This window comes from Calypte anna, chromosome 9 (genome assembly GCF_003957555.1).
Source record: "Calypte anna isolate BGI_N300 chromosome 9, bCalAnn1_v1.p, whole genome shotgun sequence".
Taxonomy (NCBI): Eukaryota; Metazoa; Chordata; class Aves; order Apodiformes; family Trochilidae; genus Calypte; species Calypte anna.
Window position 1 is genome coordinate 7,716,930 of NC_044255.1, and position 58,737 is coordinate 7,775,666.

The 58,737-nt window shown below is 39.6% G+C and overlaps 1 protein-coding gene across 5 annotated transcripts; it reads left to right on the top strand.

Annotated features, from left to right (window-relative positions):
- Positions 1 to 3,896: 3,896 nt before the first annotated feature.
- Positions 3,897 to 44,047, top strand: CAB39 (calcium binding protein 39). Of its 5 annotated transcripts, XM_030456060.1 has the most exons (10): positions 3,897 to 3,997; positions 5,333 to 5,389; positions 24,896 to 25,054; positions 32,216 to 32,380; positions 35,785 to 35,903; positions 38,059 to 38,227; positions 38,906 to 38,965; positions 39,603 to 39,668; positions 40,441 to 40,584; positions 41,417 to 44,047. In XM_030456060.1, the coding sequence occupies exons 3-10, from the start codon at positions 24,941 to 24,943 to the stop codon at positions 41,603 to 41,605; spliced, it is 1,026 nt and encodes a 341-aa protein (XP_030311920.1). In that variant the 5' UTR covers positions 3,897 to 3,997; positions 5,333 to 5,389; positions 24,896 to 24,940; the 3' UTR covers positions 41,606 to 44,047. The 5 variants fall into 5 exon arrangements, with proteins under 5 accessions (XP_030311920.1, XP_030311919.1, XP_030311922.1 ...); XM_030456059.1 differs by lacking the exon at positions 5,333 to 5,389; XM_030456062.1 differs by lacking the exons at positions 3,897 to 3,997; positions 5,333 to 5,389 and adding an exon at positions 4,253 to 4,332.
- Positions 44,048 to 58,737: the final 14,690 nt, after the last annotated feature.

Below are 58,737 nucleotides of genomic sequence, written 5' to 3' on the forward strand. Positions count from 1 at the left end.
GCAATTGTTTTTCTTTTCTGACAATCTTTACATGCTACCCTTGGTTCTTGTGACTTGCAATAGTAATTTTAAAATGTATTTTAATTCTGAAATGGCACCTAGAATTGAGGATAAATCATAGCATCCCTGTGAGAAATAAAACAAACTGATACAGATGACAATTTTTTTGTGCTTTCTACTGTAATTAAGGGTTTGGGGTTGTGAGTCTGTTCATTATATATTAATTGAGTGAACTGAAAGAAAACAAAACACTCATCCAGAGACATTTATTTGAGGAAAACTTCCAGAACCTGCAATGCACATACCCAGGCAGTAACAGGTGAAATGCTGTTCCAAGGAACAGTCCCAGGCGCTTGCAAAACCAGGGTGAATAAATTAATACACTTTGGATTGGTCCAATGTCCACAGAAAAATTCAGGATTCTTATTCTTCCAAACTTTAAGTCGAGGATATTCATCATAACTTAGTAGTTATTCAGCATAACTTGCCAGTCTTTATATTTCCTCCCCAGAGCCTTTATTCTGAAACACCTTGTCAGTGACCAGAAACTGGGGCTCAGTGGAAGGAAGCTGAGCAAAGGAAGCAAAGGTGAGGAAAACAGGGGAGGAGGATTAATTTCAGAGAGTGACATTATTTTTCCCCACTTTGCCCATTTGTCAATGCAGGATGGTGATCAAAGGAGTTGAGCTGTGGGGCTCCATTGGCCTCAAACCAGCAGCAAAAAGCCCCACTATATCATTAATATCCATGTCCATCCCTCCTGAGCACAGCACCTCAATACTTGCCTTTCTAACTTTTTTTTTTCCAGTGAAGTAACTTGGATTTTTAAATGTTATTAATTTACCAATTTGCAAGTATTAATTAATTCACAATGGATGTCTCAGTTATGGCTGTCAACTAGTGAAATATTAGTGTACTAGGAGCTCTCATATGTTGCATTTAATTCCTGCTTCTAAGACCTTAGAAAAGTAATGTTTGGGGATTTCTCTGCAGTATACCTCATGGAAATGGTAATCACACTCAACCCATTATTTGTATGAGCTTTTTTCCAATGGTCATTTGTGAAGCAGTAATGTCAGCTTTCCAGGAGCTGGTGTCAACTCCCTGTACCAGGCCTTACTTTTAATCCCTTCTTGTCTCTAGTCAGCACTCTGAATATTATCTGTTTAAACTTGAATGTTTTTAGCATAATTACAGATTAACGATTTGAACTCAGACATACACACCCTTTCCATGTTGGCTTTGAAAACAATTATTCCTGGCTCACAAGCAGAATCTACAAACTGCCAAAGTTTTGATGACCACAATCCATGGGCCCTGGCAAGCTGTGCAAGCCATGCTCTCGTGTCCCATCACCTTGCTCAGGTAGTGTCTCCCCCTGCCTGCTCTAGCTCTAAAGCTGCTTCATCTCTTACATCTTTACATATGAGCAAGATTATATTTTGGGGATAAAGATAATATATATACACACTGGCTTTTATATCTTTTTAGTTATACATTTTCAGGACACCCCAGCCAGGCTCAGAGGGCCTTCAGGGTGGGAGCTGTAGAGAGAACAAGGGAGTTTTGGAGCAGGGAAACCTGTGGGATGCTGCAGGCAAATGATATGCTGAGTCCAGGAATAAAATTCCATCTCACAGGGGACAAGTTGGATTGGGTGGATAGGTGGGATATATATCCAAAACCACAACATATAGCCAAGCATGCTGCATGGACATGGCAGCCAGGCATTGCTGGACTGCTGTGTGGGCTGAGACAGCTAGAGAGGGTGTTTGTTGTCAGGGTACAAAGACTTTTTCTTATGTTTGAGCTTTTTTTGTGTTTATTACATGTGGTGAACTTCCAGCCTGGAGGAAGGGAAGGCCTGCCAGGAGTGAGGAGGCCTCACAGTCCCCAGGGCAGTGTGCAGGTCCAGTACCCTGTGCAGACCCATCACACGGATTCAGCTGTGGCTGCACAAAGTACTCCTGCTTCTCACCTGCCCAATCTCCTCTCCATGAGTGAATTCCCCACTCTGTATAGCAGGATCTCAGGTAGCTGTGAGGACAACCAGGTGAGGAGCTCAGCCCCTCCTTGCCTGACCACCCAGCCAACACTGCTGTGTCTGATGCCAAGTCCTGATGGGAGCCTGGGGGCTGCAGAAGGTCACTGGGCCACCAGCACCACTTTCTTTCTATGCAGCAGACAAGGCCACCCTGACATTTGGGGTTCAGGGCAGCTATGTGCTACTGGAAGAAAAAATGACAGCATGGAGATGTGTAACCCAAACGTTCCCTGGTGATGTGACAGGGAAGCACAAGACAGGGACATGGAGATAAGTAATTGAGGAGAAGCTGAAGGGAGAGGCTGTCAGCTGGGGCTGCATGGCATGGCAGAGCAGGAGGCACGTCAGGAAGTTTTGGGAAGCCAGGCCAGCAAGTCCCATGCTGCTGCACAGCAGCAACATATCAGACCAAGGGGCAGGGTTTCACCTCATGGTTTGTAAGAAGCCCATGGCTTTTTCCATAAAATGTATATTTTTCTGCTTTAAAATCCAGGAATACTGCCTGTCAGGGACAGAGGAAAAGTTTGAAGCCCTTCCATACCAGGATGGGAATGAGCAGAAAACCTTTGGACTGTAATTCATCAACAACCTGAGGTGTGTCTGAAGTCCAGGTCCAAGGCGCAGCGCCACATCACAGCCCTCAGATGTGCTCTGGTTCAGGACATGGAGCAAGAATTTCCTGGGAGTGCAGAGGTGTAAAGGGTCTCCAGGTAGGGCAGTGAGGAGAAAGGGGAATAATGACCCAGCTGGAGTACTGTGTTCAGTCATGTCTGAACACAAGGAGGACAAGGACCTGCTGGAGTGAGTCTAGAGGAAGCTACAAAAACGATCAGAGGGCTGGAGACAGCCTGAGAGTTGGTGGTGTTCAGCCTGGAGAAAAGCTCCAACGAAACATTAGAGCACCTTCCAGTACCTCAAAAGGCTACAGTAAAGCTGGGGAGATCCTTTTTACAAGGGCATGGAGTACAAGACGAGAGGGAACAGTTTGAAACAGATTTAGATTAAACTGTAGAAAGAAATTAATTGTTATGTTGGTGAGACACTGGCACAGGTTGCCCAGAGAAGTTGTGGCTGCCCCATTCCTGGCCAGGCTGGACAGGACCTGGGGAAGCCTGGCCAAGAGGGAGGTGTCTCTGCCCAGGCAGGGGGGCTGGGACTAGGTGGTCTTTCTGGCCTCTTCCAATCCGAACCATTCAATCATTCTACCAAGTGATTAAATGGCAAAAAAATTTATTAATACAACTTATAAGAAAATCTCAATAACTATAAATAAGACCAATTTATAATTAATAAATACAATAGCGAATAAAAATAGGAAAATAAGAATACTGAAGACTAAGAACATAATAATAACTAAAAGTAGTAATCAACAAATTTTTAAATAATAATAAATTACAAAATTATTAATACCAAATTATAAATGTCAGTAACACACGACCCGTGGGGCGGGGTGCAGCAGGTGGGGACATCCCCCCAGGGCCTCCGGACGCCAGCGCGGGGCGGCCCCGCACCCACCTGCGGGGTGACATAATTGACACGGGACAATACGGGTGACACGGGTGACACGGGTGACACGCGCCCCCGCGGAATCCCCCCCTTCCCCTTCTTCCCCCCCCCTCCACTCCGGCCGCTTGCGCGCGTGCCCGAGGGAGCTGCTTTCGGCCCTCCGCTCCGATAGGGGACGCTGGCGTGCGGCAGAGGGCGGAAGCGTTGCCTCGCTCCGCCGCTCTCCGCCGCCGCCGCGCTCCGCCGCCGGGCGAGGGAAGGGCCGCTGCGACGCAGGAGAGCGCGGGGCGGGGGGGGGGAGGGGACCGGGCGAGCCGGGGCTGCGCCTCTGCCTGCAGCTGCCGGAGCCGCGCCGCCAGCAGCCCAAGCCGGGGCCGTGGGGCCGCCAGGGGCAGGCCCCGCCGGACACGCCGCCGAGGAGGTGCCAGGCCGCGCTCCCGCACCCAGGTACGGAGGCGAGACGGCGCGGGGCGGGGGGGTGGGCACGGCGGAGGGTCGGGTCGGGTCCGGGACCGGCGCGGCTGGCGAGGTGAGAGGAGCGAAGGCCGCCGGGTCGGGCGCGCATTGTCCGCCTCTGCCCCCGGCGCGGGGTCCGGTCGGGCCGGGAGGCGGCGCCGCCCTGGCCGGTGTATGCGGGGCGGCCTCTCGGGGCAGGGCAGGCCAGGCCCGGAGGTAGCCGGGGAGGGCGGCCGGGCCCAACCGGTGCCCGCCGCGTTCCGGCCGCGTCTCTCCGCTCGCCAGCGGCCGCCGCTGGGAGGGACCGACCGGCTGAGTCCTGCTGGGTGGGTTGGCCTCGGCGGCGGCGCTGCCTGCCCGCAGCCGGCCGGGGGCCCGGGGAGCGAGGCAGCTCTCGGCTGGCGCTGCCCGCAGCGGGGGACCGTGTGTGTGCAGGCCCGGCCCGGTCCGAAGGGAAGGGTGCCGAGCTGGTGCGGGCAGCGCCTTTCATCCTGAAGTTCCTCAAGTGCCATAGCCGGGTGAGGGATTAATCTGCAGAACTGCGCAGGGTTCACCTCAGCCCGCAGGAACCGAGTCGGTTTGGGCTGGGAGGCGACCGCCGCTTCCCCCGTCACCTCTCGGGCCTGGCGGTGGAGGGGACGGCGTGTCCCCGCGGGGCCCGGGCGGGCAGCCACCTGGGTCAGCCGCCGGTCAGGGCAGCGCCGGTTCGCCTCGCTCCTTTGTTATGTCCTTTAGGAGGTGAACTGGTGGGAGGCGAGGAGCAGGCGCTGCCTTACGCAGTCTTCTCCTTGTCGAGCTCTGAGGCCTCTTCCTACAATTGTTACTCCTGTTGGTAGTCCTGATAGGCCTCTCTGCAGGAATAACTCTATGTGAGGGCTGTAATGAGCCTCATTTTTTTGCAAGACACCTCATAGAGAGCAAACGCTGCGTTATTCTGTGTTGCTTAAAATAAGAAAAAGTTTTCCGTTGGTTTTCCTACACCTGTGAAGTACTATTAGCATCTATCCAATTTTTTGGTGTGGTTTTGTTTTGAAGAAAATTTAAGTTTTGATAAGTGATTATGTAGGTGCATAGGATTTATTTGAAGCCTATATGCTGTCTTATGAGAATAGTATGATTTAATTTGCATGATGAGTCAATGATTAAATTACATGACCGAGGCTCTTTAGTTTCAGTGAGGCTTGGAACAACAGTTTCAATGTAGATTAGAAATGAGGTTTGATTATAAATGAGCATCAAAATATTCTGAAGTTTTGTGTGTGTGGTTTTTTACACTTACCTTTTTTAACTTACCTTACTTTTAAACTTAAAATTTCCTTGCAGCAGCATGCTTCATCATCAGGAAATGTGTCTTCCTCTTTGATGCAACAAGCTGCTGATATCGTATGTACTGTCAGAGGAAATTTAACATCCTGATCTTACGCCTTGGCTCCTATGCTTTTAAATAATAGATTTTTACTATTCAAAACACTGCGTACCTTTAGTACCTGTTGATGTGGCACATGTTTTTAGCTGCAGAGAAGTAGAAGAAGACTAAGAAATATTTTGTGAATTAGAATATGGTACCTCATGGTATTCTGACAGGTATTCTGACCTGTTCTGGGGTCAGAACTCATTGGTGATTTGATTTTATTTTTTTCAGTTGTCGTGTGTGAATTGGCAGCTTATCTGATCTGTAAGTGTGGCATGATGCCCCATGGCACCTTATCTTGGTGGGATTCCATCTGTTATGGGCTTGCATTTTACAGTTAGCTTCATGGTTGCTCTGTGAGGTGAGAAACAGTGGGATTGGCCAGCTAGTATGCACTTGGCTTAAATTTACTGATGTTTAAACTGTAACCTTGTTGGTTGTGTGATAAACTTGTTGAGGACTTTCCTTGGTTAGACAGGAAAAGTGCTTTAGTGTGAGAGGAGAGTGTCTCTTCTGGGAGTAGGAGGAAGCCTAGTAAAGGTCTTGTAATGTAAGCCTGTAGGTATGGACTAACATACTGTGGGGTATTTGTAAATACTGATAGCACTGGGTTTCAAGTTGATTGCATTCTGTTAATTTATGTTGATGCAGAGTTCTGAAACTTCCATGTGCTCAGTAGGCATTTAGTGCCTGGTTATGGGTGGAGGTTTATGAAACAGTCTTTTTTATTTGTATAAATATGTGTATCTTTAAAAATAAATATTCTACATAGTAGTGCCAGTGAAGTAATATTTTGTCACAATATGTCTTTGAGAGATAGTGATGCTCTTTGGGTATTATCAAGTGCAGACAAATGTGTATTCCCAGCGGGGTGTGATAATCTTAAGAAACTTCACCTCTTGGAATTCCTTGATTGCTTTTATGAAATGTTTATTCAGGAGGGAATGGTAACTATTTTGTATTCTCTTGTGGAAGCTGACATGTTAGTCTCCTACTAATTAATGGAGTGTAGTCAAATGAGACCTGATACTGTTGCACGGTGCATGCTGCGTATTTTAGGTTTTTATGGCATTTTTTTGTGAATATTAGAATTACTGACCAGTATCCTCATCTCTGAATCAATTCTGTATCGAGTTTTTACAGATTTTTAAAATGTTTGCAGCCTTAGCTTTTGTGTAAAATCTTTTTGAAAGCATTGATAATCTTTCTAATGCACTTAGGAAGCTTCAGACACATGCTAAAATGATGACTTGTTTTGTGCTGTATGTAGAGCTTGGAATGGTGCACTAGCAGCTGGAGCTGGTTTGAAGCAGGGGGCAGGAAGGAGCCTAGATGGATGTCCTTTTGAATTCCCTCCTGGCTCTGCTTTGCTGTACTTCTGACACTTAATAAAACTGCTTAATTACAAGAGCAGCTATTAAAGTATGATTACCTTTATCTAATTGGAGGCACCTTGCAGCTTTCAATCAGAAGTAAAACTTAACTCATCTGCGTCTTCAAAATGAAAGTATCAGAACCGCCTGCAGCTATGTGAATAATGTGCAAAGCAAAAATATGAGTTGAATTAGGAATATTGTATTTTCTACATTGTACAGTTGAAATTTCGTAAATTCAGCAATTTATGAAATTTAGCAATTTAGCAAAGGAAACAGTGGGCTATGTGCACTTTTACCACTTCTTCTTAGCTGCAAGTTGAAGTCGGGTATTAACCACAATAAACAAAAACCTTTTCAGTTTTTCGTGTATCCTGAGTCACAGTGTTCACAGTATCTGTATTTTTGTAGCTGCAGATGGACCTCAAGCAAGATGAAAAATTCCTTTTGCTATTACTGTTCAAGTGCTGTTCTAACAGAAGGACTTTTAAAATGCTGCTTCTCTAATTTGTGGTCAAATTTATAGTAGGCATTGGTCTGAATTGTTTGGAAGTTGAGCTCTCATTTCCCTTCTGGGCTCTCCCCTCGTGTTCTCTCAGTATCATGCGTCTTGCAGCACAAGATGTAGAGGTGTGAGCTATGAGGAAACGGAATGTCTTCAGTTAGAAGGTGACACTTTATGCTGACATTCCCCTCCCCCCAAGTGCAAACACAAAGGTTAAATTAGAAGATGATGCTGGCTTGAATTATTTTAACGGGCTTGAGCTAGGCTTTTAAATGCATGCTTCAGGAGTACCTAAGGCTTAAACTGGTGTCATATGAGTTTGGTCTTTCTTTAGCCTGAGCAGATTGATGGGCTTTCGTTATTCCACCTGATGATAAAATGGCACATTCATTTGTCCATATTTAAATACTCTTTATAATGGATCGAATTCAAGATTGATCCAAATGAGAAGCAGTCAAAATACTTTGTGTTTACAGGGGTAAATGTGGTCATTCCTCAGCAGCCTTCATGGCCTTTTTTTTTTTCTTTTTTTTTTTTTTTCCCCAGGCATTAATTTAGAAAGGAAGTTGCTTAGGCTTAAATAAACAACTTCAATTTGCTTTCTAACTCCCTCGTTTTTGAGTATTCTAGTTAATACTTCATATAGTCAAATAGCTAATCTTTCTGTTTATTGGAGATCTGCTACTTCTAATAAAATACCTAGTTTCTTTCTAAAGATCTGCTTGTTCTTCAATTCTTCACTGCTCTTCTAGCACTCGGAGAATTCATCACTAAAAGGTTAAGTATAGAAAGACAGCTAAAAAATGGCGAAGTTAGAAGTAGTACAGAACTCTAGTATTAGCGTAAGATGTTTTTCCAAGTTCAGAAACATCTTTGGATGAAGTTACTTAGGACTTAGTACTTGGAGATACACTGAAGTGTTAGAGGTACACCAGCAAGTGTTTCACAATGAAATGGCTGCATCAGTGAAAAATTGCTGTGTGCTGCTTTGATCCTAATCCTGCTGTGTATTTTTAAAATAATTTTATATTGATAACAAATTAACTTTTATTATTAAAAGAATGCAACTAAAAGTTAAACTGCAAACCCCGTGAGATTTGAAACATGACACTTGAAAAAAACTAAGATAGAAATTGGGTATAAATTAAATTTAATTAATATGTCAGCTTTTCAGGGTGCTGAGTATGTGCGATTGTGAGAGAAGTATTTGTGTTCAGTCGCTCATGTGTGTGAAATGTCTCACCTCCTTTGAAGTGATCTGAGTTAAAACATATAATAAAATGAAGAGTAGTTCCCAGAAATGTAGAATGCAGTCTTATGGCTACTAGAGGTACTCAGGCAGACAACTGACATCTGAAGAAGTATCTTTCTGAAAAGTTTTTATTGTTTTATATACTGACATTTAAATGAAACATTCCAGTAAACAGAAATATGAAGCAAGTTTGTTGAACAGGAGGTTGTGGAAGGCCCCTCTGTCTCACTGTCCAGCTCTTGCCATCGGTGCCACTTCAGATTCTGCCAGCCAGAACCAACTGTACGATTTTCCCCATTTTCTCTGCTCACCTGGGAAGGTTTACCAAGAAATGATACTTTTTTTGTTAAGTCACAGCAACTTCCCAGCTCATCTGCTGAGGAGGGTTCTTTAAAAAGAATCTGTACATCTTGAATTATCAGTAACATCTTATATGGTTTGGTAGATGTGTGCACTGATAATACACATTCAGAGCATCCTGCTGCAATGGAGTCTCAGATCTTTGAGTAAACAGTTTCAAGAGGTTTTGGTACAGTTGTAGAAATTATGCAGAAGTTACTTGTGTCACTGTATTTTATTTGGACTATTGTGTGTAATGTATACACTTAGTGCTTTGGCAGGTTTTAGGCCTTTTAATATATGTCAGTTGCCAGATATGTTGTAAGGGTTTGTAAACTTAACCAGCAGATCGCATTGTGACACATTGTGTCTAGACAAAGAAAAAGTGGAATTAAAATTCAGAGTAGTTAGATTTTAGAAAATGGAGGAGGTTTTATTCTACCAAATGAGACCTCAGTGATACAGACGTGCACCGAGTGTTTTAAACAGGTGAGCACTGAGAAGTCTCTCCCACACAGTTTATGAATGATCGTTCTCTAACCTGTAACACCTGCTATTCAAGTCATAAGTTTCTTCTGACCAGAGACTGGATATGAGGGAGAAACTTTACAGGGAAATTTAAAGAGACACCTTGTAGGAGAAAGAGTTGAGGCAAGGTTCTTGATATTAAGGCTTTATATATTCAGTACTGTATTAGAAAAAAGTTGGAAAAACAAAGTTAATCTCTCAAAAGTTAACAAGTAGTCAGAACCTCACTTGCTTACACTGACTTGGTTTTTGATGATGTGATTATTTTCAAATTCTTAGCAGGACTTGTTCAGTCAGCACTTGAGACAAGGCTCTGTGAAGGGACATTCTTGTCCTGTATTTACTCAGTCACAATGTAGTACTTGGTCTTTTGCTTTGTTGCATAAAACTCAGTTCTCTGAAGACAGGAGGATTCAGGTCTTTGTGGGTTTTTTCTTAGGTTAGTTTCTTAGGTTTGCAGATACTAATGGAAGTGCATTTCAGAGTGTTCTTGAGCAGCAGGGTGATTCTCCCCCTTTTTTCTGCTTAAACACAGATTTTTCACCTGTGTTTGAGTGGATGAGGTTCTGTGTGCCAGTGTCTGGTGGAGCACTTGAGGGCTTACACTTCAAAAGCTTTTTTATTCCAGTGGCATCCATTCATGATGTGAGATTCAGTTGCCTAAACGTAGATTATTTGGTATTATTTTAGATGCTTCAAGGCATCTGTCCAAGCAGGTAAGAGATTTCAGATTTTCTGAAGGTGCAGTTGGAAGCTTCCTTGGCTGTTACAATGCATTTGTCATTTAGTCACCTGGAGTGCTGCCATAGTATTAGTTATTAGACTCGATCTCCCCCCTCAAAAGGGGACTGCTGCTTAAATAGTGACCACGTTAGACCCTTTGTTGATGTGTTTACTAATGAAAAAGGAAGATTCAGGATCAAATTCTGCTGTCTGGGACTGTACTTGGTAGTTTTGACTGAGGAACCTGGTTTTGCTTTCCTCTGCCTTGTTACATGCTTTCTGACCTCAATATCAAGTAAGAACAGTTTCTATTCAAAGTTCTTTTTCACAGCCTGGTATTGTTTGTCAGGGGAATGAAAAGGCTTTTCTTAAAAAAAAGTACAATTGAGGAAAACTAATCAAGATAATTGGAAAACGTTTAATCTTGAGGTGTTGGGTGTTGGACATGAGGACCTTAGCTACTTGAACGGGAGAAATTCAACTTGTGTAACATATGATCTGACAGCAAACACAAGTTGCATCCTGAAGGACCATGTTTGACCCCTTGTCTACAGGCAACAAAGCTTAACACCTTCACACTCCGGTTTCCTTGAGCACTTCCCCCCAGCAACCTGGTGAAATAGTGTTTTTCCATGGGTTTCACAGGTAATCATGGATAACAAAGGAAGCTTCCTGAAAATATTTTTATTTTTCCAAACAAGTGTTGTTCTGGATGGGAGAACTTTGATTTGTAATCTCTATGAAAAACAGTTTATTGACTCATCAGTATTGACTAACACGGTTCCGTTTTACATCTATAATTGACATTGGGTAATATTTAAACTCTGCTAACTCTCCAGTAGGGTGGAGCTGGAGTAAACATTTTTTTCTGTTAGGAACTGCATCCATTCACAAAGCACTTTGGGCAGAATCCTGGCACAGCTGTGCAGTCTGGTTGGTATTACTCTTACAATGTGTATTCCAGTGAGGGGATCAATGTTTTTGGGTCCGAGGGAGCCTCTTTATTTCAGGATTATGGAATATTTTCCAGAAAAGGCAGAAAAACTCCAGGCCATTGATGTGTGGTGATAAACTTAGAAATATATTGAAGTTTTAAATTCTGTGGAAGAATTGCATTTCAGTTTTCTTAATTTCTTTAACTCAGAAAAAACAAGCTGCCCCCAAACCTCAGCTTTCTAACTGGTGATTGTAGTTATTCCTTCCTAGCTGTATACATACATTTTCATTGACCTTAAAAAGAAATAAACTGCTTAGTGAGCTTTCATTCTTCTTTTGGGACTTATATGTATATATGTGTGTGTGTGTGTGCACAGGTATAAATAATTTTCACATCCACAGAAGCATGGATTTATAGTGTACATCCACCAGAAGACAGATTACATTTTTTCCTTTGAGTTTAACCAGGGAAGGCTTTTGCTTCCCTTAGGAATTGCACTGGTTAAGGTCTCAGCATTGCTGGAGTGGAGTCTGCAGGGTGGTTCTGCTCTCCCTCTGGCACTGGCAGTCATCTCTGGTGGATTATGCAGGTTGAGGGCTTAACAGTATCAAATCTGGGAAGAAATGTCAAATCTGTGTTTTGGAATTAGCCATTGAGCTATTTAGTGAACAAGGAGAAGGACTGTTGTCCAGAATTGCAGAATCCTTCCTCTCTAAATGGGTTATTTTTAACTTTCAAAATTACTTACCAGTACTGAAAAGTCTTAGTAGAGCAAAAGTGACTATAGCTTGTTACTTTCGTTTATTATGGTACTCTAACTTTCAGTGTTGTGGATTAATTCCTTTTAAATTTACGCCGAAACTGAGAAAATCTAACCTTTCATCAAGTCCCTAAACTAGATGGAACAACTAAACTAATTTTAAAATGGTTGTGAATGGGAAAATTAAAATCTGTATTTTAGGAGTTAAAAGGAAAATGTGGATAGTTTGAAAAGCACGGAAGTATAGAATCTTTCACATTGCTTATGTAAATCTTGTTTACTTTTTGTTCGCTTAGTAATGAAAAAAAGTATTTTAATAGATATTTGAATTCTCTAAAGTCCCTGGATTTCCTTTTGTATCTAATAGGTGGTTGATCAGATTCTGTCATTGTCAGTGCATGCATTTTATTTTTATTATTTTCAAAAACTTTAAAGTTACTGTTACAGATTACAGAATTTGTCATTACCAGTGTACCAATAGTAGATTTTGTCCACAGTCAAACTTTAGGTTACAGTTTTAAATCAGTGTCTTGAAACCATAGCTTACCCACTTGTACTTAAATTTAGTATTTTCTAAATCTTTTGTTGCTGAAAATAGAACTACAGCATAAAAAAGTGGTTTGGGAGAATTAGGATTTTTTTTTTTGGCTTGCCTTCGCAATTAGAGAAAGTTTTTTGGCATATAAAAGTTTGGGGTTTTAAAAACCAAGCTTTTTAATAACTTCAGGGTTTATCAAGACTGAATTTTTATAGCCTCACATTTTTGTTTTCTGGAGTATTTGGTTGTTTAAGGTCTCATTTGATTGAAGCCTCTTGGTGCTGTAGAAGGAAATGACATTAGGCTGTTGTAAACTCCTATCAAAGTAATTTTTATGATCCCTTATTTAAATAAAATTATTGTTCAGCTGGTGCACCAGTTTATAGTTTTAGGTGTTGTGGGGTTTTTGGTGGTTTGTTTTGTTTCTTTGGAAGAGAAGGGGTTGAGGAGATACTGATGTAGCTGAAATCATTAATACACAAGGTAGGAGTATCAGTATCAGCCCAAATACAAGCATTTCCACCTAAACTTGGCACCAGCTCTTTAGAAGGTCTGCTGTCCTTTGGAATGTGGTTGGGTTTTATTGATTGGCTGGTGGTTTTGTTTTTGTTTTTTTAGTAGCTGCAGAGATGATGTGTATGCCTTGGCTAAACGTGTAGAGTTTGTAACTTGTGCTGGTGTTCACTGCATTACACAGTAGTTGCATTAGATGAAAGTTAGGAGCTCTTCTTAAGTATTGTGAAACAATTTGATAGTTCCTTTTTCCAGTCCAACCTTTCTTAGCACATCAGATAAGGGAACTGTCCCTCAGATGCTTGTTTTTTTCCACTGTGTTAGCTGGCCTTGTATTAGTCACTTGTTTGTTACAAGCCTCATTTTTCACTCACTGTCTCTAGCTGGTAGCTCTCAAACATCTTCAGTTGTGGACTGCTAGGTGTGTGGCAAGAGAGATGCTGACTCCTATTAGAAAGTAGCAGTAGTGCTGGGTTTAGTTACATTTTGTGAACCCTCTGGACTGTTTTGCCTTGGAAAATTACATCTACAGCAGCTATTGCTACCTGATTTGGAGTAAAATCGTTGGGGAGTATTCCTTTTGAAAGGTATCTTTCTCCTGTGGCATTCCCCCTGTCTCCACTTTTTTAATGCAGAAGTGCTTTTTTCTGAAACTCATGAGCAGTTTGTCTTAGTTCTACCAAGCAGGACCTGTAAAATAATTTGCTCTGTGTTTTGGATGAATTAAATTTAACTCCTGAATTTTTTAAGAGAACCACCTACCCACCTGGCCCAACGTGGTTGTTTTCTTGTCTTTGAAAATACAAGAGAACTCTTGAAGCAGAGAAGTTGCCTTTCTGTGTCTGGAATGGTAACTCAAGTGTTCCCGAAAGAAGGTGCCAGATGAAATACAGCATGTATGTGTGTTTGAGGGACCACCACAGGCTTCTGACACCTTGTTTCTGTTCTTCCCTTTGACATACAAGTAACTTGCAGTAACTGAAGGACTCAGGCAATGGCGGAGGAAGCTTTCCTTGTGGGTTTTGCAGAAATATCTGGCTTTTCAGAGTGTGTATGCTGACATACTCAGTTCTTAGCTCTTGGGACTGGCATTTTGTGAGTCTAAATTTCTGGGTCTCTCATTTCTCCTGAAGGTCTTTGCCATGGATAGTTCTCCTAACCCAGGTATGCATCATCTCTGCCCTTAAGCGGATCTTTCTGTGCTCTCTGATCTGCAGTGCCCCAGAGGAACATACCTGGCTTGGCACTTGAGGTGCAATGTGGTTTATATATCAGAAACCAAATCCATTAGTGACTTTGAAGATTTAGACCAAACATGAGAACTGATAGGAGAAACAGGTGGTTTGAGGGAACTGTGCTAAGGACACTTCTTTTACAACCACTTTAGGTATATTGTGACTGCGAAAATAGTTAGGTGGGTTTTCTGTATCAGTATAGCTGGTTATTTTCTTAGGAAAATGAAGTAAATTATCCTTTAAGGTTTGGTTTTGTTGGCTGTTTTTTTAGTATCATGGCACACATTTTGATCATCAATTCAGAAATTAGTTCTAGAGTTAGTTGAAAAGGCAGATATTATTATCATTGTGTTTTTTCTGTCATGAAAATTTTGTTCAGGCTAAATTTCAGCCTGCTGGTTCTCAGAAGTTAATTTGTTGCAAACCCACTGGTTTTCTGGTAGCAATGAGATGCACATCTGAATATCACAGATGTGTTCTGGCCTATAATGTCTATTGAATTTTTTGCCATTTCAGGTGGTGCCCACAGAACTAATTCTTGATCTTGAGTACTTAGAGAAAAAAAGAGAAGCATCTTCTGTCTGGTCTCTGATTGTGCTGGCTCTGTGCTGTTTTCCCATCTGCCACGTTGTCCTTAGTACAGTGTACTTGGGAGAAAACAGGGATTTTCATCTAAGAGAGAAATTGGGTGAAAGTTTTGTACTAAAAGATACCTTCCCACAGCTTGGAAAAAACAGACACTTGATGATGATATCAATGTTGGTTGGCAGTGTGAAGGAAAGAGCACTCTGTAGAAGGGTACCTACACCACTAAAGCCCTAGCACAGTTGCAGTTATGGTTAGAGATTGTTTTTTTAGTAATATAAGCTGTATCTGCACTAGCAGGATTTACCAACAGAGCTGTGTCAGTAAACCCTTTGTATTGTCAGGAAAACAGTGGTTTTAAGGTCCATGGACCATTGAAAAAGTAGTATGATAGAAAGCAGATTTGTTAAATGGAGAATGACCTTATGGCTCAGTCATTACCTGTACATCAGCTGCTAGTACTAGCTAAGAGGTAATTTAAGGAAAAAAGCAGAGTAACTTTTCCCCTTTGAATGAAGAGGTACTGAAGTAGAAGGAAAGGATTCAGACAAATGGTGGAGTCATTGATTGCCTGCTCCTGCTTTCTCTCTGACTCAGTATGTAACTCCCATGGGTTATTTGTCAGGAACTCCCTTTCACAGAGGAGATGTCATCACTGAATAATGTGGCAAGTTCTCTCGGTTTCGTGTAGCAAGAATCAGCTTGGATTATCAGAGTTGATCTCAGAATAATTTACATTTTAATCTTTGTGTCATGTCTGCGTGTCATCTCAATAGAGGTAAAAATGGCAGAATTGAGGAGTCATCTGTGATCTCAGGAGTCTGACCAATTGACTCAGCATCTTTTTGCAGTGCAGTTTGCTGCTAATCCCCAAAAGTGAACTGGGAGGCATAAAGCTGTGCTTGAGCATATGCCATCTCAGCACCTTTCTGAAGGGCTCGTGGGACTAAGGTGAATTGTGCAGTAGTCTAACATAAATAGTCTTCAGTCCTGAACTCCCAAGATTATTATTTTGGAAAGGAAGCCATAGCAGGTGTAATATGTCAAAGCAGGGTAGTGCTGTAGTGTGCTGTATTCTGCCTATGGCAGTGGCCTGTAGCAATCGGTTAAGGGAGGGTGGATGCTCCTTGATAGATCTTTCCAGTTAGTGTTTTTAGGGTGTTTTTGAGCTACATCAGGAGCCTGTTTTATAGCCTTTATTAACTTCATGCTTCAGATATTGTTGTTCCTTAAGTGATCCTGTTTCTTTGGAGGTTATTTTTAATAAAGATTTGATGTTCTTTAGATAAATTAATTTAAGAGCTATGAGGTTTGGAACTCTAGGTAAACTTAAATTGGACATAAGATGTTTCTTGCAGGTCACAGAATTTGGTCTCCAGAGGAAATAAGGAACTAAGGGGAAAATGTCAATGTTCTTAACATTGTTTTTAAAAGTAGTACTGTAACATAGTTATTATTGAAACTATATTTGGTTAAATACCCATTTTGAGTTTGTTTTTCCTAGCTTTGTTACTACTGCTTATAGAGAATGGCTTTACTGAGTGTAGTTTTTTGTGTATTGAGGGATTATCCTCTAAAGGAAATTGAACCTTGATTTGCACCTGGGGCAATCCTGGGACTATTCTCACACTTCAATTGTTCTCAGTTTCTCTTGGAAACAAAAGGCCCAAATAGTGCACATGCATTTCTCTATCTTGTGCTAGTACTTAGGATTCTTATCCTCCTCCCTTACCTAATTCATGTTTTGGATAATCTATTTTTCCTGTATTCAGTGCACTGGCTTTGAGGTTAAAAAATAAATGCTGATATTGTGGTGCTAGTGTGGTTTCCTGTGCTTCACTTGTGAAGTTTCTGGTATTCCTACAGCTGTCTTTAGTTATGGAGACATATTAACTGTAGACCAAATCGCACTGTGTGAAATTATATCAGAGATTAAACTGTGGCATAGTTTGTCTCCCCTTTTTGCCACTTCATCACTGTCATAATTAGATGAGTATCAAATCTGATGCAAAGAGAACCTCTGGAAGGAAATGGGAATAGTATAGACCAAGAAATAGAAATGGTTATAAAGGAGACTCTTGCTTTGCATTTTTGCATCCAAGGTTGGGTAGAATGGCATGTATATAATTGCAGAGTTTTTTGTCATGTAACAAATATTCTGGCTTTTATGATGATGTGGTAAAGGCATCTGAGTCAGGGGGAATTGATGTGATGCCAGGTTGTAAGAAAATTATTTGAGCTTCGACCTGGCTAGATGGGGATATATTGTCTGGCAACTTTTCTTAAAGTTTGAAGTAAGTTCTTTCTTGTGTGCACTGTGTTAGAGATACTAGTTACTTTTGTAGTGAAACTTGTGATTTATTTTTTTTATATTTACCAAGGAATGGGTGAGGCATTTACATGCTTGTCTGTATACCATATTGTAATATAGCATTAAGTTTTGTGGGGAGATGCATGGGTGGGGTAACTCTAAACAGCACACCAGGGAAAGAAGCTGAGTCATAAGATTTCCTTGAATATGGAGAAAGAGCTGGGATCTTGGATCCTGAGCATTAGTATACAGCAAGCTTTTGTGCTTATGCTGGATCTCTGCAGCCTCTTCAATGCAGCTGCCTTATTTAAAAACAATTTCTGCTTAAGTTTCTGCAAAAAGTTTGTAGCTGTGTATTGAACTTTAATGAAGAAAATAATGAACAAGTCACAAAAGTATATTGTAATTTTAGGAAGCTGCATTGAGCTCAGAGAGCTTAATGGTAGTGGCTGCCCTTCTCTTCCCCCAGCAGGGTGCAGGTGTCTGCTGGTGAAGTAGTCTCTTGAACAGGAAGAAGGATCAGTAAAGTGATTGAATGGGAAGAGAGAAGCCTGCTTAATTATAGGAATCAGCTGGCATTTGGTGCTGAAGAAACAAGCAGGGCTGTGAAGTGCTGAGGACTTAATTGTTTTTAAATTTCCATAAAACATTGAAGATGTCTCATGTTACATATTTCATCTTTACATAGAAATATATTTTCCGATTTTCCTTTTTTTCATGAATCCATCAATATGATCTTTTTTGTTTATTTCTCATCTTTGTTACAGCAGAGAATTTTTCTCTGAATTAAGTTAGGATTCTTAGGGGATATTTCCATTTTCATCCTTAAGTGGGTCACAATACAAATAATTCTGTGATGCTGAGATGTGGAACAATTTTTGAATCAGAATAACGCTTGTGTACTTCAGTCTTGATGAAATAACTTAGTAGTGAGTTTTAAGGAAGATACTTGTGTTCAATGGTGAGTAGGGCGTGCCAGGGGTGAGGTAAACTTGATATTCCTCACAAAATATCACAGCAGATCCAAACAGGTCATTAATTGCCTTAGCCATTTAATATGTCAAAAGTTTTATTAACTTATAGGTGAGACAGCAGATGCAGCCTTTCTGTTCACAGTTTAAAGCTATCTTGAAAGAAATGCTGAAAAGATACACAGAAGTATTTAGAAGACAGCATAAATGCCTTTGGGCTGGAATATACTCCTACATTTTGCCAGCTGGTAGTGCCAGTAATTATTATTTACATTACCTCTTCTGTGAATGACAGGCTTATGCAGGTAAAGCCATGGTTATACTAAATTGTCCACGCTGGAACCCTGAAATAGACTGAGTTGTGGCTTCTGCCTTTTATCAGTCTCATTTCCTCCACAATAGGAAGGTTTTGCCTGTGAGGTTGTATTACTAAATTATGCTATTTAGATATGTATTTTGGTGAGAGTGTTTCAGTTTGTTTAGCTTATCAAAAAGAAAACTGAAAATTTATTTTGGGACGGTGCCAAGGCTGCCAATGCATAAGCTGCACATCCAGAACCACAGTACCAGAAGATGTCATTAACAACAGCAGGTGAAAAAATGTGGAAGAATGTTTTAATGACAAACGTGAGTGTGAAGTTTAAATAATATACTGAAGGAAATAATGGATGCTACCTTTGGTCAACTATACTTCTGCAATTAGATGTGGTGAATAAAGCCTTTCAGGAAGACATGCCACAGCCAGGAATTTGCAGTGGTAAGCTGGCAGTGGTAGTTGGGATGCTTCAGAGTGGCACCTGGCTGTAGTCCTGCCTGCCAGCTCCTGCTTCTGCCCCTTAATTGTGCTTACAGATAGTGCAGTCAGTAGCTTAATACAGCTAAGCACTCAGGTAACTAGTAAAATTCTGTAATCTTGTACGACAGGGCTGAATAGCTAATATGATATCTGCTTCTGGCTTTGAAGTACTTGAATATTCTTTTCCCAAGGAGCATGGTAGCTTGCATAGAAAAATGGTTCTTGGATCAAAGGAATTGCTGTCAGTCTTCCTTCTGGATGCTGGGCATCTCAGAGTGAAGCACTGCTTTTAAAAATGCATAGTTTCTTGACATATATCTTTGACATATCTAGTTTTATCATTCCAAATAGTCTTCACAGCAGTGAATTCTAGCTGAACTAACAGCCTCTTCTAACAATAAGACCTGGTGGAAACTGATTGACATTACTGTCCTCAATACTGGCTTAATGATCCTTGTTAATCCAAAGGAGAGACAACAACAGAGCAGGTTCTGCAGGGAAATCAGTTCTATCAGGACAAACACAGGCTCAGTGTGTTATTTTTAATACAAATGTGCCTCTTTACCAAGATGTGTTTTCAGTAGTAGACTGATAAATTGTCAATTAAAAATCTGTATACAGAATAGACCCAACTGTTCATTGTGAATCAAGCTATCCTGCCTTTGTAGACTCATTAACTAATTTAATTGCATTTGTTTAAGTCAGTCTCTCCTGTTATTAACACTGTTAAAGGTATTTGACACAAGGTATGATTTCAGGAGGAGGACTACCTGGAGAAGGAGGAGGTGGTGTGTCTTCCCCTCCTCCTTCCTCCCTTGGACTGGCTCTGGCTCACAGCTAAGAGTGCCTTGTACTGGTCTGTCTTAAGAACCTTTCAGAATTGTTTTTTCACATTTTCTTTTTTGTTTGTTTGTTTGGTTGGTTGTTTTGTTGATTTGGTTTTGGGGTTTTGTTTTGTCTTTTTTTGGATAAATACCAGAGCACTCAAAACAACTGATGTTGAGTGACCTTTCCCCTCAGTCCTGCAGTTGAGCTTCAGCCTTACCATCAAGTGCCCCTATGGTGAGGTCATGAGATGAGGGAGCTGACTCACAGCTACTCACCTGTCAAAGGGATGCTTTATGTTCCCCACACTTCTCATTGCTTATTTTCCTTCTTCATGGTAGTTCTCTGATAGAATCAGTTCACGGATGGGTCAGCTGGCCCTGGTGTAAAAGCAGGAGGAATGTGGTGCTGGGAGCAGAGGGGGTATGGGGACCTCCCTGTTGTCATTGGCCAGCTGTTGGGTTGCCTCATTCATCTTGGGGAAACCTTGCTGTTAATTATTTGGCTTTGTTAAAATTGTGTTGGATTTTTGTTGATCTTTAGCAGTTTTCCTGTGTTCACGGTAACTGGATGTTACAGAGGCGTTTTCACAAAGATTGAATGTTTTTTAATATGTGCAATTGCAGCCAAAAACTAGCTGAAGTTTATTTTCCTTCTCTTTTACTCGGTAGCTTATTAAGAGCAGTCCTCTTAAACTCTTGGTGTGTTAAAGGCAACAAGATCTACCTGGAGACTTAGTATAGGGCAATTTAACTTTGAAGAAGAAGAAGAGATGGAGTTTACTATACCTGGCTGTTTCACAAAATTGGGAATGTAGATTTTTTTTTTTGTATGTGGTTGAAGTAGCATTTTGCACAGGGGAAAGATGAACATTTGGTCTCCTGAACTGGGATGGTGTTAATTCATTTGATGCATGATTTATGGATTATACTTCTATGAAGAGAAAGAAAATTACAAGTTTTTTATGTTTTACTAATTCATGGTGTGTGACAAGTAGAAAGGATGAGTTTGCTTTTGTGTCTTTGTGCCCTTGCTTATCCAGCTCGTGTTCCTTTACCTTCCTTATAGCTTGAGAAGCCTGCAACCCTGAGACTTCAGTGTCAGTAATTCCTTTGTCTGTGGAGTAACATTTGACACGTCACTGCAATCATGAGCATTATTGTACTGTCTCTTGTGCCAGTATTTTCCTTGCAAATGGTGATACAGGCGTCTTAAAATACACTTTATTTAAGAAACCACAGCACCTACTCTTCTATGGTTAAGTAATCGGTTTTGATGCTGTAGCACACGTTTCTGCTGTTGTATGGGTAGAACATATTCTCATCTTTCAAGTCAGAAAAAGTTAACAATTACAAGAGAGAGCATACTCCAAGCTAGTGAATTTAGACAATTATTAAAAGAGAATTATTTATTGTGCTTTTCTACTTTTGTTCTTGAAGTAATTTTTTGCTACAAGAGTGCTGTCCTCATGGAGAAACACTCCTAAGTGTTACCTGCTGAGAAAAAAAATCTTATCTATGAAACACATTAGTTTTAAATAGAACATTAATTTATTGTGTGATTAATACAGTGAATAAATAATATAAAGCAAACTGTGCAGGGATGCATGCTGCATTGACAGAGCTGGAAGTGCTGTGCTGTATCAAACAGTGGGACTACTGTCTCTTGCTATCACAAAAGCCAAAGTGGACCAGTGTGCCCGAGTGTGTGTCAGTCACTCTGTGTTGCTTGTGCTTCAATCTCTGGGTGTTTGGCTGCATGCCATGTTGTTGTTTGACAGTCCATTTGGATTTATAACCTCATTTAAGATTTTTTTAATGTGGCAGCGACACCAGTGGTTTTGAGGACCTTAAACTTTGTTAGGTTGGACGTGCTTGAGTGTTGGTGAAGTAAGATGCATGTTGACAAAAGCCAGAGTTTTGTCAAGTCCTGTTCCTTGTCTCTTTTAACCAATGGATAACAGCAGTGAGTTGGCTGGGAAGGTCAGGTGAAGCCAAGCAGCCCAGCAGAGCACAGAGCTGTCCACATACTTGTTGCAATTTCATTCTTCAAGAGTCCTGTCACCCCTTTCTTAAGCCACAATCTAAATTTTATCATAAATTTGCAGGACAGCCAGGTGCAGGTAATGAAACAGTTATCATTTGACATGATGTAAGGTCTGTTTTTATTTAGAGAAAATGTCATTTGATGATGTTTCCTTTTTTTTTTTCGTTCTGCAGATGTGTGTGGCTGCATCTCCCACAGATGTTGTCATTGTCTATTGTTTGCACAGTGTTGCTTGGGGTAGTTTTGCTGGGCTGAAAAGGGAACAGCCTGTCTGTGTTCTTCTGACTGCATGAAGTACAGTTCTGAAGGACAAAGGACTGCCACTGCCTTTTTTTTTTTTTTTTTTTGGCAGGATGTGGCACAGGTTGTTCAATAATAGAGCTTTGCTTCAGGGTTGGTGGGCTCTTCAGTGATGAGGCCTCAGATGATGTTCCTGGCAGTGCCACTGGGTCCCCTCCAGGACTAAAATTGAAACAGCAGAAACAAAGCATTTATTCCATTTTATATAAAAAGTGAAATACCTTGAAGCAAAATGTCACCTTCAGTAATTTACAATATAGGTTTCCTTCTTACTAGGCCTGGCAGTCTCTCCTCATTTTTCTAAATTGCTTATGAGAGATTAATACAAGAACTTACTTGAATTGGGAAAACATTTAGTACAAATATATGCTAGTGAATTGTTATTAATGATTTTCTATTAGATATGCTGGTACATACAGTAAAAATTACGTATGACTTGTCTATGCATGTAGGTGTATCTGATTTATGGAGACACTGGTTGCTTTAATGAATAAGTCGAAGTGGTAGTCTGTAATTTAAAGAAGAAATTGAGCATTATTTGGATGGCAATCAAGTTTTGCAAACCTAGACATTTGGCAATATAGACAATTTTTGTCATTCTGTATTTCAGTATGTCATCCATGTTATCCATGTAATATAGTTTGGAAGTAACATAACTGTCATCCAAAAAATGTCTGTGGGGAGACATTTTCTTGGTTTTGATTTTTTTTGTATATTGCTGTAATACCATATTTTGTGATTTCATATTAATTTTTTTTTATTCTCTCAAAGAAGTGTTTTGATTCCTACTTGACTTTGCTCTTGTTTTAGCACATTTTCTGATTGAATCATGCTCTTTTACATGGGCATAGCCATTTCCCAGAATGCATATGCATAGTTGTTAAATACCATTATTATCAGTATTGATATGCAAGTGTGAAAGATCCATCTTTGTTTTCAGGGCTCCCCTTAGTTTGGCAAGGGTAGTAATCAATGGGAGACATAAAGAGAATATTTCAAATGTCCCTATGATGCTCAAGGTGTATCATCTGTGTTGTGGGGAGATTGTATATCACACTTATTTCTTCATAGAAAAAATAAATCCCCTGTAAAAATACTGCAGATTCATTATATATTGTTTTAAGTGCTATTATGTTTTCATTAAGTAACAATGCATAGTCATGCTTTTCTTAAAGGTAGTTTTCTGTTCCACTACTTGTGACAAAGTCGAGGTGTAGAATTCTCTTGCCTAAGGTTGGGGTACCAGTTCTGCCTTTGTAATTTCAGTGTTACAACCTCTTCTTTGTGCAGATAATGAACGAGAGATTGTTAGAATGAGAGAGCTACTACACTGCAAGATAAAAGCAACAGACAGTCCTTGTGATCTGGTAAAGAATGGAAATGGCTGGTGGAAGGTTTTGTTTCAGCCTTCACCCTGATACTTCTATCTGAAAATAATCTGATTAGAAACTACCTACTTTATGATTTTTATGAGCTGTTTTAGGTCAGTTGCAGGCATTGAACAGCAAAGCTATGATCCCTGTAGCTGGTTACCTGAAATACCTATTTATGGTAATTTTCTTGGATAAAGATCTGAGGGCCTCTGTTCTCCACCTGTAACCTGTTACCCTTGAGCCAACTTGTGTTAAAATAACTCAAAATTAGCATCAATTTGGTATTTTTAAAATTTGACAAAAACATCACTGAATAAGGCCAGGATTAACATTTTGGAGTTCATGGTGAACGAGCCAGTATTTTAATCAGTGATCTAAGTGCATGGTATTAGATAAGAAATGTTAAATGTGTACTGGTTATGGTTGACTTGTTACTAACTTCAGGGACATTGTATGGAGGTAGAAGTCACTGACTTTCAGGGTAATATCCCCTCTTTGTAATGACAATGTAATCTTTGCTCTGTCAGCTTCAGCTGTCTTCTGTGTCTAGCAGAAGTAGCACCATCAGCATTTTTAATGCAGGATTTCCTGTTGGTTTTTTTGTGTGTGTGTGTCTCGAGTTCTGGAAGTATGGAATTCACATGCAAGAAGTTTTAATTTTTTGTTTAAGTGGAGGTGGATGTTTTTAGTAAGAAGAGCTTTTGTATAGTCCTGTGTACAAAATAGAAAAGTATTACCAGTACAAATAAGTGAATATACATATTTGTGTGTGTGTAAAAGCAAATATATGTAGGGGAATGAATAACGTATTTTGATTCAAGAGCCAAGTGTTTTTAGAGGAGGAAAATTGCTCCAGTAAGACAAGTTTATATTTTTGAAACAGATGCATATCAGGTGTTTGGTTGTAATGTTTTCAGGTGTCTTATTTACTTACTTATCAAGTGTCCCTGTTATAACAAATTATGTTTCCCATAAAATGAGTGGGAGTGAGACTGCATTTCGGTATGAAGTAACAAACACTAGGATTGGTATGAAAAAGCCAGGACATCCCAAGTGGGAATAAGCTGCTGGCTGTACCTCATCTACATTGTGTTCATAGTTCCTGCACTAAGGTGCAGACTCTGAGGTCTACTTTGCATCTGTTGTGGAATAAATATGGGTCAGAGATGTACCTGGACAGTCAGGGCAGAGCAACTGAGACGTGGTGGCTTGTGTGGCAAAGACCTAATATAAGAAGGCATTTTGCTTGACAGCATTAATTGGAATGATTTATCCTTCTTGGTCAGGCCTGTATGTGGCATTTGTACAGTATGTGACTTTGGATATAATTAATGTACTCTTTAATTTGTTCCTGTAGTGTAAAATAATCTTAATGTGAGTTCTTAGATTCTGAATCTTGTGCTTTAAAAGGATCTGAAACACAAGCATATAGGCCTGTCATGGCAAGCTGTGAAAGGGGGTCATTTCACATAGAAATAACTTTGCAACTCTGTCTTGATTTCATGGGTGCTATTACACTGACTTAGTGTTTCTGGTTTTTATGTGCTTTATTTCTTTTTCTTTTGCAGGTGAAGCAGGAGCTGTAGTAGAAGGAAAACGTGTGGCCTGCAACCATGCCATTCCCCTTTGGCAAGTCCCATAAGTCTCCTGCAGACATAGTGAAGAACCTGAAGGAGAGTATGGCAGTTCTAGAAAAGCAAGATATCTCTGACAAAAAGGCAGAAAAGGTACAGTTGGGATTTTACAATTGCTAAATTGTGCATTGCTAGTGTTCTGGTACTTGAGTCCATCATGGTGGCTTTACCTACCATGCAGCTGTTTTGTTTGTGCTTGTCCATGTAAATGTTTACAGAGGAGAATGGTTCTGGTACTGAAACCAAGGAAATTGGTGTCTCAATGGATGTCAGTAGAGGATATACTTTTACCTTTCCTTCTGCCCACAGGGAGACATGGTGAAAAGTTCTTGCACTAGTGCAGTTTCTTTGAGATAGGATGGTTTGCTACCTCAGGATCTGTACCTGTCTTCCAGGATTGGTACCTTGTGACAGTCATGTACCAGTAGTCGTGAGAGCTTTACTGAAAATTACCTTCAGGCTCAGTCTGTGTGCAGCTGCATCCCACTAGTGACTCATGTGGCAGGAGTAGTTACTGTTTAGATGAATTTTTTTTCTCAAACTTGGCACAAGGGCATAGATTTCAATGCTTCGAAATAATAATAAAAAAAAATCAATCCAGAATCAACCCAAAAAAATAAGCAAACCAAAACATCATCATCTCCAATCTACCAGTTTTTGAAATAGGCTGTGAGACCCTCCTTGGATCCCCAGCTGAAGTTGTTTTAACTGTTCTGTGCCACTCTTGGCATCCTTACAGACAACTTAGTTTTTTTTCATGTTCCCCAGTATTTTTCAGCTGTGTGGCCAGCTTCTTTACATCTAGGTTCACCTAGATTTGCCACTAATTCTTGAAGTGCTGAAGAGTCTGGGTCCTAACTGAATTGCCATCTTTATCCTGGTACTCTTTAATCAACACATTCTGCCCCAATGCCAGCAGGTGGTATGTTCCAGGTCTCTTGCAGTGTACCATACTATTCTTCCCTGATGTTTTTTTTCCTTTTGCTTGAGCTAGTGTTATGCAGGCCTGTGTGGAGGCTGGGAGGATTTTAATTTGCTGCTGCTTTTCTGCTTTAATAAAGACATCTGTCAGGAGAGGAGAGGTAGATGCATTCTGAAGAGTCTGTGGTGACACAGGGCGCTGCCTCCTTCATCTCAGCCTCGTTATTAGTTCCTGGAGAACTGGCTTGATCTTAAAATCTGTGCTCTTTTGTGTCATCTTTTTCTTTTTGCTTAGACCTCTAATGGGGAACAGGCCAGCTTCATTCCTTTGTGCATAGCTGTGCAGTGCATCACATGCCTGTGTTCTTGATGCTGCAGCTGAAGATTATTATGTACCATTTGCTTCTTGCTGGCCTTTAATCCTATACTTCCATCTTCTTTTAAGGCCTCATTTATGTGAGTCTGCTGCTCTGACAAGAAATAAAATGCTAATAAAATGTGGAGTTGTATCTTCTGTGTCATACAGAAAGCAACACGTGCTGTTTGAAGCAGAGAAGACAACAACCCATATTCACTATGTTAAACATGAAGAGAGTTAAATACTGACAGTCACAACACTGATATGGTAGTGCTGGTCTCTGTCATCCTCTTTACTCACAAAAGAGACCAGTGGATGAATTTGAACATTCGTAACACTTGTGTCTTCATCTTCATACAGAGATTCTTCAGGAAATAGTTTTTTCGTGGACAATCCAGGACTCCCATGAAGGTGACTGGTTGTAGCAGTTTATCTCGGGTTCTCAGATCATTTGCTGGTTTGGTAGAAAAAACTCCTCAATGTCTTATGGACCAGTAATCACATCTTTGAGGGTACAGCTCTCAATAAACACCCTGAATTTGTGCCCTCTTCCTGTCCAGTCTATTTGAAATGACTGGAGTAACTTCGGAGTTAATAGACAAGACAACATAGGTCTGAGAAGCAGCCATTATTAAAAAGGAAGAAAAATTTCTATGTGCCCATATCTGAATATCTAGGCATCTTTTTTTCTTTCACTACCTCTTTTATTATTATACATCCTTTCTGCAGTGTAACTTCCCAGCCTCCTTTGGTGAAGAATGCTGTGCTGATGAAAAGATGAGTCCTGTGGCTAGCAGTAGAACTGAAATGGAAAAACTTCACATAAAGCACAAAAATTATTACCTTTTAGGAAAAGGAGAGAATAATGTAATTTTTTTATTATAACTCCATTTTATTAGTTATTAGACTTGTATGAAATACGGTCTCTCACTCACAGTGATTTCTGATTCATTGTTACTGTTTCATCCAGGGGGGTACATTTGAATCCTATTGTGTAATAGCAATGAATTTCCCAGGCTAAGCAGCATGGTTAATGTTGGTTTACTGCTTGTGGTAAAGACACCACTTTGGGTTCAGGGAATGCTTACTTATCCTATACTACTTTTTTCTTAAAATTAAGCACACACAGTCGCATATTTTCTTTTTATCTTGAACATACAGAACTTGAAATATTCAGGTAGATCTGAGTTATAACAATTCAGCACATGTTGAAGTGAACTGAATGTTTCACAATTTAATTGGAGTTTCCAATGAGTAAGTAGTACTTTTGTACTGTGGTACCACAGTGGACTTGTTTTTAATACGTAGTTCACTGTAGTTCCCACTCTGCAGTAGCAGCCCAGTGCTGTTAGGAAAATATTCAGGTTTTTTACTATAAAGAGGATTCTCTTTGGCAGTTTTATAAAACACTTAGAAATACAAATTTCTAAGAAAATTAGGAAAATAATTTCCAATGGTAATTGGAAAAAAAAAGTGTAATGAAAGTGTAATGACTTTTGTTTGAACCAAATACCTGGGTTTTTTCCACTGAAGTTCAAAACCCCATTTTTTTTTATGAGAGGGAGGGAAAGCAAAGGAGGTAAGAGGTTTGTTATTTTTTTAAAGCTCGAACAGTGTGTGTTCCTCTAAGTTCTTTATAATGAAAATGGAAGAGATTCTTCAAAGCAAAAGATGTAAAACAGTAGTGGTCATGATGCATCTTGTTTAATTATGAAACATTCTGCCCTGTAATACTGGAAAGGTTGTTTTAAAAAGTGAAAAATCTGCAATTCAAAAACTGAATTCTAGTTGCATGTTAAGCTACCTTTTTTTGAGTTCTGTGAATGCTGGAGAAAAATTTACCAGGTGATTCTCTAGGTCATTTGGAAATGTCCTTTAGGTTTGTGGTACCTGCTTGGGAGCTGAGCTGAGAAGTGGCTGTAAAGGGTGAGCTGGCTGCTGAGTCTGCGTCCTGTGCCACAGCTCCAGGTGCTTGTTGCCCACAGCTTTTTACTTGGAACAGAGGTGGTGGCTCCCTGTTTCTTAGTATTTTGGAAAGACAACTTGAAATGTCGAGTGCTGTATAACTGGAAACATGTTAGTCTTCTGTGCTGTTAGGTTCCCATTATTTGGGTTTTCTTCAGAAAGGGGGGCACAAGGGAAGAGGAAGAAAAACGCCGGTCATATAAACTAGACCTACCCTTGATCTAGCCCATTAGTCACTTACTCAGATCTCTTCCTCCTCTTTGGCTGGCATCAGCATTTATTTTAGTGCTCCCAGTTCACTTGGTTTGCTGCACATGTTTACTGTTGTGAAGGTAAATATTTACTCAAGTAATAAACTTGTTCTTCCCTACCCTCTGACCTTGGGTTAACCCACTCAGAACAGCTCTGGTTTGGGCTTTCAGGTGATTGTTGCAGCCATGTTGTTAACCCATCAGGTTGAGTATTGCAGGCATGGTTGGGTCTCTCTGACTTCCCAGCTCTATCCAATGAGCTGTACATACTGGGTGGGTGGGACAGAGCAATAAGATATTTTGATTCAGCTGTCCATGTGTAATAATAATGTCCTGTTTTCATAAGCATAGATTAGATTTCATTCAGTGAGTTAACACTGTCATTTACAAAGCAGCAACATCTAAAATTTGTCAAGCATGTGTGTATGATTAATTAGTGATTGGAAGAAGGCTAAAGGTTAAGTAATTTGCCTTGCCTGCTGGGGCTGGTACTCCAAAGGTACAAATGGGTTTTCTGGAAGTAATGAGTGAGAAGACAAGCTTCTCTTCTAATTGACCTTAGCTCTTTAGTGATACTGTCCTGCTAGATGTCTGCTGAAAAATAACCTAAACGTTTTTGACCTTTAAAATAAACTAGTGGCTCTGATGTAGGTAATGGTATATTTAGAGAGATCTATGGATTTTTAAAGTGTTTTGAAATTAAAACAAAACAGAATTGATAAAATGGTGTTTGTTACTTACGATGGGTATATCTACATAGGTTACCTATTTTTATACATAAATAATATTATGTAAAATATACCACATGTAGAATTTACACAGATTATATATTATATACAGTAAATATTCTGTGTGCATATAAACTTGGTATATAAATATATATATGCCTGCTCATATATTATATTAGAATGTCTATTTTTCTTTACATAGGGTCTGATTGTTAATTTCACTATCCCATTCGTCGTGGGTGCAATTCATTGTGCATTTTTATTGGTCTCCAGGGATTATTTGTTTTTCTGTTGAAAGAAGGCAGGACATTAGCCAATTATTTAGAACTCAGTAGCTAAGGAAATCCTGCAAATAATACTGCCTAGCTTTCTTTTGTATGTCTTGGGGTTTTTTACTAGTTTTTCAGTTCGCTCTTGACATTGATAGTAAGTGTAGCATTATATTTTCAGGTATAAAGTCCAGTCTGTGTCTGAAATGACAAAACCAGCTTTACACAACATGCGTTTGGAATATATTAGAGAGTCCATGGAATATAGAAGAGTAGAAAGACTGTATAACAAGTTTGTAAGAGCCTATTTCTAGTTCTTGTTGATATTTTAGAAGCTGTAGAAGCAGAAAAGGAGGGAATAAATAAATGTCATATTGAAAGGAAGTATAGTGCATCAAAAGACCTCGCTTATTGAAATAATACTTGCAGAAACCCTCGTTTTTCTGTGTGTATCCAAAAATGACAATTTGGCCTAAGCTAAAGTGCTATAAGCAAGTGCCTTTTCATTATGAAGCTGGTCAGACTACTGTAGAGGTTGTGGAGCATCCATCCGTGGAACTGTTCAGAGCAGGGCTGACCATGAGCCTGGTAGGACTTTGAGGTTGCCCCTCCTTGAGGAGGTGGTCAGACCTTGGGGATCCTCTGAGGTGCCTTCCAATGTGAGCTGTTCTGTGTCTCCAGCCATCACCACTCAAGCTGTATTTCATTCCAAGTTCAAGTGAGGCACATTCAGAGGTTCTTGACAGCTGTGAATAGCAGCTGTCCTGGTGTCTTTTCTTCTACTTACTGAGTTGTATGTTCCTGTTAGGCCAGAAGGCTTTTTTTTAACCAAACAAACAAACCACACAAACAAAAAATGTTTGGAAAGAGTGTATTTTCTTGTCTGTTTTTTAAATATTCTATTACTAGCATCTTTCTTGGCATGGTAGTAAGGGAGGGAGCCTACAGGTGTGATTATTAAAGTTTAGCTAGGCTCATTCTCTTTTCTGGGGTTTGGGTATGAAATGTTTTCCACTGGCATTCTTTGTAATTGCAGGCATACCCTCAGCATTGCCACCATCTTACTTAAAATAAGTGTCTACTCAAACCTCTGCCTTTCTTCCTCTTTCATCTTGCTTTCAAAATTAATGTGCAGGGACAAACTGCAACAGAATTCTTATTGCTGCTTCCTCTTTTCTTGGTAGCTGTGCTTCAAACGTGTCTCTTCGTATCTCCACATTTGACAGATGTTCCTGTTCTTTTCCCACTAAAGAGATATTTCTTCTGAATTTTAAAGAAATAGAGCAGTTGTGTGGTGTGGTACTGCTACAATATGGTGAGCCCACTTTTTCATTTTGTGTCTTCAGGAGCTGTCATGAATCTAATCAGTCTTATCAAGCACCTGCTGCTTGCTGTCTTACTAACAGTGCACAGAAAATCCTTCGGAATTTCAATTAAGGAGGAGACAACTGGGACTAGGAACAGCACTTAGTAAGAGGAGGGAGGCAGCAGAGACTGGAAGGTTATGGAGGAGCTAAAAATGATCCAGAGCCTCCTTAAAGGTCATGGAATCCCTACTTGCATACCTAGCAAAGCTGGAATGGCTTCCACTTGAGTAGTGCATGGGTCATGCTTATCTTAAGCCTCTCTGGGTTTAATGCACAAATGAAAAATCTTTTAAAGTACCCTTTTAAAAGACAGGCAATATCCTGAAAGAGTGATAATTTTTTCACTTTATTAGTTTTACATGTATGCATACTTTGTTGGCAGGTTCATGTGATTACTGAACCATTCATACTTTTTAGGCACATAAAGAACTAAGAGAGCATAATCAAACCAGCTATTTTTGATGATAATTTTCAGCAGTTTGTCCCCAAGCCACATACATGTATCTTGAAAGGAGTAGTTATTTTTTCTTCAAGATAACTGTGCTTTGAGTCAGAAGTGGGTGTTTAAAAGCATTCTTGTGGATTTTTATTTTTTTACTAAGTTTTATTCATGATTTAAGTGTTTCCACTGCTCAGTGTTGCTTTAGTTCATCATGGCAACATAGGAATTCCTTGCACTGGCTTCCTTAAGTGAGAGATCAGCCTTATCTCTCTTCTATAGAATGGATTTCAAATGAGAAACATCTTGGACTTTTTATTTGTCTCATGTATCACTGTGTTCTTTTGAGTGCACCTCTTTCTGCGTCCATTTGCCAGTTTATTCTTGTATACAGAGTTAATAAGGGAGGTTCTCTTTGAGGATTTGTTATTTGGAAAGGAAAACTTTCATCCCTACTGGCAGGAATGGGAGCCTTGCCTTTGAGAAAGTCTGATAAGTGCAAAATCTGTAGGAGGGGTACGTTTGGTCTCTGAGTAGTTCACTAGAGACAGGCATGTGTCTCCAGGTCATGTTTTTCAGTCTGATCTTGAGTGCCTCTCTTTTGTAGAACAGAAATTTTGTTGGGTTCTTTTTATTCTGTTGCTATTGTTTAAGGAATTTCTGCATGGGAAGTTTAAAGGTGATAAAAAGGAAGAGATCTTTTTACTTGTGGTAACTTGACAAATAAATTGTTTCTCTTGCCTCTGCTTTTAGGTTTTTTTTCTTTTCAAAGTAACATATAACAAATGTTATTCTTATTTGCAGAATGATTATAGATTATTTTTTTAACAAGTTGTTGTTTCCTGATTATTTTTTTCCCCTTAATGGAACTATGCAGATTACAAGAATAATAGAGTGTACAGTTAAAAAACAAATGTCATTGTACTCTAACAGTATTCTTTTCCCATTTTCTATAGGCCACTGAGGAGGTCTCAAAAAACCTTGTTGCCATGAAGGAAATCTTGTATGGCACAAATGAAAAAGAACCACAGACAGAAGCTGTGGCCCAGCTTGCTCAAGAGCTGTACAACAGTGGTCTTCTTAGTACCCTAGTAGCTGACTTGCAGCTAATTGATTTTGAGGTAAGAAAATAAGTTTGATTTTATTTAAATTGTGTATGTTAAAATGTGTATGTGTAAAATGTGTATGTTAAAAGTAACCACTGGTTAAGATGTCTTCCAGTCTTCAGCTTTTTTATTTCTGGCTGGTACAAAATCATTAGAAAGAAAACTCCTTGTTCCAAATTCTTAGAAAATAAGGCAAATATTGAACATGATATTTGTGAATTTAGGCAAATAAACCACACAAAACTGAAGCAGAATAAACCTGTAATTGTGATGGTACCCATTCAGTTAAAATTATGGAAGAGTTCTTAATTGTTTTGTACACAAAGGATTAATCCTTTAGTAGTAATATCATAGTCAATATATGCTATAAGGCATGTCTATATTCTCATCTCATTAAATTACTGGGAAAAAATAAGAAAATTATTGTTACATTTACGAAGAATTTAAAATCTTTGTGGTAAAGCTTGTTGGTTTTAGTGTCAGCTCAGTATTTCTCTCCTTTAGAAACAAATGATGCAACATTTTCTCTGTTTTCCTCATCTGTTTTCTGTTTATTAAATAAAAAACCAAACCCAAGCACGGTTGGTTGCTTAAAAATAGCAATACTTAATTTGCATTCAAACATATCTCTATACAAACCTCTTTCTGGCATTTGTCACCACATCATGTAGAATAATTTACCTTCTCAGTGCTATAGTGAAAAATCACCCTCTTCAGTTATGATTGAGGTTTTCCTATTTTTTGAGGTCCTCCAAGAAGCATATAGTTGTCTGGGAAAAGAGCCAAACCCCATGTTTCTCACTCCACAGCCTTGACCATAAAGACCATCCCACTTAAGGTTGCCTAAAAACAATATTGTTCATAAACAAGTTGTTCACATTGCAAACACAAGAATTTAAAGCCCTATTGTAGTATGAAATTCCCAAAACAATGGCTTTATTCTCTCCCCTCCACTCCACCCATAACTCCCTCTGATGTGTGTTTAATTATAATTATGGTGGTATTTTTTCCCTACCCACATAACTGTTTATACCAAACATAAAACATTCAGGTTGTTAAATAAGCAAGGAGACCTGGGAAAGCTGGGAGGGAATGCTGAAATGTGATGGCCTTTAATTGCTGAAGAAAGGAAGTCATGAAACGTCATCTGGTTTCTGCTGACCTCGAGATTCTTATCAGCTTGGTGTTTACTCAGCCCAGTTATTAGTGGAGGTAGCTCCTGCAGTAGCTTCCCAGCTGTTACAAACTTGATCAGATGTTCTTTTGATATCTCTAATTATGGTTGGGGGTTTACTGCATCACAGAAGATTTCTTCATAGATATACAAACTTGATTTCCTGTTGGTCCAGCATTTATTCCTTCTAGTGCCCCATCACAGCTTCAGGTCATTCAACAGTAAAGTAAACATAAATGTTTTGTGTGTTAAGAGCTTCACTCTCATTCTTGAAGGTTTCCTTGTAGAACAGGAATAATCAGTTCATTGATAGGCAGGGACTGTTCCCTCTAACTCTTCAACTGTCTCAAGTGTGTTTGTATCTGTATACTATGGTGAAAACTAAGAAATGGATGAAGTAGAATTAAAAAATAACATGTAATGTTTTAATCAAGAGCTACTTTGACTATCCAGACCCTGCTGTATATAAAGGCCTGTTTAAAATTATATCCTTTTCTGTATGTTTTCCAAGTCAAGCTATCAACACAACCATCTAGTTAGCAGTCTTACACCTCACCAGGTGTCTCTGTGCTGATTTGCACCAGTATGTCTGTAGGACAGATGGTATCCCTTATGCAACTTGGGTTTTTTTTTGTTAAAAAATGAACAACAAACCAAACAAAAAAGCTTTCTGCGTAAGGAAGCCTGAATCCTCCTGCTCAGAAGACAATGCCAGCACAGTCTCCCTCTCACCTCTTGCAGCCGTGACTATTGGCACAAGGTTCAGTGTCTGGTTGCCCTTGTTAGGCCATGAGATCACTTTGTAATGCATCCTTCTAACAATGCCTTTGGTATTACTGTGTACCACTGTTGCTTCAATTATGTGCATAATAAGGAAATGCTATTCTTGCTGGTGAATCCAAAGCAAATTGTGGGATCCAATGCAAAGTTGGCAGTGTTAGTGAATGAGAGCTGATGACTATATTATGTGGAGTTTGAGTAAAGCAGTTTCTGGAAACACTGCTCTACTCATTTCAGAACAAAGAATTCTGGTGCTGCTTTGGGCTTGCTTTCAATGGAATTGTAATTGAGAAAAAAGAATGTTCACAAACAAACTCTTATATTCTGAAAACAACATTTAACAAAACTGTCCATGGTAATGCACAAACATGCCATTTGTAAAACACAGTCCTCCTACGTTTTTATAAACATTCAGTATTTTTTCTTATGCAATCCTGACATTGATTAGAAAACTCAAATAGTTCTGGAAAATTGCTGTTATTTTAAAAATTCTTCCTGATTAAATATGCCTTGCATTTTGCTCAAAAGTTTGCTGGTGCTACTCAGGGCAGTTACACTACAGCTGGAGGTTGTCATGAAACATGATCTACAGAGGGGTTTTGTGTATATCATGCAGGGAACCTTCAGGTGGAGCTGCTTAACATGCCTTTATTTGCAAGTGCAGGATTAGTACAGGTTTTCCCACTCTTTTTCTGGATTAGATGTGGTAGCTCTTAGAAAGTTGTCTTTGTGGCAATCCAAAATAGGAAGTTAATTTCAGAAATTTGGCTTTTAAATAGTGCATGTGAATGACAGTAAAAAGTGCATGACATTTGTAATCATCTTTTTGTTAGTTGTCCATACCAGTTTGTCATCTTTAGCTATGATCTGACAAACAAAATAAAAAGATGTATATATATCTTCAACAAGGATAACATCTCCAGCTCCTTGCATAATGTGTGGTGTTTTCCTTGTGCATTATTCTTGCTTATAATCTGTGCTGACTTCCAGTATCCTGGTCTTATTCATACTGCTTTTGCCCATTTAAAAAAAGTGAGATTGCGTTTTGGGTCAGTGGATGATTGCGCTGAGGGGCTCCTGGGCAAGGGGAGAGGGTAATGGACTATTGGAGAAACACACTTTCAGGCAAGAGTCCAGTTAAAAAGTTACATTATTAGCAAAACCAAGTATAAAACAAGCCTAGGAGAGTAATGCTACATAAAAGTATCTGATGAAACATCAGCTGGCTTTACTGCTTAAGGCAAATTACCTGTGATCTGGCTGCAGCATGGTGTAATGTTTTGAGTACTGTGGGGTATTTGAAGTGAGCAGAAAGAAACAGAATATTTGATCTATTGAAGATCAGAGTACAGAGGCTGACTGAACTGCAGAACTTGCACTGTATGAATGCATGAGAAGATGGTGATATTTTTACTTGCCTGGTGGATTTGAATGTTCTGTGTTTAACTCCTAATGTTTCTGACAGGGCAAAAAAGATGTTGCTCAAATTTTCAACAACATTCTCAGAAGGCAAATTGGTACAAGAACTCCCACAGTTGAATACATCTGCACTCAACAGAATATATTGTTCATGCTGTTAAAAGGGTATGTACACTGCAAAGAACAAACAATTGTTTACATGAAGAAGTTTGGTTTGTTTGTTTGTTTAGGGGCCTGTAATTCCCCTACCTGAAAGAAAATTTGAGTAATCAACTGCCAGAAATGTACTTTTGCATGAAATATGACTGAAAACTGAGATCTGTTAGTAACCTAAAATACTTTTACTGGGGTAGTGCAGACATTATCGTTTCCAAATATTATTTGGTCCTATTTAAACTATTTCATTGTCAATTTACTCCTTCATCAGGAGTTAAAGGCTGGCTTGTTTTGGTTTGGTTTTTCCTCTAACCATTCTAATTTCCACTTTTATGCCCTACCCACTTTTTTCTGTTCTGCCCCTATAGTTTGACCTTAGATTTTTATTCATAGTGATTTGTATTCTTGTTGTGACACAAATCCACCTACTCAAACTTGACCAAACAAAGAATGATTTGGAGCATATGGTACATGCCAGATGGCTGTTTCTTCCTCTATTCTCTGGTGTTCTGGATATTGGAGAATCAATCCATACTGAGTCCATGGTTGCACGTGTAGAGCTGTAGATCTTGAACTGGAAGGCAGAAAGGTGGTGTTAACATTTTCATGTTAAAATAAGATTTTAAAAACCCTGAGAATGTGCCTTCTCTGTTCATAAAGAATTACTCATGTTTCTAATAGCATTAATTAGGAAAGTCCTGGAAATTGCAATTCCAGTGTGTTATTTTGGGATCAACGAGTTCATCAGACATTAATAAACCATTTAAAAATGCAGCTATTTGAAATACTAGTTTTATAATTTGTGTTGAGGCTACTGAGTAAGCTTACTGCAATGATCAGTACTAACTCCACCTACTGGGTTATCTAGAGGATGTATAAAACAGTTCTGCTTTCTCAGTGTGATACTTGCCTATGTAATGGTGGTAGCACTGAGATGTGGCCATATTGAGTATAGATTTAACATATAAACAGGAAACATCGTTTTTTTTCCTTTCCTTTCCTGCTAGTTCAAAGCAGTCATTAGAGATGCTGATCAACATAACTGACATACATGGTGAATTTGTCTATTTTATTTTAATGTCTCTGTATTTACTTAATTTTGTAAGCTACAAGAAGCTTCTCTGTGGAGAAAGCAGGAATTATACATCTTTTAGTTTCATGCTCATTCCAAAGGGTCAGGGCTAGTTTGCTTCAGTTCATATGAATGCAAGATGATGACAGTAGTGCTTAACTGGGCTTTTTTCCCCCCTGCATTACAGATCTGGTGTTGGGAGGAAGTGAGATGTAGAGGGACAAAATGGTAGAGGGACAAAATTATTACTAATTGTGGAATAACACAAGGAAATACTGATTCAATATTTCCTCAAAATAAGATACAAAAGAAAGCATAGACATTTGAGGTGCATAGAGATAAAATTATTTTGTCAGCATGCTGTCTTTGGTATATGACTGAGGGCTGTAACACATTTGTCCTATTTTTTAGTCTAAGTTTGTCATTTTTTCAGAGACCATTATTCTGACAAGGATCATTGAAAAACATATAAGTCAAGGTATTTGAAGTGGGCATTTAATTACCCTTATTGACTTTAATATTACAAGGTGATAAAGACTCAGACACAGAGAACAAGTTCAAATTGTCCTTAAAATCAGAGGAGGCTGCTGCTTATTTTCAAGCTTGAAGCCTGTGCAGTGTAACAGAGTAGCCAGTGCTGCTGAAAAATGGTTTCATGAAAGAGGAGACAGGAATTTATGTCCCTTATTACAGAGGTGTGCTCATATTGTGGATAGCTTTATGTAAATTGCTGTTTAGAGACAGAAATCACTGCTTTTCCAAATGTCTACAATCACATCAATATAAAAACAGAAAACTGATTTTGAGTATGAAGAAACGATTTTTAGTCTTGTTTCTTAGTTTTTGGAAGTAATTTATATTCACTGTAATTTGGCATTCAACTGGTAATTACTTCAGTAGTATTTCATAGAGGTATTTAAAAGTAGAGTATGATGTAGACATAAGTACCTCTAATATTTTGTATTTGTGTTTAGTCAATAGCACTGAAAACCAATGAGTGATGTGGTGTTGCAATGTTAACTTCTGAAAGTATTTATAATGAATCTTTGTGGGGGTTTTTTGTTGTTGTTTTTTGTTTTTTTTATGAAATAGGTACGAATCTCCAGAAATTGCTCTAAATTGTGGAATAATGCTTAGAGAATGCATCAGGCATGAACCACTTGCTAAAATAATCTTGTGGTCAGAACAATTCTATGATTTCTTCAGATACGTGGAAATGTCAACGTTTGACATTGCTTCAGATGCATTTGCTACATTCAAGGTAATTTCCCTACAGCTCTTGAATTACTGTTTTTGTACTTCTCTGCTGTGTGAACCCAGATGTTGTGTATTACTTTCTTGGGCAAAACACAAGCCTACAGAGAGGGAAAAAAAATAGGTGTGATGTGAATGGGTATGCTGTTAAATAAATATACTGCATACTAAATAAATTTTATTATAGAAAGCAAGATTTAAATCATTGTGCTTTAGCTGAACAGGTGTACTACTCCATGTCAGGGGCTTTTAATTCTGTGTCCCTGACTCCTGAAGTGAACAAAGTCCTTTTCATTCTGTTCTGAAACTTTGGTGCTCATGCTTTTTTGGGGGAATTTTTCATTATCCTAAAACAACCAGGGATGGGACTATAAGCATATTGATCAGTATTAAATAGTGGGTGTTAACCTTGGTTGTATACAGTTGTGTGCAGACAGTCTTGAGCCATAGATGGCGTAGCTCAGTGAACATTCCCTGTGTAGATTAACATAACACAGAGCAGACCTTTCCTAACTGATGCCAAGACCCTTAGCAATGTCCAGTTAACTGTCTTCATGTCCTAAATTTTCTTAATGAAACAGCAGAGTTTTCTATCAGATGTCTTTTGTTTACTCATTGTTTAATGATAATGTGTATCTGCTGTTTAATATCATAGCGACAATATTGGTTTTGTGCTTTTTTACAGGATTTGCTTACAAGGCACAAGTTGCTAAGTGCAGAATTTTTGGAACAGCACTATGATAGGGTGAGCAGATACTTTTTAATGTTCAGAGTTTTCTAGTGCTATGTGTCTTCCATGAAAAAAATCAGTATTTTCACTCCTTGTTTAGCTTTCTTTATGGGAATTTACACACAATATTAAGTCAATTGAACTTACAGTAATTTCTGTCAAACAGTGAAAATCGAGACCTTATTGTTGGATGTAAAAGTTGTAAAAATACCAGGTGATGGATAGCTAGTTCTGTGAAAACCAGATCTGATTTTTCCGCTAGAGGGAACCCTTTCCTTGTCTTTTCTTTGTCTGTGTCTGTGTTAACCCCTAACAACCGAAGAATACAACATACCCCTCCTCCACCTGCTGGGGACTCCTGAAATTAATGAACTATATTCAGTGCCAGGAGCTATTGTAATTTAAGAAATAATAACTACTTTCACCACATTGCAATCTAAATACTAAAATCTCCTAAAAGCATATGCAAAAAATTTTTTAAAGCGTTTGTGGTGTTTAAACAACATTGACTTACAGGAACCTGCTGAGATCTCAGATTGTATTTATATTTTTATTATGGGATTGCATATTCTCCAGTTGGTTATAATCATCTGGAAGAAGGATGTGTATGACACTTGGGTAAGTCCTAACCTTTCACTTTATGTGTGTTTAGTTCTTCAGTGAATACGAGAAGTTACTTCATTCGGAAAATTATGTGACAAAGAGACAGTCACTTAAGGTAAGACAATTTTATTTTCTTCCTAAATGCAAAGTTAAAGAATTCCTTTACTTTCAGGGCAGGCTGAATTTAATTGAAATAGCTTCAGTAGCTGTCTTGGATAGCGCTTATTTTCATTTTTCCTATCTTAATTGTTTGGATCAGATAGTTTTCTTCAGTCCAGTGGTGGTTGCAGGGCATATCCGTTTATTCCCTTCTGAACAAAGAAACAAAAGAAGTGTAAATACTTCTCTTTTGAAGAACTAATTCTTTTTGCCAGTATTTTTTTGCTTGTTTGTTTGGGTTGTTTTGTTTTAAAAAGCTACATTCTTACTGGCAAGGGATAGCTTCTGTATAAATGTAACAAATCAGAGAATCCTTTTGCTTGTAAAGACCTTTAAGATCGTGTCCCTCAGGGCCACATCTACAAATCTCTTAAATACATCCAGGGATACTGACTTGACCAGTTCCCTGGGCAGCCTGGTACAATGTCTAATAACCCTTTCATAAAATCATGGAAGAAAAAAGAATGAAAGAATTTTCTTTCAGTTCCACCCCGTAACAACGGGGGGAAAAAAAGGCAAGTTTTCACTTTTTGAGAAAAAGGAGAAATTGGCCCCTCAAAATACGAGTAAAATGCAGCTTACACTTAAAATACTTACACTTGAGTTCTAGTGTTATTATATTTACAGACTGGTGTCAACTGTTCAGTGTGTTTGAAAGCACTTAAGAAAAAGTTGTCGAACATTCAGTGTCAGTAACTTTTTCGTTTGGCCTTTTTTTCCACTTTTAGCTTCTTGGTGAATTGTTATTGGACAGACACAACTTCACAATTATGACGAAGTACATCAGTAAACCAGAAAATCTCAAACTAATGATGAACCTTCTACGAGACAAGAGTCGTAACATTCAGTTTGAGGCCTTTCATGTGTTTAAGGTATGTCTAAAAAAAGCCCACAATGTCACAAAGAACTAAAGAACCCCACCAGAAGCTTTTTAATTGAATAAACTACTAAGTTGTGCCTCAGTAAAGCCTATCTTGTTGTCTGCTAAGTGTTTAAATAAAGAGAAGGTTCATGTTGGCCGTTAAGTTCCATCTTCACAAATAGCAGTTACCTTTGCATCTTCTGAAAATTTTTTAGGCTTGTGGAGACTTTCATCTGATTGTCATATGTGTTATCTCTCAGAAAATCTTGGGGTTGAGGAAGATGGATTGCAGTAAGATTTTATGTGAAATCATGAAGCATCTTGAAGTTCAAGTGTTTTTATCAGGCTACATGATATCATGATTCATGAAGGACAGCAGTATTGTAGTCAAGTGACCTAAATTTCATAGCCTAAATTGCATGTTGTACATCTTAACACATCTTCTGACTTTGCAGCAGACAAGCAAATAGCTAGGAGCCTGGAGATGCAGTTTGAGGTATAAAAGTTTTCAGTAAGCCTTCAGGTGTTCTATAATATGAAACTATGCATTTGCTACAGAATTTAACAGAAGCATGTTCTGTGGTTTCTGCAGTGTTGTAGCTGATCATCTCCCACAAACTGAATTTATTTGGTACTGGGGTTCAACTTCTATACTACTAAAAATTTGGAGTAATTTTATTTTAAAACTTGAATTTATTCAGGTTTTTTTATAGAGACTGGAATACAGAATAAATTAAATATGATTTTAAGTTATTATCACTGCTCCGTTCGATAGGTTTTGTTTTTTTAACTTGGCCTTTTTCTTCTTACTGTTATGCTAAATGCCTTTTATTTTCTTGCAGGTGTTTGTAGCCAATCCTAACAAGACACAGCCTATATTAGACATCCTTCTAAAGAACCAGACCAAACTTATTGAGTTCCTCAGCAAGTTTCAGAATGACAGGACCGAGGATGAACAATTTAATGATGAGAAGACCTATTTAGTTAAACAGATCAGGGATTTGAAGAGACCAGCACAGCAAGAAGCTTAATCTCCAATAAACCCTTAAAATATTAAACCCAAATTCAGCATTTGCTGTTAGATATTCAGCATCAGGCACTCTTATCAATTCATGAGGAACATTACTGCTAATCTGCTGTTCAGTGAACGGTTTTTTGTTTTTCTCTTTTCTTTTTTAGTCCAAGTTGAAAAACATAGCTGCTGCTTTCTTGCACAATGTGGACTTTCTTGATATTTGTGTCATTTCAGAATTCGAAGACACTGCTTGTTTTAGGAGTCCTGAAAGGAAAGATTCTAGGTTCGTGAAAGCAAACATATAGATACTAGTTTGGTTTAGGAGAGAAGGTATTAATGTAGTTAAGTAACAGGTTGCATGCTTGCAAATCTGAATAAATCTGTATGTTTGCACTTACCTTGTTTGAGATATGAGCACAATGTGACCTGTGCATACCTGGCACCATAGTATAAGATATATGCCTTGATTTAAAAAAAATAAAAATGTGCAGTGCTTTATTTGTAATCAAAGGGGAGATGTATCCAAGATGTAAGCTTATTGGGATAAACAGTTGTCTTGCAAATAAACTGAGATTGAAACTTAGCAACCTTCAAAAGAGTGAAATCTCAAGGTTCATAAGGAAAATGTATATATACCTTTCACTGCTTTATAGAATTTTTTTTGACATGATTTGATTTTTCTGAGAATTGACTTGTAAACTTGGAAATATGTTCTAAGGGGTTTTGTTAATTTTACTTTAAAGGTATTTCAGACAGTAGACCTAGCAGTGACATTTTGCATTTCATTTCAACAATGCTTGCTGGTTTCTTTTGTATATAACTCCTAGGCTGCTCATTTCTTTAAAATATGATTTAATTTGTACAGCAGAGGAATGTTATTGTATTAGTCTGTAACTATTACCTAATATTAAGTTTTGCAGAATGAATGCTCATATATAATTGAATACTTCAGATCACATGGAAATGCTGATTTAACAATCTTAAGTATGGCAGCATTAAAAGGAAAAAACAAGCAAATTCTTTGTACTCACTCATCTAATGGGGTGCCATCAGTTAGGTTAGGCTGAAATAGAGAACTGGAACCCTTAGTATTACATTCTCACAGAATAATATTGGCCTTATTGAGTTAAACTAAGATTGTGCTCACCAGCTCTGCAAATGGCAAAGATTAAGCTCAATTAATATTGATTTCTTTTACTTCAGAGGAGCCTGCAGTGCATCATTTCTTTCTTACAGTAAATAACTCAGTGTAGGAGTTGTAAAAGTGAATTATTTAATTCCCTCCAAGTTCAAGAAACAATTTCATGTCCTGGGGTAACAAAATTACTTGATTTTGTTGATTTTGTTCTTTAATGCTGCAAGCTATCAGTATTTATAAAAAAACAAGAAACCACAACTAATTTTGCACCATGTTTTTGTTACTGTGACCATACAAAAGAAATCTACCAAGTACAGCTAAATGATGTCATTAAAACTGTGTCTGTCCATCATATAGTAATGTTAAGATCACAACCAAGCAAACCTACGGATTGGAGTCTGAAAGTTCAAATTCTGCATGGCTGAATCTGATGGAGAATGCTCTAGAAAATGTTTGCTGCTTCCTGTCCTCTTCCTAATTAAAATATCACTCAATCAGCAAGATTAAATTCCTAAGTGACATTAAAGCTGATTTGAAAGCCTTCACAAAGGAAGTCAGCTCCAGAAAACTCTGTGGTTTTCACTCTGTTATTTAAAGTATCTCTTAACATTATAACCTGTCTTTTAAAGGTTCTTAATGTGTCCTTTGCAAATCGATTCATTTTGCCTATAGGAAAGAAAATAGCTTCCTCTTACCGAAGGTGACTTAGGCAGGCAGGATTCTCTGTGAGGTTGGTATGATAGTTCAATACTAACAGTCTGTTGTATTTTGGTTTATAATAGTTGAATGGAGGAAAATATTATTTGCCAAGTTACTTACCACGATGTGTAAGGATTCCTCTTTAGAAAAATGTAGATGTGCTAAAGATTTCTGTATGGAAAGAAGTGAAAACCTTTGAACTGGGATAGAAGTTACTCTATATTAGGCCTTGGAAAGAATGGCTATGGTGACTTTTTTAATATGTGGAAACATTTGAATGTTGGCTTTCGACAAGAAGTTGTATTTAAATTAAAGCTCATTTGATGTGCTCTTCGTATTAAAAACTATTGTCCTGGAAGTGGTTTCTTATCTGCTTGAAGGCTTAAGGGTATTAGTAATATTACTAAAAGTTATTTAAATGTGAGCGATTTTTTTGGTTTGCCTTTTTTTTTTTTCTTTTTTCTTTTTTTTTTCTTTTTTTTTTTTTTTAATAAGAGATGTATACAATTGTAACTCTACTTCCGTGGTAGCATTTCATTTCTCCTGAGGAAATGCATTTCTTATCCAAAAAAATTTGGCTGGCCCCATAATTTAAATTGAAATAAAATTTTGAAGAAAACCATGTGTTCTTTACTGTGTTACTGAAGAGGCTTGTGGAAGTGTGTCTGGTCTTCTGTTCTCCCTTTACTTCCTTTATTGTCTCCTTTCTTCCTTTTACATATGTGAAATAATTTCAATTAGTGAAAGATTCTGTCTAAAAACATGTTTTTGCATGCCAAAGTGCAAAGCAAAGAGAGGTCATCAATTTAATTAATTTTTGGAAGCCTCTCTTGCCTACTTGTAGCATTCTTTGCTGATTCTGTTCCTTTTCTCCATTACCAAGGACAAAGTGAGGAGATGCTGTTTCCAGATAGGACCTAATAGGTTGGGTGGATGTTAACCCTGAACTAATTTTGGCCCTTCCCTTCTCTGTAAATTTCAGGAGCTGAAAGTGTGTGCAGCTGGCAATTCTTTTCTTAGGAAAGCTTGTGGTGTCTCTTTGCTTTTGAAGCTCTCTGTCACACAGGTAACCCCCCAAGTTATGCAGGATGGTAAAAGTTGAGAAAGTACGTGGAAAAAACCCAAAAAAACCACTGTAACATGTTCAAGAGTTCCTAATGGAGATTCTTCAGATGGTTTTGCTTTGCAAAATTACTGAAAAATCTGGTTACCTGCCAGGAACACACTTGCCCTGCAGGGAAAAATATTTCTCTTTTATAGCCCCCACTAGAGGCTACATCTGTTTGAGCCTTTAGAGAAAATGTGAGTGTTCGTCTCACAGTTACAGTAAGACCACAGATTACAAGGAGGAGTAATCTATACTTTTAAGTAAAAAAAAAAAAAGTGCATTTTAATTAAGAGTGGTCAAGTTGGGTGTTTGTCTGGATGTTTGGATGAAACAGCCCCTATAGGGGGAGGCATGGGAAATGCAAGGGGGTGTTGCCCTGATTTCTTGACATTTGTTTTCCCTACAGAGCTGCTCAGCAGGACCTGCCTCAGGACCTGCCATCTCTAGGAACCAGAGTAAAAATTGCCCTCATAGCCCAGGGGAGAAGGCCATGGACAAAGCTGCTTTTCGGTAAGTTCTTTCCTTTTGTAGCCTGCAAATGCATTGCATTCACCTTAATGTGAGCACGTTGAGCTTGTAAAGAGTTGTTGCTAATGTATGTAATAGGTATATACGAGTGTATCTGGGTAGATCCAGTGTCAATCCCAGGTCAAAATAGCCAAAAGCTATGGGAAGATGTTAAGAAGAGGCAGGAGGGACCCTTCAGTATTTTGCAGTCTTTGAAGGAAATTGGATATTTCATGAGAGAAAAGACCTGTTCTGCTTTCTATTTAAAGGTAGCAGTTCACTCACCTCTGGTTAAAAATACCACCACAAATCCCTAAGTTATAAAGCTGACATATATTTTTAAGTGTTGTATTCACAACCAAACACAAAGGCAAGCTCTTCTGGAGAGGGCTCATACTGGAGGCTCTGCTTTACGCAAGAATACGTTTTTCTTGCTCAGAAATGCCCTGGCCAAAATAAGTTTTCGTGAATGGATGCTTTGCCCTCAAGGTTTCTTCATCCTCTATCACAGGAGAGTTTTCCAGTGATGCTGGGGAGGAGGGGAGGCTGAGGATGACTGGACACAGGATTGCCACTGCCCAGGATGAGCATCTCGCATCTGGAAGTCACAATGAATTTCAAAATCTTTTCCTAATAATGAATAAGCACTCCTAATAAAGAATATGCTGTAATATAAAGACATATTTGCCTATGTTTTTGCAGAGGTTGGTGAATCTGTTTGGAAAAAACAAGCGATAAACATATAGGCTACTTCCTATGTCTATTTCAACAGTTATGTACAAGTTAAATAATTCACCATGACTGGAGTTGTCTGCTTTTGCCTAAAATTAAATGAACAGTGGGTGTTTTTCTTTTTTTTTTTTCCCCAGTGAATACCTCATACTGAGCTGTCACGTAGAATCCTGTTACAGTTCTTGTTTCTTCCTCTTGTGGCAGCATTTGGAAAACCTCAGATCCCACCATGAAGAAACTGAGGGTGATAGAAATGTGAGTGTTGCTTAACAAGGTTCTGCTTTTCAGATGTTGAGCTTAATTTAATATTGTTTAGTGTTATTTAGAGACTCACAGGAGAGTATGATGTCTTCATTTAATTTGAAAAAAGCAAGAACAGAAGCCTTACAGGTTGTATTTTTAGGGCTGGTTTTGCAGGCTTAAGGAAGCTGTGTATTTTAACGTTAGCCTTCAGAACTGTAGTTTGGGGCATTTAAATAAGGTTTGTGATATATGTAGTGCAGTGTGAGCAAGCCCAAGTTTTTGGCCTTGGCTCTTTTAATACCCTCTACAGATTATATGGAATTAAAATGTATCCGTAAGAGAAACTGGACTGTGTTGCAAACTTCTAAGCACCTGGACAGGGTGAAAAATATGATCTGGAGAGACTACAAGGTGGAGATGTTGTCAGAGACCATGCTTGTGTCTGAGGCTGTGGGCTGACTGGACTGTCTTCACCTGAAAGTATCCAAAATTGACGCGGATCCTCAGGCACATTGTGCAGTTTGGTTAGTCCAGGTCAATTCAAAATGAAGCACTATGTTTTGATCCTCTTTACAAACCAAGCTTTTCAAAAAATTTTTGGCAGAAACAACCTTTTTCCCTTCATGGAAAATTTCTGTGTTCTCAGAAACAGAATTCTCTTTCAGAAGATCTCCCGTGTGGAAAATTCCCAACCAGCTCCAGTTCTAAAACTTGGTGCCAGACACCATCTACCAGGCATTAGCAGAGGGTGACTGGGGGTGTAGTGTATCATCTAATCCTAACTAGGGCAGCATAGCCACATGAATTTGAGAACACGAGCAGGCAGTCAGCATCCCTAACCAAACAAAACCATGCATGAAGAATAGGGAAAAAGAGTTAAAATAAATTTTTCAGTTTTGAAAGCTCAGTTCTATCCTGAGAAGGAAATAGGCAAAATGTCATTAGATTTGCCTTATCTGCTTCCTCTTACTGACTTCCAAAACCAAAGTAAGTGTTCATTTTGCAAAAAGAAGATGCCTTTTTTCTTTTTTTTTTTTTTTTTTAAGCAGGTAGTTTCACCAGCCATCATTCAGAGAAAGGGAAAGATTTAAGATGTATGTTGGGGAGAAAATTATTTGGCATGTTTGCAGGCACAACGCACTTAAGTATTGAAGTTGGTCCTGTTGTTGCAGAAAAAATGAGTCTCCAGTCCTTTTCTCATGTCTCTGCTGCTGCTTTTCTACGCAGAAAAGAGACCAGCCAACTGAGAAAGCACTGTTCCCTTCAGCAGAAAAAGGATTTGGGATTCAAGCTTTTCTCAAAAGGCGACTTAAAGCCTATTCATGGAAGTATTGCCCAATTTAACAAACATCCTGGCAAAACAGCAGGCTTCTGGAGAGGAAACATGGCTTGACGTTGCAAGATAATACCATGTTAGGAAGGAAAAAGGAGTGAGAAAGGCAGGTGAAGTGCCTCAAGACGTAGTAAAGCAATAGTGTCCTTCCATCATGTGTTGTTTTCTCATGAACCATACAGGCTCATCTTTCAGGGCTGAGCTCACTGGTTGTAGTCAAGTATCTCAAACTTGTGTCCCAAACATGGACAGTTAGTGTAAGTGAAGCCCATGCAGACACTGCAGTATTTCACCTTCTCTAGCTTCAGTGTGAACTGCTGGCTTGCCTGCCTGCCTGCCTGCTTGCCTGCCTTTGGGATGAACTGAGCCAAAGCTGAAGCTCTGCTTCAGGTTTGGGCACTTGGTCTTTAGCAGCAGCCCAGCACTGATCCAGCAGCACAGCTTAGGGACAGAACTACTGTTTTCAACAATATATACATGCAAGTTACCTAAATAGTTTCTTGGAGCCTTAGAACAGACCAAGCCATTCTGCTGTCACTGTCCCACTCCTCCTTACAGGAATACAGCACAACAGATCTTACTGGATGAGCAAATTGATCACTCCATTGGCTTACAAGGGACTTCTTCCAGACACACCTAGAGAGGCTGGCTAGGGACCAAATTGCAATAAATATCCAGCCACAGACCCATCAATATAAATTGCTGTCAAAGGTATTTTATTTGAAGTCTGAAGGACTGATTTCCTTTGCTCAAAGGTGGCTGTGAATATTTGGAGGGCATATTTTTTTTAAAATAAAACCATTAGCAATTTAAAGATGTTAATGCCCTCCACTTTAACAAAATATTTGTTGCAGCTGAAGTAATTTGGTTTTGTTTGCTACTTGAATCTTCACATTTGTTGACTTTCATCTGCAGCCTTGAGAATCCAGTGTAAGATGGGCAGTAGCCAAATGTCCTTACCAATGTGCTTCATTCTGACTTATGCATGTCTTTGATGCTGTTTGCCTCAGAGCCTTCAATTCAAGGCAAGACTTGAATTTTTAATGTAAAAGAGAACCAGAACATTCCTTTTAGAATAACAAAGAACTACCAAGAAACCCCTTTCATGTCCTCTGTGCATTATAAAAAGGGAAAAAAGAGTAGTCCAAAGGTTCTGTGCCCCTTTTCTTTGAAGGTCTTCTTTCATGATTTGTTCAAGCAGCTCTAGGTTTTAGGGTTTTCTCTAGCTTAAGCCTTCCCCACAAAGAAACAGATTAATACAGTTTCTTTTGTTTGTCATTATGTAAAATATGGACCTTTACACTACTGCCTTTCAGGTGCCATCATGAGCTACTCTTGCACTTTGAAACAGACTAAATCCTGCTGGCTTTTTCTGTTGTTTCATCTTGGTTTTGAGATTGATAAAAATGAAAGTCAAAATGGGGTGACAGGATTTAGGACCTTTTTTGTTTCTCAGATTTACAGAGTGAGAAGCATTTGGTGTTTCACTGCTCCTGCAGGAAAAACGAAGTGCTTAATGAAGGAAGTCTTGTTTCTGAAGAGTTGGGCATAGTTGCAGACCTCATAATGCCAAGATTTCCCCCTGAGCAGCTGTTGGCAGCTCTGAAATGTTGTTAGCCTGTTACCCCTTCTAAATATATAAATACAAACACATTTAAAAAGAAGAAGGTAGAAAGCAATATGAAGTTAAGCCATGCAGAGGGATACGCAGACCCCAAACCTTCCTTGTTTATCCTGTGTCTTTGTACTGAGTGCAGCATTGCATAATCTCACAAATGGTGTGTATTTTCTCTACCCAAGTGATGCATTTTAATTAAGTTCACTGTTTAAAGTTCAGTTGTTCTTTAAAGGTGCCCTTGAATATACAGTACCCTGAAGAGGACTGTTAGGGATATGAACTAGAAAAACATTATTTTATATAGTTCACACACAAAAAAACATGGGGAGTTTCTTGGCCAGTTAGATGCACAGATATATACAGTTCACCTTGGCTAGTTCATCTGAAAATTCAAAATGTTGCTGTTTGCTGTCTGATACCAGCAAATCGGGGTGTGCATGTCCATTGGTTTCTCTCTCACAGAATCTGAACATTCCTGCTCCTGTTAGCTGTTCCTCACAGTCCCACAGACAGCTCCAACCTCTCCTTTGACTGAAGTGGGAGTTCTTGGGCATTCCTGGGTAGGGGGTCACCTCTAAAGGGCATTTTCATGATAGAAGCAAGTAGATACAAAAGCTTTGCAAAACTCAAGCTGCATTTATTCACAACAAAGAATGTATGGTTCTCAGCAAACAATAAAACACTTATTCATTTCCATGCTCTTATTTTTTGTTTTCCACTGCTGAAGTGTTCTCTGTGTTGAGGTTGAATCTCAGGGCCCATCTGCCAGCAGATGTCCTCTTCCCTGAAACAGAGATGCCCTGTTTTTTCCTAGCATCTTTTACCTTTGTCTAGCCTCAGTGTAAAATAACCTTTGCTGTAGAAATGTGTTTCTTATTTCTCTCATCTGCCCGAGGTTCCTTTCTTTCTGTATTTTCTGTTCTTTGATCTTCAGGTCCAGCACTAGTTTGATCTTGTTTTCCTCTGCTTATCCCATTGTCAGACAGTGAGAGACAGACAAGAAAATTGGCTTTACCAGGAATTATTATTGTTCCCTAGAATTTCAAAGGGCTTGGCTTCTAATTGTCTTTGCTCAACCCATGTGTGGATAGGTAGGTAAAAGACACTGCTGTCTTTACTCAGCATAGGAAAGTGGGGCAGGGGGTAGTGAAAGATGGTGAAAAGATGAAGATGCAAACGTTGACTTTCCACAAACAAATAAATTTGATTCAGTCTGTTGCCCTTTGTACTGGAGTGTCAGTGAAGCTGAAGCAGTTCACCCTCTGTGTGAAATTGTGAAAGCTTAGGCTGCAGCAGAAAATCCAAGCGTGCTTCAGTGTGAGGGTGAAGGCTCAAAAATGTATGGCATATTTTTTAGTCTGTCAAGACAATGTTATCCTACTATCTAGGAAAGTGTGATCAAAGGAACACACTTTGGGGGAGTTGTGCTGAGCACGTGAAGTTGATGTTTAAAGGTCAGAGTGGTCTGTTGATAAGGGAGATGTATTGAAAGGGCAAAAGAACCACAGAGGACATCCTGCATAATTACAGGAGGTGCTGTATGAAGTTGAGATTAGAGCTGAGCAAATCAAACCACAGCAGTGACAGGATATTTAAAGCAAAATGGGGAAATAGTGACTCATTTTCATTTATTAAAGTGGAGACGAAGAGATTTGTGTCTCAGTTCTTCCATGAGATATAAAGGCAGCCTTTAACAAAAGAGGGAAAATGTATCAATTTCATTCCCTTTAACCTAACCAATCAAAATCCCATTAAACTGTGGAGGTTACCAATTATATAGTGGTGTTGCAAAAAAATCAGTATTTTTCAGGAATCTTGGGTTTAATCTTTTTGTAATTGAAGTGGTATGTTGCTTGGTTGTAAACAAACACATCTGTCCTTATGAGTGTATCTCAGATATCCAGAGTTAAACAGCTTTAGTGAAAGCATGGAGTCAAAGGCATGTCCTCAGCCATATGCAGAGATCTGTCAGGACACAGAGACTCTTTCCAAGTTATGTCACAAGTCTTGTGACCTCGTGCAGCTCTCCTGCTCTTCTCTCCCAGCTAGTGTGGTTCAGGGCAAGCTTGTAAACTGCTCTGCTGTGTTGTGCTCTGAAGACTTGCTTGTAAGGCCCTAAACAGATAAAAAGCACAGGTTTATTTGGAATAGGTGATCCCCATACAACAACTAATGGGTTGATTTAGGCATTTTATTGGATTTGGTGTTCTGTAGTGAAAGCTTGCCTTTGAATGCTTATTTGATGGAAGACTTCACCAATGTATTTTCTAAGACATTCCTGCTGTTTTGTGCAGATTTATGTTTCCAGCCCTCTGGAAACCTCTTGAGTGATCTCTTTGTCCATCTGAAGCTTTTCCTAACAACTTTTCTGCAAATTCTGTTGCTGCTTATAACTTTGGTGGTAAAACAGGTTGCACATACAGGTTGCCTCTGGTGTTCGGCTCTTACACAGTTGATGCCCTCCTAAAGAGTCCTCCTTAACAAGGCTGGCTGGTGCTGTCAGGAGAGTTCACTCACAGAGACTGTCCATCTGGTCTGTTACTATCAGTCTATTGGTATGAAGGCAAACATCTTGCAAGAAATAGAATTCTGGTAATGTGCACTGTGTGAACATGTGTGTGGGGATAGGTTAATGTTGACAACATCAGTGCTTGGTCACCTAGGTGATGGATCTTGCTGCTATAGTAACCCAGCAGCTACGTTACTCATCAAATTTTAATTTTAGCAAATAGAAATGGTTTAAGATGTTTTTATCTTGTGTCCTCCTGAGACTGTCTGCTGCCCTTTTAAAATAGTTATGGGAACTGTAAAATGAGACACGTAAGTAAAGGGTTGGTTCCCCATTTTTTTCTTGGAAATGTGTGCTGGAAAAGACCTGATATTTATGCCCAAACATCAAACTTGGGATAGAGATTTTTGAGGAAAAGTAGTGCCATTGCTTACACCTTCTGGACTCTTGTTTTATAGGACCATTCCTCACTAGGGAAGCTGATATTTTAACTTGTATCCAAAGGATTTTGAACCAGCTCAGTATACATATTTAGACATTCACATGGATTTTTCATGTATTTGTGCCATCGTGCATAGCTGGAGCCCTGTGCTGTTCCAGGGTCATGTCTGGAACATAGATATTCAGTATATGGCTTGTGGTAGATTGTGGGACACTGACTTCTCTTTCTTGACCTAGAAAATAAGTTATTTTAAAACCCCAGGTGCTTTCAGCTCATTAACAATGTAATATGTTCACTCAGGGATGGAGCCTTATATTCTGCTGGGCAAGAGATGTTCTTGGTATCAGAGACTATCCTGTTTTCCTTTGTCTCACTGAGATCTCTGAAAGATGATTCAGAAGTCACGAGCACAGAGTGGGAGGGCTGGCTGATGATACTACTGATTTTTCTTTTTTGATGGCTCTCTAGAAATTGGCTGTGTGTTTTCAGGAGCCCCACAGTATGTATCCCCTGTTACTGACAGTGTGTTATCTTTTTCACATGGACAATGAAGACAGTAAGAGATTTTTTTTAATTCCTATATGATTAATTCCTTAATGCAAGAGAGATGTTTAGGTTCCTCTTGGCAGGGAAGGATAGGTCAAGAGGTGTATGTCCTGGTGACTTGTGGAAGGAGAAACTTGTATATCCTCCACAATCTGAACTGGATTACTCCTTGCTTTTTTGGAAGATTTTTCAGGGGATGAGTAAAAATCTGGAGAACCACTAATGAAATCAAAACTAGAAGTGATTAAAAATGAGGCTGCCAACTGCCTGTCCCACTAACTCGGGCACTCCAGGCGTACCGTGAACATGGACCAGCATTTACACCCAGCACTTGACCAGGACAAGTCTCAGTGTAAATGGGGAGCCGTAGAGTATGGCAGCCAGTTCATCTGAAACAAACCTGTGGAAATACCTCAGTAACCCCAGTCATCCTTGGAATGTCCAAGAGAGTGCTCAGATGTCCTATCCTACAGTCATGAAACTTTGCCTTCTCCTGGCACAGCCAGCCACATGGCTATTGATGCAGCTGTGTCAGATGTTTTGAAAAAGCCTGAGAAGAATGTATGTTCATAGCACTCCAGCTGTAATATAAGCCTGAAAATATTGCCTCTGGGAATTGAGACAACTCTTTAAATGCTCTACAGACCAGCATCTTCGCTGGCAGAACAGGGCCTAGCTCTGTTCCCATGATCTGCTAGCTGATGGTTTCTTGCTTGTAGGATTAAAGCAGAATATACAGTCTTGGGAATGGGGGTAATTGATGGGGAAGGGATACATGTAGTGAAATGAGGCAACCAGGTGCCACTAATTGCCAGGGAGTGAGCATGAGCTTGTGTCAAGCCCACCTGTGCCTAATTAGGGTGGGCCCCCACTGCGCATGAGCAGGATTAGGGGGCCAATAACTAAGGTGAGGCTTGAGTGGCGCAGCCAGCTAAGCATGTAACTACACACCCCGAGCAATGCTGAGGGCCGTGGGTTTGAGAGTCCTCAAAGCCTCACCCTGATGGTGATGAGCTCTAGTGGAGCAATAAAGGTAGTGCAGTGCTGAAAGCAGCACTTAAAGCCAAGCATGCTGAGATTGTGAGTTCCAGTGTGAGCTGAGCCTGTGTCTTAGGCCTTACCTTTTATTGACCCCCTGGTCCTGCTCATGCGCAGTGGGGGCCTGCCCTAATTGGGCACAGGTGGGCTTGACACAAGCTCATGCCCACTCCCTGGCAATTAGTGGCACCTGGTTGCCTCATTTCACTACAGATACAGTTTAATAGACCTTGAAGATAGGCCTTGAAGCACAACAAGGGAATGGAGGCTGCCACTGGAGGATGTTCTGTACTTAAAGTCATCTGGATTTATTATGGCTATGCTGCAGATAGAGTGTGGGTAGAGAAAAGAGTGCAGTGTATTTTAGGCATCTACTTGTTACCTGGAATATCTCCTTGTGACTTGAGTTGCCCTCATTCCTGGGCAGGAAGGTGTCAGGCAGCATAGGGGGCAAGAAGAAAGTGTACAGAGCTTGCTTTAGCTGCATGACTATTGGGCCCATGCAATTAGCTTGATTAGAGGTAATCAAATTTTTCATTGCTTGTCCGTTGGCACTATTGGCTTCTAATAGTGGTGGAGTCCCCTGAAGCAGTCTCTTCTAATGTGAGATTAGAACAGGTTTTAAAGAAACAACAATAAACAGTGAAATGTGTGTGTGAGAAAGTTTCATAGAAGCTTGTTCCTCAAAGTGTTTCAGCATTAAAAATTATTTCTTCCTCAGTCCTTTAGGAGGCAGACTGGCAGAAAAAAAAATTGTCCATGGTTCATAAGCTGGGTGAAGATAAAAGTCATGGGAAAATACCCTTCATGAATTAATTCTGCAAGGGGCCCTGATCTCAGTCCCTGGTCTGTAAGCTCATCAAGCTAAAGTGCTGCTGTTTGTGAAGTCAGAGCCTTGTTGTGTGAGTGTACCAGACCCTGGAAGTAGGAGTGGGTAGCTACAACCCTTTTTTTCTGCAGAGCAAAGCCAGTTGCTTTTCCTCAATTCCTTGGAAGATGAACACAATTTCCGTGTCATCAGCTGAATTTCAGGTTCTACCTCTCAAAGTAGTCAAGCATAATTAATAATAATAAGTGGAAAGCAAATACAGTAGGTGGAAAGCAAATATAGTAGGTAGGAATAGGTAATACTTATACTTTTGTAGGGCTAAAGAAAAGCAAAGCTGAAGACTCCTAGACCAGGTGTTTCCCTTTATCTTTAATGCTTGAACATGATTCAGCTGGGGAGTGCAAGGGGAAGTGAACAGATCATTCTGGTCACTTCAGACTAAGAATAAATTATGGTGCCCTTCTCCTTCTCAATAAGTTTTGTCTCTCAGAGTTGAGGACTAGTGGCTCATGGGCAGATCTGCCTACAAAGCAGGTTGGTTTTTTTCCCCAGCAAAGCTGGTGAGTGAATGGGCCAATCCAGCTAAATTGGTGGGAGCAATAGAGGGTGAAGGTGGAGCTGGTGAGGTCATGCTCAGTGCTGTGCAGAGGAACCTGCCCCTGGAATAAAAGAAGCTTCTGAGGTTGGAGAAGTCATCTATCCTAGATATACATTCCTATGCTCAGGGTTTGAGCAAAAACTATTTTTGGTGAAGGTGGTCTTAGTTGTCACCTTTGTCCAAGGGTCCTTTTGAACAGGAGCATGGCAGTTACTAAGTGTTGAATTTGCTTGGTTTGGCTTTTATTTCATTCAGGGTGCAAGGCAGAGGATACTTACACAGCAAGGGCTTATTGATTTCTGCCACTCGCTCAGTCCAAGCTTGCTTGAATTTGTATAATATGTGCAGATGTTATAAATAAACACAGTTCTGTCTTTTATGCTGAAAACTCTATCAACCCTGCAGTACTGAGGTTTTATTAGGTAGTAATTAAGTTACGGGTGTGTGTAGGGTGCTGTGTGTTGCTAGGAGGAATGGCAGATTCTTTCCATGTGACCCAATTTGCTGCAGTTTGGGATATGACACACAAGGTGTCTGAACACGAGTGTTGTTCACTGAGTCACCCAAAAAGAAAGCAGAACTGCAGATGTCCAGTTGTTTGGCTGAGGTTCTCAGTGACACATTTTTGTCTTCATGTCTGTCTGACCTGCTGAACATTGTTTTATTTCTCTTGTTTTTTCCCATCTTTCTGGTGTGTGTTTTCAGTACTGTATTCAAAGGCAAGGCACCGAGAAGTAGCAAATCTGAGGAGCCAGGACAAGGAGGGTCTCTGCTGTGCAAAGATTTTGGGCAACAATCAGGCAACAGTGAAAAGTTTCAGTAAAGACAGAAGAGGTAAAATAAGGGAGAAGAGATTGAGGCTCTTTCTTGCTCAGTCCCACGGATTGTCTCCATCTTCTAAGGACTAGCAGTATTATTAAAGTGTCCTGTGATACTTCATCCCTCTTGGGTTCAAGAAAATGATAGTTTTCTAAGTGTGTAATATAAAACCCTGAGATGTTCATCATGATCTGCTAATTAAAGAGGCAGGAAATTCATTCAGAAGATGTGGCTGTCCTGAAATACCACCCCAATTATCTCTGAGCTTTGAAAACGAGTTCTTCAACAGTCCAGATTTTCTTTCCTACTTCCCTACATGAAAGCTGCTGGAGACCTGGTGCTGGTATTCAGTGTCGTGCTCCTTTCTCTTCAGTGTGTTCTGCTCTTGCCAGGAAGCATTTTATTCAGGCTGAGCATGCTCACTCTCTCTGCACAAGCCCTGAAGAAGATAACTGAGAGATAAGAAAAAGGTGAAGTGGCCTTTGCTCACAGTGTGTCACTTGCATGATGGATGGGTATGTGCTGGTGGAAACTGGGGGCTGTTGGTGTAAGCTAATACATAGCTCTGGAAACTACCCAGCTTTTTGTGCAGCTGACAAAATACACTTTGTATGCAGAACTGCAATGGCAGGCAGGTTATCTTGGAGCCAAGCACCTAACAGCATAAAAACTGGAGTCAAAGGTGCTTTATTCCCCATGTCTAAGCCTGATACTGTGCTGCATCTGCACCAAGTAACTTCATGTGATGAGCCAGTTGGTTCAGACACTGCTTTGCAGAACTCATGATGAGGGAATGCTTGCCTGCACCTGTCAGAAGATGGTTTTTGCCATGCCTAATGAGTTTGCGTTACTTCTCCTTATGGTGGGGAGGGTATCAGTCAGCCTCCCAGAATCCCATCCCCCTCTTTGGCTTTGCAGGTCCCTAGCAGGAAGAAGAGGGCTTTGGTTCAGGTTTTTTTGCTTCCAGAAAGGAGAGATGGCTTGGGTTCTTGCACATCAATTGGCCACTTTCAACATTAGACAAGCAGAATATTAAGAGGTTGGTGCAGGTAGAGCAGGAAGTCCAGTGCTCAACTGCAGAACTAGAGTTGAGGTGACAGAAGAGAAAGAGCTGGGATTAAGTGCGGCTAGCAGGTCAAGGGAGTTCATTCTCCCCATCTGCTCTACTCTCCTGGGACCCCACCTGGAGTATGGAGCCCCTAACAGAGCTGTTGGAGTGGCTCCAGAGGAGTGCTGTGAGGGTGATCAGAAGGCTGGAATATCTCTTCTATGGAAACAGTGAGAGTTGGGGTTGTCCAGTCTGTAGAGGAGGAGACTCCAGGGAGATCTCGTAGTGGCCCTCCAGTGCTTGAAGGGGGGGACCTAGAGAAAGTCTGGAGAGGGACTTTGTACAAGGGCATGTAATGAGAGCACAAGGGGTAATGCCTTAAAACTGGAAGATGGGAGATTTTTGTCAGACATGAGGAGGAAATTCTTCACTATGAGGGTGATGAGACACTGGCACAGGTTGCTCAGTGAGGCTGTGGATGCCCCATTCCTGGAAGTGCTCAAGGCCAGGCTGGATGGGGCTTGGAGCAACCTGGACTAGTGGGTGGTGTCCCCTGCCTATGCAGGGGTGTTGGAACTCAATGATCTTTAAGGTCTCTTCCTATCCAAACCATTCATCTGTGATTCTATGATTACATCTTCTCGTGTACTCGGGGGTCCCTTATTTGGACTCTGGGAACTGGGAAGAATGCAGCTGAACTCTATAGGGCTGAGACCTCCCACCTGCCTTCTCCCACAACTGCTTAAAACTAGTCCCATGCCTTTTATCTTCTAAAACCAGTATCTCCCCTACATTCTTATTTTCCTGCTTTTGCTCCTAATCTGTTTTTTAACACTTGCATTCATATGTAAAGATGAGGAACAAGGCCCTTCCCACTTCCTGGGCTTTCTTGGCTTTTAGGCTTGTATCCTATTCTTTTCACTAGTGCTTTCCCACCAGCTCGAATGCTCTCCCTGCTGGTCAGAGCCTTTCCAGAAGTGTTACAATGTACTCTGCAGACTTTTCCAAGGTGTTTTGATTTGTGGAACCTCTAACATTTTTCCAGTTGAATTATGGATATCTGCAGCAAAACTCACTCTAAAGCATAAAAAATATAAACTTTACAACAGTTCTGGGAATTTTGTTGTCTCTGGTGTTCTCTTATGACATAAAAATAGAGATTGGGATTTAGGGTGCTGCCTCCAAGCTACTTTTTTCCTTACCTTTCTCACCATCCCTCATTTATTTGCACGTACCTGTTAATAGATCTTGGTGCCACAGCAGGTAACCAAATGTTAGCAGGCAACCTGGTTATGGCTTACACCAGTCCTGCCTCCAGGGGTAAACTGAGCATAGTGGTTCAGATCAGATCCACTGTACATCTGGTCCATGTGTACCTTTTGAAATGTGCATACTTATATTTTAATGCTGACCAAAGGATGGTAAGTGTTAGATTTTATAAACTAGGGTTTCTAAAAGAGATAGCTGAGATACATGGAGCTTGATAGTTTCTAGGAGGGAGACTAATCCAGGATAATTCTTACTATTAGGAGAAAATTACTCACTTGTTATTTTTTGGAGTGCATAATGGTAATAGATTTCCATTTATCTTCCTAGGTGGCCCAGGGCTTCCTGCTGCTGCCTAGCCATCAGTTTTATTGCAATGAAGAGAAAAGAAGGAACAAAAGACTCAATCTGTCACAGCTGTAGCAGGGATAGACATGTTACCCCAGCAGGTACAACACATGCACCCAGGAGTGCCAAGAAATTCAGCTCAGTTCAGCTGCAGATGAATGCTGTAACTTTCCATGGAAACTGCTGCATTGATTCCCTACCTTTGGCTACAGGTAATTGCTTTGCCTTATGCAATTATCAGGGGTAATTAGAGGTATATTATACAAGGAATAGCAAAAAGCATCAGTGCATTTCCCTCATTTATGGTCTGTTCCTTTAAGAATTATT

Bases quoted from the DNA above. Each gene is read 5' to 3' on its own strand.
- CAB39 (XM_030456060.1), top strand. From the start codon at position 24,941: ATGCCATTCCCCTTTGGCAAGTCCCATAAGTCTCCTGCAGACATAGTG. The intron at 25,055-32,215 runs GTACAGTTGGGA...CATTTTCTATAG, and splicing joins CTGACAAAAAGGCAGAAAAG to GCCACTGAGGAGGTCTCAAA. The intron at 40,585-41,416 runs GTATGTCTAAAA...ATTTTCTTGCAG, and splicing joins AGGCCTTTCATGTGTTTAAG to GTGTTTGTAGCCAATCCTAA.